General features: G+C 36.0%; 7 protein-coding genes across 16 annotated transcripts in view; 4 read left to right on the forward strand and 3 right to left on the reverse strand.

Moving 5' to 3' along the window:
- Nucleotides 1-4487: 4487 nt before the first annotated feature.
- On the forward strand, nucleotides 4488-5713 carry LOC140772455 (uncharacterized). Its single transcript, XM_073114529.1, has 2 exons — nucleotides 4488-4761; nucleotides 4995-5713. Exons 1-2 carry the CDS (start codon nucleotides 4701-4703, stop codon nucleotides 5567-5569), a joined length of 636 nt encoding a protein of 211 aa, XP_072970630.1. The 5' UTR covers nucleotides 4488-4700; the 3' UTR covers nucleotides 5570-5713.
- Nucleotides 5714-8509: 2796 nt separating this feature from the next.
- LOC140772191 (F-box/LRR-repeat protein 12-like) lies at nucleotides 8510-12587 on the forward strand. Of its 6 annotated transcripts, none has more exons than XM_073114125.1 (3): nucleotides 8510-8885; nucleotides 8981-9028; nucleotides 10843-12587. In XM_073114125.1, exon 3 carries the CDS (start codon nucleotides 11059-11061, stop codon nucleotides 12199-12201), a length of 1143 nt encoding a protein of 380 aa, XP_072970226.1. In that variant the 5' UTR covers nucleotides 8510-8885; nucleotides 8981-9028; nucleotides 10843-11058; the 3' UTR covers nucleotides 12202-12587. The 6 variants fall into 6 exon arrangements, with proteins under 6 accessions (XP_072970226.1, XP_072970227.1, XP_072970228.1 ...); XM_073114126.1 differs by having other exon boundaries at nucleotides 10930-12587; XM_073114127.1 differs by having other exon boundaries at nucleotides 8510-8881.
- Nucleotides 12588-13595: 1008 nt separating this feature from the next.
- Nucleotides 13596-15039, reverse strand: LOC140772373 (uncharacterized). The gene is made up of 2 exons (XM_073114423.1): nucleotides 14628-15039; nucleotides 13596-14554 (listed from the first exon to the last, which is right to left on the reverse strand). The coding sequence occupies exons 1-2, from the start codon at nucleotides 14675-14677 to the stop codon at nucleotides 14053-14055; spliced, it is 552 nt and encodes a 183-aa protein (XP_072970524.1). The 5' UTR covers nucleotides 14678-15039; the 3' UTR covers nucleotides 13596-14052.
- Nucleotides 15040-18663: 3624 nt separating this feature from the next.
- Nucleotides 18664-38064, forward strand: LOC140772195 (BAG-associated GRAM protein 1-like). 4 transcript variants are annotated; one of them, XR_012106263.1, is made up of 18 exons: nucleotides 18664-19026; nucleotides 19567-19620; nucleotides 19772-19869; nucleotides 21399-21474; nucleotides 22463-22591; nucleotides 22677-22723; nucleotides 26706-26826; nucleotides 26958-27074; nucleotides 27460-27489; nucleotides 27557-27656; nucleotides 29463-29587; nucleotides 32061-32192; nucleotides 32293-32397; nucleotides 33655-33801; nucleotides 33946-33999; nucleotides 34735-34825; nucleotides 34925-34986; nucleotides 37602-37624. XR_012106263.1 is itself a non-coding variant. In XM_073114134.1 (18 exons), the coding sequence occupies exons 1-18, from the start codon at nucleotides 18814-18816 to the stop codon at nucleotides 37710-37712; spliced, it is 1785 nt and encodes a 594-aa protein (XP_072970235.1). In that variant the 5' UTR covers nucleotides 18664-18813; the 3' UTR covers nucleotides 37713-38060. The 4 variants fall into 4 exon arrangements, 3 of the variants coding, with proteins under 3 accessions (XP_072970235.1, XP_072970237.1, XP_072970236.1); XM_073114134.1 differs by having other exon boundaries at nucleotides 34762-34825; nucleotides 37602-38060; XM_073114136.1 differs by lacking the exon at nucleotides 32061-32192 and having other exon boundaries at nucleotides 34762-34825; nucleotides 37602-38064.
- A 1116-nt stretch (nucleotides 38065-39180) lies between these two features.
- LOC140771968 (octanoyltransferase LIP2p, chloroplastic-like) lies at nucleotides 39181-42073 on the reverse strand. 2 transcript variants are annotated; one of them, XM_073113821.1, is made up of 5 exons: nucleotides 41905-42073; nucleotides 41619-41790; nucleotides 41268-41532; nucleotides 40276-40426; nucleotides 39181-39785 (listed from the first exon to the last, which is right to left on the reverse strand). In XM_073113821.1, exons 2-5 carry the CDS (start codon nucleotides 41780-41782, stop codon nucleotides 39460-39462), a joined length of 906 nt encoding a protein of 301 aa, XP_072969922.1. In that variant the 5' UTR covers nucleotides 41783-41790; nucleotides 41905-42073; the 3' UTR covers nucleotides 39181-39459. The 2 variants fall into 2 exon arrangements, with proteins under 2 accessions (XP_072969922.1, XP_072969923.1); XM_073113822.1 differs by having other exon boundaries at nucleotides 39182-39785; nucleotides 41619-41821; nucleotides 41905-42071.
- Nucleotides 42074-45687: 3614 nt separating this feature from the next.
- On the reverse strand, nucleotides 45688-52627 carry LOC140771790 (protein NLP2-like). The gene is made up of 5 exons (XM_073113488.1): nucleotides 51219-52627; nucleotides 50142-50183; nucleotides 49263-50015; nucleotides 47227-47350; nucleotides 45688-47063 (listed from the first exon to the last, which is right to left on the reverse strand). The coding sequence occupies exons 1-5, from the start codon at nucleotides 52095-52097 to the stop codon at nucleotides 45997-45999; spliced, it is 2865 nt and encodes a 954-aa protein (XP_072969589.1). The 5' UTR covers nucleotides 52098-52627; the 3' UTR covers nucleotides 45688-45996.
- Nucleotides 52628-60976: 8349 nt separating this feature from the next.
- LOC140771588 (uncharacterized) overlaps nucleotides 60977-69540 on the forward strand; it is a 16908-nt gene continuing 8344 nt past the window's right edge. Inside the window, exons 1-2 of the mRNA XM_073113142.1 lie at nucleotides 60977-61508; nucleotides 62906-63005. Coding sequence (XP_072969243.1) covers nucleotides 61288-61508; nucleotides 62906-63005 — 321 coding nt within the window. The 5' untranslated portion in view covers nucleotides 60977-61287. The remainder of the gene's footprint in view (nucleotides 61509-62905; nucleotides 63006-69540) is intronic.

Genomic DNA, 69540 nt, shown 5'->3' on the forward strand with positions numbered 1-69540 from the left:
TTAATACTCTTTATCCCTATTTTCTATCCCTAGTAAACCCTTTTTAAGATTTTTGGTGTTGACTTAGTGATCTTGTCGCAGAGCACCCTATGACCAATGCTTAGCCCGGGGCTGACCATGATTAGGTGGGGACTACTATTCGCTAGGGACTTTTTAGCGAATCTAGTCAAGTGGTATATCCACTCTTGATTTCTTATTTGATGTGATAGTATAAGCATATATGACATGCTAATCTTGGTATTTTAGCAAAATCTATCTAATTGGTATGTTGCTTGACATAGTCTGTTATTAATTTAATGTGATGTGTCGTATGCTTAAATAATCTTGTTTACTACCCTATTATGCTAAATTTAATTACCATGTCATAACATCTGCAGATGTGCACGGCCCGAAAGGGGATGATTCTACATGTCGGCATTACTCGACACCTCCCCAACCAGAGTCAGGGGCAGGAGATATTTTATAGTATATATATAATAGAGCCTACGTTTGAGATCTCAGTCTTTAGATCCTAGACAATCAGGTAACCGTTTTATCGGGCGATAGGCGATTTATTATCAATGAGAATTAACCCCTTAAGGGTGTTTAAATTGGAAAGTAAGGGTAGGATGACGTAAACCTAGGCGTCCGTATGTGATGACGGCTCACGAGATTTTCGCACTATGGTGTAGTGATGTGGAGCCGCGGGCTTAGAAGGTCATATCAATGTGTAGTACCAATGTCGGTATGGGCTTACGATTGGGCTTACAATTGTGGTCTTTAGTATACTGGGGTGAATTACCTATCATGTTGTTCATCGGATTACGATTTTACTGCTAGGGTCTACCCTCCCTTGAGGGCCTATGTTAGGAGGCATATTATGCATAAAGAATGGATAATTAATTGTAATCCTGTTGGACCATGCTTGCTAGTTATTGACATGTGTACTCCATGTTACGATGCATATTGTCTTATATAGCACACTTTCGTGTATCTTATGTTGAGTTGGGTGTAACATTATTGCGATGATTAATTAGGGCTAGTACCAGTTGCTGAGCATTAGACTCATTTTGTGTTGACATTGGATGCAGATTGGTTTATACCCTAGTGGGAGGTCTTGCAGTAGCTAGCTAGTAGGGTGACAGACTTTTTAAATTTGATGTTTTATTTAGAACTTACATTCAGGGATCAATGTCCCCATTTTGTAGCTACTTTGATCGTGTACCTTTTGTCGGGATGCTTACCCCTTTATGGATGGATTTGCTGTAACCTATAGGCCCTTATCTGTTTCCGCTTATTTTTATGTTTTGATAACGTGTTGTCGAGCTTCTAATTCCCCATGTGACTCACGTGAGGGGTAAGCCCTATGAGAGCCACGTGGCGGTATTGGGGTGTTACACATATGATACATGCCCATAATGACTATGCTATGATATCAAATACAACCACATATATGATGCATAATGACTACTCAATAATCAGGTACATTAGATAATAATGAAATCATATGTATTTCATATTATCTCAATCATTAATGTCATCTCTAAATATCATTATCATACTAGACTAATGTGCATAGTCAACACTTATACCCGATCTCAACATCAAACCTGAAAGCTCATAGCATGCTCTACAATCTGCAAAAAATATCTCAATCATAACCATACCCTACCATCTGCGAAGGGTATTAATATCTATCTAGACCAGACACCCTTCTAGCTAATAGAAACCACGTGAGGATAACTTGTCACATATGTCCTGGCTAATGACATGTGTCCTAATGTCTGGTGCCCATATATGCTAACGATCTCAGATATAAGGCCACAGGATCGCGACTATATCAAGCGATCAATCATCCACCAAGCGCATCCTAACCCTCGCGTCCACTCGGATATTCTCACGCTTTCTATCAACTATCATATTAATGAGATTTTATGCTTTCCTTCTAAATGACAAATCATGCAACTCAGGAAAAATAATGCAATGCACTTTTGCCAAGCCCAACACGGTTGCAAAAAGAGGAGGAAGAACTAAAGAGGCCAAGCCCAACACGGTTGCAAAAAGAGGAGGAAGAGCTAAAGAGGAAGAAGAAGAAGAAAGAAGAAGAAAGAAAGGAGAAGAAGACGAAGAGAAGAGAAGAAGAAAGGAAGGGAGGGGATGGGAGGAGAGTGCGAACCGGGTCAATGGGGAGGGCACCGACCGCTACTGGCTAGCCAGCAGCTCGGCTCCAACGAGCTCGAGCTCGTGTGTGTGCGTGTGTGTGAGAGAGAGAGAGGAGCTCATCAGCAGTCGGAGGAGATGGCAGCGGTGGGTTCCAAGGACGATGGCAGTAGGCTAGCATTGTCAAGAGAGGGAGAGGGAGATAGGCTGGCATTGGCAAGAGAGGGAGAGGGAGAGAGAGATTGAAATAGAGAGAGACTGAAATAAAGAGAGAAAGAGAGATTTTGAGGGAGAGAGAGGCGGTGGAGGAGTAGAAAGGCGACGACGCTGAGGCCCACCGTAGCCAGTTGGTCACAGCCGATTGGCTGTGGTAGCAGCGGTGGGGCTCGTGGCACCCCTCCACGCAAGCTGCCAGTGCATGAGCACGAGGCTGATCATAGTGTGGCTGGCCACGTTGTGCTTAGTTTTTCTTTTTAATGGCTGGGTTGTTACAAAAAGAGCCAAGCCTGAGCGAGTGGACTCTAGCTTAGTCTCGCCTTAATATTAATTTTGAGCCAGTTTGATGTTTAGGCTTGACTCAGCTCAACTTGAGTTGAGCCCAAGTCAAGCCCAAGCTTGGTTGGAGGAAGAGGAGGAGGCGGCAGCAACTTGCTAAAAAAGGAGGAAGAGGTGGTGGTGTTGTGATGGTGACTTGCAAATATGGCTTATTGATGGAGGAGGATGAGAAGGTCGGAGGAAGAGGCTGGCATCACAATGGTGCCTTGTCGATGGAGAAGGAGGAGGATGCTAATGGAGGAGAAGGAGGTCTGCAATGATGGCTTGTCGATGGGCGAGGAGAAGGAGGCACTATGGCGGTGGCTTGTTGATAGAGGAGGAGGAGGCCTGAGGAGCTAGTCGATGGAGAAGGAGGTTGGATTTGTCGGCTAGAATTTTATTAGATTTAAAGGTTAGGGTTAGATAGAAATAACATCATAGGAGTCATTGGATCAAAAAATATTAATTATAAATATATTTATAATTAATATATATGAATAAATATTATATTTAAGCTGAGCCTATCAAGTCGAGTTAGCTCTAACTCAAGCATAGCTCAGCTCAAGCCAAACTGAGCCAAGTTTGAGTTTCAGTCGACCTATAATTAAGTCCTAGCTAAACCCGAGCTACTCATTTATTTTGACACCTTGTGAAGAAGAAAGAAATTAAAAAAGAAATATTCTTAGAATATTTCTTTCGGAGCTCAAAAAAAAGGTGGGTTTATCAAAGAAAAGAAATGAAACTATGTATTAATCCAACAAATATAAATATATAATATATATAAGTAATACATATATTATGTATAAAAGTTTAATTATAACATAATTAATTAATAATTAAACTAATTACAAATAATAATAATAAACATATTATTGAATATATATATATATATTAAATATGATTAATTGCCTAAATAATCTATTTTGAATTAACAAAAAATAAAATTTCATAAAATAGAAAATAAAAAATTACTATTGCTGTAGAGTAGAATGGAAACGGAGGGAGAAGAACAATAAAAGCATAAGAAGAGAATGAAAAAAGAAGAAGAGAAGAGAAAGAGGAGGGGGCTCGACTGCTGGTGGTCAGCAAGCGGTCGGCCTCTCGTCGGCGGCTCGATTTCGGCGAACTTGAGAGAAAGAGAAGTGAGAAGAGAGGAGAATGAGGCTCACCTTGGTGGCGGCGGCGGAGACCGCAAACCATGTGCAGCGCCTGGCTACATGTGCACAACTGTGGCTGGCCTTGTCGGGCCCATATAATATATATATTTCACCTTTTTATTTTTTTTATTTTTAGGGTTAGGTGGTTATATATATACTAGAAATTAATTTCAATTCATGCTTTATCTACCTAGGATCTATCAAGCTTTCCGTTACGCTCCTAACCAATACACCATAATAATAAACATATAATCAAATTAATTATATTTATTATTTATAATATATATAATAATGGTAAAAATGAAATTGTATCAAAAACACCGTAATTTTTTTTAATATTATTATTTACACTGTAACATATACCCATTTATTTTGCTTTTAGTGCCAACTAATTTTAAGTTAATACCAACTAATGGAATAATTCATGTTTCGTTACTTTTCAAAGTAAAATTTGAGAACACCTAAAATACTTTTCATTTTAAAAATATACTTTTTTACCTTTAATTTTAAACTCACACAAGGGTATTAAGGTCATTGTGCAACTCTAACTCACTGAACTTATTAAATAATAACCGACCGTTACGGTTTATATATAACTCTCTCTCTGTCATATTTGTTATTATCTATCTTCCTCTTCGGCTATCTCTCGGCTCTCTACGCTCTCCGCGCTCTCGGCTCTCTACGCTTTCGACTCTCTGCGCTCTCGGCTCTCTACGCTTTCGACTCTCTGCGCTCTCGGCTCTCTACGCTTTCGACTCTCTGCGCTCCCGGATCTCTACGCTCTCTCCTCTCTGCACGCTTCGCTTTCTTTCCTTCTCTAGGTTTCATTTCTTTATTTTTTTTTCCTTTGTCTTCTTGTAGGATTGTGAGATGGGGGAGACGAGAGAAAGGCATAAGAAGAAGGACGGCAAGCAGCCTCTAGCTTCCTCGAGTAATTCTCCCAACTGGGTTATTTTGTTTTTCTTCTTTTCTTTCTTCCATCAAAATCTTTTTGGATTTATCCGCTAGAGTTGTTTACCTCTGGTTATTTCTTTCTTTCTTTCGCCTCTGTTTTCTTTAAATGAATTCTTTTTCTTGATTGTGTGGTGTTGGGATCTTATATGGGTTTTGTTTATGTTTTTGTTCCCTCCTAAGCTAATCTTTTCTTTCTTTTTATAATTCCAGGGCAGCCAGTTCCTCAATGGGAGAGAGATTTCTGCACAGTTGAGCATTCAATTCCATGGAAGAAGATACGGCAAGCTAAACTGATGCTTCAGGTCTATGATAATATAGCCAACTGGGATGATTCAGAAGCAAGAAAAGCCTTCGAGACCGCAAAGGCTCGCTATTTTGCCAAACGTTTTGGCAAACCATGTGATGCTTTGACTGATACTAAGCCAGTGGAAGACCTGGATAAAATATCAGATGAGGAGGAGCAGACAGAGATGAATTGTACATTGGAATCTTTCTTGTTGGATCATTACGGACCCACTTCGCCGATTCAGATCATCTGGGGTATCCCGGAGTCTCCTGTTTCATCGATCGAAATCAAGGCTAGGCCGGTCCCAGAGGCTAATGCATTTGGTCATTGCACCTGCATTGCACGGAAAACAAACCATGGATGCTGCAATGGCTCAACGCAACAGGACAGGAGAAGAAGACGATGCTGCCGCAGAGGAGATACAATCCGGAAGAATTCTCAGCAAATGATCAAATGTCTCGATCTGTGCAGATTTTGGTGGCAGAAAAAAAATAAATAAATATACTTCAGTCATCAGCTTCTATAGAAGTTCATCAAGGCACCAGTTTTTGTTAATAGTAGTCACTGTCTTTCATTTCTATTCAAAAGTCAAGGAAAAATTCATATGTGAAAATATTCTATTTTTTCTTTATATATAAATTCAGCTAGCAAACTTTAGTTTTTTTTTAAAAAATCCTTATTTTACTGTGAAGTTCTTCTTTCTGCTATCAGACTACATGTTTGTTCATAGAATATTTACTAATTTTTTTTATATAAATGATCTATTATACAAATAAAATAATCATTTTTCAACTCAAAACTTATATATTTCATATTATATTTGATAATAGAAAACTACATTTTAAGTACCCTATGGTTTGGCCTAAATTCACTCCATCTTTTTATAATTTTATTTCTGTTATTTTACTTTTTTATAATTATATTTAAATTGATACTTTTATACTTTCCATCAACTTTAAATTTTTAAGATTTTCATTAGAGACAAAATTGTCCAAAATTGAATAAATTTTTTAACGCATCTAAAAAAAATATATATTGAACAAATATATATTTTTTTCATTATATATTTGTTATTTGTGATTCAATTGATATTATTTTAAATGCATTTAAAACTTTATTAAATCTTCTATAATTTTGTCTTCAACGAGGATTGCAATTTAATCTAATCACCAAAGGGGTAAAAATGACACAAATAAAACCTCACACATTACGGTAAAATATAATTTTTTTTTAAAATTATATATATTTTTTAAAGTTAAAGACTAAATATGACACTCCATAGAATTTTTTTTTTAAAAAAAAAACTCGCATGAGGATTTTTTTTTTTTTTTGGTCATCTCAACTAATGTCGAAAATACAATAAATGATAATAATGCAAAAAGGAAATGTGTAAAGTTGTAAGAATATCTTTTTTTAAAGCATTCATTTAATGTAAGGTTACAATGGAAGTTTACCAAAGGGTCATTCATCCGGCCTAAAGAATACAGTCTCACTTCTTAGCCCAGGTTTGCATTAGAACCAAACATATATAGCAAAGTTATAGTAAAGGAGGAGATGGTCATCAGTGTTATGACCATCAACATAACCGAGCTAGATTGGTGGCGTAAATGGCATCGATATAGAGAAGGTGGGCAATAGCAATTATGGATGAGGGTGGAATGATCCGGTGAAGGTCTCAAGGGGAGATGGTGGCCGTGGCTGTGGCGAGGGAGTTTGGTAGTGGGTGGCGTCAAGGCTAGGGGAAGAAAGTGGCTGGGTTGTTTGTAGTGTGGGTGATGTGAGAGGGAGGTTGCGGTTGTGTGAACTGAAGGAAGGGAGTAGTGGGGAGTGGGTGAAGTGGACGTGGGCTTAGTTGGTATCCTCGATGGGGTCGCCGCCGGTTGAGAATAGGGGTTTGGTGAGAGAGAGTGTGTTTGTGGGTGGGTGGGTAAATGGAGCTATCAGACTACACTTGAGTGTCAAACTATAATTAAGTTCTTAGTAGTGATTTCCAAATGTAGATGGAGCTTGCTTCTATATAAGTGTGCATCTCCTAATAAATATAATTTTCGTTAATGAGTTATTTATCAATTTTCCTCTTCTTCCCATAAGATCTTGGATTGCTAGATTGTTCGGCTTCCTCTGAAACTATCTAATGTTTGGGCTCTGGCCACTGGGACATTATATATATCATCATCATCATCATCATCATCATCATCATTATAACATAAGTACCTTTATTTATAAGATTCAGGATTGCAACCTTATATACATATCTATTCAACCAATAATGATGAAAAATCAGATCTCAAGAAGATATCATGATTGGAATAGAAAAGCGGATTGTTCGCAAGTTGGGGATATGAATTGAACGGATATTGTATTCTAATAAAACATAATTCTAAATGTTGTTATGACCCAAGGTCGATTTCAACTAAATTTTTAGGTTGGGCTAAACTAAAATTCGCTGACTCTATAGAACAATACTTTTCATAAATGGAAAGTGCATTTTTGTTTTACCTAACACTTATATATGACTCGTAGACATATAGTCATATTGTCATAGTTTTTAAGACAAACATCCTTTCAAAAGGTTTATGTGTAAGTAGGGGTATAAAAGAGTCGAGCCTAAGTGAATCGACTCTAGTTTAGTCTTGGCTTGATATTAGTTTTCAAGCTAGTTTGATGTTTATGCTCGACTTACCTCAACTGAACTAAGCTCAAGTCAAGCCCAAACTTGATTCGAGGAAGAGGAGAAGGCGATGACAACGGGTTGCTGAAGGAGGACGAGGAGGCGGCACCACAACGGTAACTTGCAACCATGGCTTGTCGATGGAGGAGTATGAGAAGACTGGAGGACAACGTCGCAGTGGTGCCTTATCGATGGAAAAGGAGGAGGATGCTGACGGAGGAGAAGGAGGTCTACGACTATGGCTTGTCGATGGAGGAGTATGAGAAGACTGGAGGACAACGTCGCAGTGGTGCCTTATCGATGGAAGAGGAGGAGGATGCTGACGGAGGAGAAGGAGGTCTACGACTATGGCTTGTCGATGGAGAAGGAGGAGGTGGCATTGTGATGGTGGCTTGTTGATGGAGGAGAAGGAGGCGGAACTATGGTGGTGGCTTGTCGATGAAAGAGGAGGTCGGAGGAGTCGGTCAATAAAGGGAAAGGTTGGGTTTGTTTAAAATTTTCTTAGACTTAGGGTTAGCGTTAGATAGAAATCAAAAATATAATTAATATATATTAATAAATATTATATTTAAGCTGAGACTATTAAGTCGAGTCAGCTCTAACTCAAGCTCAGCTCAGCACAATCCAAACCGAGTCAAGTTTGAGCTTCAGTCGAGGTAAAATATTCTAAATTTAAAAGAAATTTAAAAGCAAAAGGAAATATTCTAAATTTCTATGTATATATGCCTATGGATCCATAGAGAAATCTATAACCATATCAAACTAAACTCGGAGCTCTAAAAAAAGTGAGTTTATCCAAGAAAAGAAATCAATTAGGTGGACATCAGATAATATCAAATCGACCAAGTATTCCCTCTAGCCTACTTTCCCCCCATTAAACCCGTGGAAGCTTGGAGTTTCTCCAACCAGAATTCTGGATCCAGTTCCACGGATTCCCCTTGGAGAGTTTCTCGAAGAGCACAGCGGCAATCTAACGATGTCGTTTTCCCCCGAACTCCACGAAATGGAAAGTATTGTCTTTAAAACTTCTCCCTTTCTTCTCTCTTCCCCATGTCCAAAGATCGGATTTTGATCGTTCGATTGCAATCGCTTGTCAAAGTCCAATCTTTGCAGCCGTGTATCGCCTAATGGACGTCGTTTGTAGGTGCTCTTCGTATTTTCTCAATTGAGATCCAATTTTTGTTCTTCCTAAGGGTAATCTTTGGTTATAATCTCTGATTTCCTCCTCTGTGTTTGTAGCGACTCATCTGGTGCTACCATTTCTGCATTTTGTTTCCCTGGTTTCTGGTTAGTGAAATTTCTGGTTACAAATTCCAATCTTTTTTTCATAGTGAAATTACTTAGTGAACTATTACTAAATATTTTGCTATTCCAGAAAGATCTATAAGAGTAATTTACTTGGAAAGTTCCATTTGAAGATTAGCGACTGACTTCAAAATATGTTGAAATTTCTTTTTTTTTTTTTTTTTTTTTTTACGTTGTTGAAAAAGAACTACCCATTGGTTCATGATTATGCTTGTTAAGTTATTATGGACTGACAAAAATTTCCTCTTTTACAGTAAAATACTACATTATATCATATCATCTTTGTGAAATTTATGCTGCGCCATATCTAAACTGAAACTAACTGGAATTCCCTTAAAGTTAACAGCATTCTCTGGATCAGTGGAATCAATGGGAAATCAAATTTTCCCATTGATTCCTATATTTTAAAGAATAACTTTCATATATCTAGTACTAAAATGCTAGATCTATATATAAAGATGCTAACAAATAATAGAACTAGCAAAATTAAGATAGATCTATCATTTGTACACCCCAAATTAGTTAGTTCTTAAAGTATAAAAAAAAAAATAAGAAACCTATGTCAATTGAGACAGGTTGGACCGTGTCAACTGGCACGGCCATCATTGCTATCAACTTCAAATGGCTAAAATGATTTTCATTCGGTATGTTGCTACAAATTTTCATAACTTTTAGATAGTTTGATGTTGTGGCATTTAGATTTTTTTCTTTCTATAGTATATGTACTGAACAGGCACGGCCATCATTGCTATCAACTTCATGTAGCTAAAAGCCAAAAATGATTTTTATTCAGTATGTTGCTGCAAATTCTCATAACTTTTTAATAGTTTAATGCTGCAGCATTATATTTCTTTTTCTTTCTATAGTATATGTACAGAGCAGACACAGTTATTGTTGCTAATTGCTATCAACTTCAAGTAGCTAAAACGATTTTCATTCAGTGTGTTGCTGCAAATTCTCATAACTTTTAAATAGTTTAATGTTGCAGCATTTAAATTTTTTTTCTTATAGTACATGTACAAAGCAGGCATGGTCATCATTGTTATCAATTTCAAATAGCTAAAATGATTTCATTCAGTATGTTGCTGCAAATTCTCATCACTTTGAAATAGTTTAATGTCGTAGCATTTAGAATTTTTTTCTTCTTTCTATAATATATGTATGAGTTCATTGTTCTCAATATGTAGACCTTTATCCTGACTAAGAAATTCTGCTAATCTAATTCTGAAGAATGTTACGCATATCGGTCTAATGAACTGAAGAAAATACTAAAGCTTTATGTGGTCTTTTAGTGTTACCAAATATTATGTTACATTTTCATTTCAAGCTACCACAATTATATCGTGTGTCTCTGACAAAGAATTGAAATTTACTTAGAAATTTGTTGCTCTCATAAGTACTGCACTTGTTTCTTGTGAAATTCACAAAAGATCTTGCAGGTTCCTCATTGCCACTCCTATGAAGTGGCAAGAAAATTTAAATTGAAATAATTCAAATGTTTATTAAACATTTGCTTTATTTCCAACTACTTGTGAACTATGTATTCTGCTAGGTCATTCTTTTTATCTTAAACATGACTTCATCAGCCATTTTCTCATATTTTGCACTCTTATTTGCTCAAAAATTGTTTATTTATTTTTCTTGATGACATAAAAGAGGATTTTATATCCAATGGCTAACATATATGCCTTAATTCTGTTGTTCATCCTGTGGATACCACTTGTATTTGAGATATTGTAATCTAATAGCTTTGAATGCCAAAAGTCTATCAATAACTGTCCTATTTGATATCTCAGCTGATTTACTAAGGGAGATGACATAGGTTGATTCTCTGTCATGTGGGTTCACTATTGATCAAAAATTGCACTTTCTGCTGCAAATAGGCAAAAGTCACCCGTCTCCTGGAGCTTCAATTCTGCAATGTCATCCTCAACCTGGTAGAATACTTGATAAAGATCTGAGCTCTTTAACTTTGAGCAGTAAGAACAGATTTTTAATTTGGATAAAGGAGAATGGATAATCACTTGGATTGCACCAGGAGCTACCTACCTGATGATTGTTTGCTTATTATATTTCGAGGACTCCACAGCACGACAGACAGGAATGCTTTTGGGTTAACCTGTCACCGTTGGTTTCAGATTCAAAATTTAGCTCGCAGATCATTAGTATTCCCATACTCTTATAATCCAAAAGTTTACCAGGTCTATGCTCGATATCTACCAAGGCTACTGGTGCGTTTCCCATTTCTTAGCTCAATATCTCTAGCTGGGTGCACGGAGCTACCTGATTCAGCTTTGAGTAGACTGGGAAGTTATGGATTAAGCCTCCAGTCTCTTTCTTTATATTGTTGTTTTGGGATCACAGATAATGGCCTGGCTCAAGTGCCCAGAGGATGTCCTAATTTGGTAACCGTTACTCTCCATCGTTGTAATGTTACTGATGTTGGTTTGGAAAGTCTTGCTAAGTCTTGTCATGGCTTGAAGAATGTTAATTTGGGATATTGCATGCTGATTTCTGATCATGGGATAAACAAACTCTGCCAGGGATGTCCCTTGCTTCAAGCTCTTATCATTTCGTATTGCAAGGGTGTATCAGGCTTGGGATTCAGTGGATGTTCAAATACACTAACTTATCTAGAAGCTGACTCATGCATGCTTTCTCCAGAGGGTTTATTGGAAACAGTCAGTGGGGGTGGGCTTGAGTATTTGAACGTATCCAACTTGAGAAACTTGGTTGGAATTGATGGATTGGCTGCATTAGGTGCTGGATATGCCATGAGGCTCCGGTTTCTGAACCTCAGGCTATGCAGGTTTGTTGTTGATGATTCAGTATCAATCATAGCAAAGGGCTGTCCTTTGCTTGAGGAGTGGAGTCTGGCTGTGTGCCACGAGATCCGATTCTCAGGATGGTCTGCCATCGGTTCAAGCTGTAAAAGCTTGAAAGTTCTACATGTTAACCGATGCCGAAACCTATGTGACCGAGGATTGCAGGCTTTGGGAGATGGTTGTGAAAGACTTGAAGTGTTGTACATACATGGCTGTCGCAGGATTACTTCTATGGGATTGGAGATGTTCAAGCTTCGGAGACATAATGTGGTGATAAGAAGAGAGGAATGTGTCTCCGTTGGGCCTTGTATTGATGATTTGTTTGTTTAGTGATGCTTCTCCAGGATATTCTCTTTAAGAGGACACAGGCTTGTAAGGTTCTCAGTTCTCCTGCTTCATTCTATGAATGGTTTGAAATGTAAACACCAATCACTTGTTTTGTTCTTGCCTGTTTATATGTAAATCTTACTTGATTCTGTCAAAGCACAATATGCTTCTGGTTTCCTTTAGCATGAAATCAGTGCTGCCCTATCCATTCTTGTGTTTTGTCATATATCGTCTGTTGTTTAGGATTTAGTAATTAGGCTCTTGATTGTTGGAGAGATGCTCCAAGTAATGTGATTCCTTGCGTTGCTTTGTCATACTCATCTGTACCTACAGAAAGTAGACATCCTGTACTGGTGATCGCCCTTAATATAAAGGTTATATGTTTTAAATGGATTATTAATGATCTACATTATTCTATAATGTACCAGGAAATAATTTGTTTTCTCAATATGAGATTATCTGAGCATTCATGCTTAAATTAAGAAATCAAATGGTATGACTTCAGTTTATCCTTCTAGTATTTCCACTTCACTGGAATTATGATCCTTACTACTTCATGAATCCTGAAATTCTAGGTGTTTCATCTTTTATCATAATTTCAGCCTTATTGATTTCCCCCCTTGGAATGTGTTTTCACATTGTAATGTATGCAATAATGTTAGTGCTACACTCAGTACTGAATCCTCAACTACATAATATTGTTCCAAGATTTTCTTCTTTCTCCCACTTATCCTTGTTCAAGTTGCTGTTCACTTTGGCTAGCCAATTTCCTCCTATATTGGCGTCAAACATCACCCATATAGAAATTAATTGTAAAGTTGGGTTTGTCACTATATATGTGCATATTTTTGTCTTCATCTGGACAATAATTTCCAGAGACTGTCCTAAGTTCCACTTCAGTTTGGACTAGTGTACAACTCTACATGCTTTATTGTGAAAAAAATAATGATACAAATAAGCTTACTTTGATGGTTTCTCTCTTGTCATTCAACTATAGTAGAAGATTTGAAAACAACATACAGGTACAATTATCAACTCCAATAGTGAGTTGTATTTGTAGTCAACTTAATTTTGTCTGGCAGCGAATACATGACACCAGAATTCAAGGATGCCAACAAACTTGCAGCCAATTTGGAGGTGTCCCACACCCTAAAGATATGGATTTGAACATATTGATCTGGGCTAGAGGTCAAGATTGGCGGCCAGGTTGAGATAAATAAAATCTTTTACTTTTCCAGTCATTTTAAAAGAAGATATCTAAATCTTTCATCTTTCCTGCATCCTGCTTAATTTTAATAGTTGAGCTGATCTGTTAGGGGATTTTTGCTGCTGATAGAATAACTTTATTTTGTTTTTCAAGTGACAATTTTATCTAGAAGTGTAGGTGTGACTATACTCTGTGGTCTTTTCCTTTGTTTCTCAGAAGTTACACTAATGCTGACTGAACTATAGTTGTGATATATATTATCCCTAAACTTATTTTCTTCCTTACAAATACACCCACTCAATAACCGAGATACGGAAACTTCATGTCGTCGTCAAATTTTAGTAGTTAAGAGGGGTGTAGTTCAGGAGGTGTTAGCATAATTTTTTCTTTTCTCTCTAAATATTGTTTTCTCTTTCGTGAGAAAGCAATGCATTATGAATTTGAGACATATATAAGAAGACAGATTTATAATTGCATTATGCTTCACAGCATATCATACAGATATATAGTGAAGCAATAAGCTTAGTCTCATGTCCTCTTGTCAATTAAGAACACATCTCCCTTTCAAGGGGAGCATGCAATTTACAAGCACGTCAGAGAAGGACTAATGAAACAAATGCCAAAGATGGTAATTCTTACAAAGGCTCTCAGTTATATACTTGCACTTCTTCAGCCAGTACCATCCTACTGAGAGGACTAGGCCCAAGCTTCTTTCTTCTCATGGCATTCCTCCTTCTGATGAACTCCATCTGGTTTCTCCTCCTCAACTGCATCATTGCCTCCTCTTCCACCACAAATCTTCTCATCAGTATGTCATCCGTCAACGACTTCCCCCTGAACACCCGTCGCCCTTCCACCGATGTTCTCGTGCTTGTAATTCTTTCTGAGGGTGATGCAAAAGATTTTGATCTTGGATAACTATTGCTTCTTCTAGGCGGCACCACAACATGAAAAGCTTCATTGTAGGATGACATAGGAGCACACAGACAGACGCGTGTGAATGAAGATGCCACCTTCAGAGATGAACATTTCCTTAGCTTTGGTCTGCTGCAGGTGGTAGGAATTCCATTAGATTTTGTCACAGTTGATTTTGTTGCAGGCTTCCATAGTATTACTATATTCTCCAATGCTCTTTGATACCATGTCTTCCTGTAAAGTTAGCATCTTAGTAACAATCTGAACACAAATAAACTAAGAGAGGAAGGAATTTAAATTGGCTTGCCTTGTTTGTGAGTTCTTGGGCTCTTGCATCAGCTGAGGTTGGAGAAGCATGTGGGAAATAGAGTATGAGAGTAGTGGATTTCATCTCTGGAGCATGGTGGTGAGGTATGAACTAGAGTATTATGTTTATCAGATTCTAGAGTGGCAATGTGGTCCTTTTCCTTTCTTTTTACCTTCTTTTCTCTCTAATGAAGCATGCTTTTGCTTTGGCAGGATTCCTTTCAATGAGGGGAAGTGATAGAGCTAACATATTGTAAACTGAACTTTGAAGTGCAGTGGCTACTATATAGTATTCAAGAACTATTAAGTTTCATGATCATAGATAATAAATTCTTATGTAGGCCAGTCTAGTGGCCCCAGAGGCCAATGTTTGTCTTTGTAAGGGCGAACAGAGAAGATCAAACTAATAGCAACATAAAACTGGTGTATGGCTGTTGTTTTCAGTATGATATCTGCACTGAAAATTGGATGTATTAGAAGTAACAAAATGTAGGCAGAGAATATAAAGAAATGAAAAGGGAAAACTTTAGTATGGCAGAAATGAAAAGGTGAGAGTAAAAGTAGATCTAGCTGATCCACTTAACCAACCATAGTAATAACAATATAAGTAGCAAAACAAGGCATTAACAAAGAATAGAAAGGTCATAGAATAGATCGAAGCGCAATAGAAGAGAAGCTAACCATGCTGCTAACTGGTTGACAAATTCGAATTTGTGACTAACATTTCCTTTCCTTTACAGAGAAAAGAAGTAGAACATATCATAAGCATCATGCCACTTCTTGGATGGGGAACATTCTTATTGACTTGGTTGGAGGTAAGTGCAAGAAGATGTACTGCATCATAAAGGAAAAAACACCAACAAATGTTTGACTATGTATCTGCATGCCTCAGAGCACTGATGATTTCCAATGGATGGCATCATGATTCTCTCCTGTTGGTGGTCTAATGTGATCATGTCTGAACTCTGAAGGCTGTAAAAAGTGGAGAAAAGTGAAAGAAAGGCACATGATTGGCAAGACTTGGATGCTTTGGGGGGCATTAAAGATCTCCAAATGCTCTTTAATATTCAACATGTTGTATCATGAAAGGCTGGCAAGAAGCGTGGTGAGATCTTGAAGAATCAACATGATGAGGAAAGTATATGATCTTATGGTTTTCTCTTCAAGTGTCATTCTTTTTCTTCTTTGAACTTATCCAGATCTCTAAGTTTCTTAGGCTAGTGTTTGCTGCCTATCTAGGGGGTATTACTCTACCAAACTATGAAGCAAATGAAGGAAAATTTATGCGGTTGTTCCAGTGGAGAGCAATGCCATTGATTTCTTAGGCATGAACTCAACATACAGGAAACTTGGCTTGGTTTAGCTTGATAAGCCAAATACTGGGCAGGTGTCTAATTGCGGTAGCGTGGAAAATTACAAAATTAATTAGTAGTCGATGTTGTAAGAAATATCTACCTTGTGTGGGTGGCAACCAGATCGGGTTAGATTCAAATCAACACAAAGACAACTCATTTATTAAACAGGTTATACGAGTCATAAACGAGTTACCAAGTTATATCAATTATTTTTAATATATATTAGTAATTTAGGTTGTAAATAGATCTATCTCCTTTATAAATGGGTTTATTCGTGTTTAGTTATAAATGGAATTTTTGAGTAATGAATGGATTATCCAGATCATAATTAGATTATTGTGTCATAAATAGATTGACGGGTCATGAATGAGTTAAACAAAAAAACAAGTTATACATATCAAGATACTCAACATGAATATGACTTGTCTAATTATCATGTTAGACAAGTCAATCTATCTATGACATGAACTTAGTTATATTAAACTCAAATCTATTTAAAACTTTCGTGTTTGCATTGGAATATTATGTTATTACTATCTTCAGTTAATAAATTGCAAGTTGATTTGGAAATTTATTTATTTTTTTTAAAAAAAAACTACAATAAAAATTGCAACATCATTGTAATACTGGAATGCATTACTCTGTGACAAGAGGTCATAGTCCTGCAAAATATAGAAGAATTTCTCAAAAACAAATAGGTGAATAGTGCCATGTACACTAGATTAAGCTTGTTGTGGCTTGTTACTTGGAAGGCAAAAAGAATTTCTCATATAAAGAAATCTGTGGCTTGCACTATGTGCCTTAGATTTTGCATTTGATTTGACTCTTAATGGTCTATCTATTATCTATTAGAAGAATTAGCCCACTAGCTTATAATCTATCACACAAACACAACAAAACGATTTCCTTTATATCTAGTCCTTTTATTTCTATCATCACCTTAAATTCCATAGACTTCCATGCAAATTTCTGACATATGCCATCTAAATAAATTTGTAGATCAATCAAGGAAAAGATTACTGCTCTCCAACAAATGGGCCCAATTGAAGTACTCTCCATCCTAAAGACCAACTCAAGCCATCATTGCAGGTAGGTCCAAGGAAATCCACTCGTGCCATTTCATATGCATGAGGTATTTGATCACCGTTGGACATGCATAAACTTTTAGGGCACGCTGCGGATTAGGCGGAGGAGAGAGAGAGAGAGAGACTAAAGCCTTGATGGAGCTCTTTTGGGCTAGGGTGGCATTACGACTAATTATAGATTAGACAAATGAGTTAACTCTCTTTGCCATAAATTAATGAGCAAATACTACAGTCACATGTGGTGCTAACTTTTCCTACATGGACCACACCATTTTCCTCATTCTCATTGGACGACTTTGAACCTGCGATGTAGGTTGAGAGGTAGATTCCCGGCCAGTATGCCAATTGTTGGGTCTCACATCCTGTTCTCTGTTTAGGCATGAATACATTGTCGGTCGATTATCTAATAGCTTAAGTTTCTAATTTAATAATTTCGACCCTCCATCAAAAAGACTTGGCAGGCTGTCTCAATGATGCCCTTGGGGTTTTCAGGTTGGTCCTTGGCCTACTAATTCTAGCTCGACGAGGGTTCCAGTTCAAGCCTGGCTCAACAAAATTCGGTCCAGCTCAATCCAGACTCGACCTAGACACACATACACATCCTAATTGTGGGCTCGTAGCCGAGGGAGATCTCATATTACTATTGTGAGATCAATTACAAACTATGGGCTACATTAATAGAATGCAAAATTGGGTTTGGTAATCAACATTAATAGCCTCCTCTCCTTATTCCTAATTCCCATCTTTACAGCGAATCCAGCTGCCGATTTCATTTTATCCACAATATTTAAAACCTTCCCATGCACGCGGCCAAACTTTCCGCTCTCGCCTTTCGGCTTGCGGTCACATGCTCCGCCGGATTCCGCAAAAGCTTTAATCCAGAGCCCTTTATATTCTCTCACCTTGTTCTTTCGGGATAATTGTACTAATACCCCTGAACTATTCTCCATTTCTACGCGTCCCCTTCTCCCCCTCATTTGTTTTACACATTAACCCTCCAACTATGAAAAATCTCACCATCGAAATATCAGATGGCCATTTTACTTTTAACTCTCTCTCTTTATTTATTTATTTTATTTTTTGCTCTAAAATGAGGTTAAATTATCCCTATAAGGTCTAAATTAAATCTAGGAAATTATAAATAAAAACTATATTTTTGAGTATATTACAAACGAAGCCTCCTCTTTTTATTATTTATAAATGGAACTATCTATTTGGTGAAAAATATCAAGCACCATATTTTTTGATAGATAAATATAAGTTAATCTGATGATTATGTTAAATTAATTATAAAACTAAATTAAGCCTTCAAAATATAACTTAAATCAGTTATTTTTATGAAACAGAAGAAAGAGGAGGTAGATCATAATAAGATTGAAATGGAGGTGGCGTTGTGCAAAAGAACTCAGGTATCGCGCCTTCAACTAAAGAACCGCGAGCCACCGGAAGTCACTCTCGGCTAGTATGATGATATCATCAAATCAATGGCAATCACGATATTAGTACGAACAACAGGGGTTTCGTCCTAACCCGTCCTTCCTCAAATAAGTAGCTTTCCCTTACTCTTCTCCAACCGTCGTTTCGTTGCTCTCTTCCTCTCTGCTCTCGCCATCTTCATCTTCTTCTTCTTCTCCTTCTCCTTCTCCTTCTTGAACTCATCGAAACCAGAGAAAATGTACTCCTTCGAGCCCTAGATTTTGCCGCTTCGTAAACCGTCGAAAGTCTCGTCTCGGTTTCCACTGGCTAGATGATGGAGGAATCGCCTCTCGGTTTCCTCTTCCCGTCGTTGTGGGAGGCCGAAGTCACCATCTCCGCGGCAATCTTCTTGGTCGCGGTGTTCGTAGTCTTGGAGAAGTCCTCGTCGTCCAGAGGTGGAGATGAGCGTGGCCGGGTTAAATCTAGCAATGATCGGGCCAAGGGCGAAGAGATTGTGGTTCTTGAATCAGAGGGCAAGAACCAGGTAAGACCCTGATATTTGTTAGTTCTCGTGTTTATTTGAGACCTTAACGAAGAAAAATTAAGCTTCTGATTGTCCTTTTCGAGGAATGACGTAATACATATTCAAGAATGCGATTATTTAATAATAGCATGGTTCATGTATTTGAGAGTCATGCATTTCTTTTTTAATCATTACAATACTATAAATTATGTATCTATTTCCATTATCTGGTCCAGCTGTAAGTTAAATGCTACTTGCAATTAAGTCGATGCTCCAAAACAGCACGACTGTGGATTATCTGTCTTCATCGTAAACTTGCACTCGATGCTATTTTTGTTCCGAATTGTGCTGTACGGTCTTATCTTTTATAAACAGAGATGTTCTGGTTCTACGAATCAGTTGTTAGATTTAGCTATTTCCAATTCTCTCACAACTATTTCAGTATCAGGTTAGGTATTTGCATTGGAATGGCTAGTTATCTTTGGCTATATATATATATATATATATTATAATATGCATTTTGTTTCCATGAAACAGTTTTTTGGTTTTCTTGATGTGCAGTTTTCATCTAATTTGTCGAAGGAAGATTCTCAAGATGCTGCATATATGGTCAAGGTTCCTCTTCTATATGCCCAAATTATTGTTTTGAAGTAGTTATTCTCAGTTATTCGCCATTCGTTCTTGTAGCTTGAAAATATCGCTGTTCCATTAAGGTCTTGTCATTTTTTTTCTCTAATGTATATTTACATTTACATTTACATTGTAGTTGGAACTACTTGCTGCCAAGTACTTAATTGGTGCAAACTTGAACGGAACCTCAGATCCTTATGCTATCATTTCTTGTGGTGACCAAAAACGGTTCAGGTGACTTTTATTTTTGTGAACACTGTTTGGCTTCTACTAGCATATATATATAGGAAGCCTTTCCAATAGCCAAATGTTTCATTGCTGCTGTTAAATACAGAAAAGATTCACTTGTAGTCCATGAGGGCCCTTAACCTGAAAATGACATCACTACATTCTGTCAAGTACAAAAAATGAAAAAAGTGAAAATTTGAAAAAGTAAGAGAAGAATCCAGCACAACCACCTGAAAAGGAATTTACTCTTGGTATGATTTCAGTAGCTTTGTGGAAATTGATTTTCTTTTGTCAAAACCCAGCCAAATCCCCTATTATATACAATGCACACCAAAAAACCTGAGCCAACCAAATCGTTTCAATGAAAAAGGTGCATTGTGATTGAATGCATTTAGCATTTCGATTTTCCTTTTTTTTTTGCAAAGAAAAAGAATAAAAGAATTTGAAGTACTACTATAAAGTACCACATTTGCAATTGTATAGATTATTAATCAAAATGCATGAGATATTGACAAATCTTAGAAGATACTAGAACTTAGCACACAAACAAGGACAAATTTTTTCCATTCCAATATGATTGAATCTTCATCTTAAAGGAATTTCTCCCAGAAAGTTGTGGACATTATCTTAGTTTAACCTTGACAATTGCCCTTACTAATTTCCAGAGATTCTATTGTCATTTATTATATTCATAACTAACTTCAAATGTTTCACATGAGATCCTAAGTTTTTCCCTCTTTTGATGGCCAAAGAAATGGCCTTATTGACTTTTGATGGTATTGTGCAATCTTTTTTAATAACTTTTTGACATTTTTTATTTTTATTTTGAAGCATTATGAAAGAAGTGATATCTTTCTGGTTCATTGGCATTACAATTTATTCCTTGCATTGCCACCAGGTTATTAGACTCCAATATGTCAAATTCCATTTCCTAATAAAATCTAATATTTGGGAGAATAATATAGTAACCCAGAAATATTCAGTCATATCCAAGAAAGTAGCCAACTTTCTAAGTAATCGGTGCTTTACTGTATGTCCGCATCTTGTCTTAATCTGATAGACTGGAGGAAAATAGAAATAGTAACAATAAAACAAACATCTATGGTAAATAAACTCATAAGTGACTAATAAGTGCAGAAAATTCTTATTTATATAAGTACTGAATGGTCATTTAACTCCGCATAATCAAGAATTTTCTCTTGCTACTTTCCTTCTCATCTATTTTGTCAGTTAAATTAATTTTTCGATTCTTGTTTTATGTTAGCAAATATTTATCTTCTTTATGTACTTTGGTATGTAAATTTGTAAATGAATTGAATTAGATGATCGGCATTTCTTCATCTCTATATAGAAGATAAATCAATCTGTTGTATATTAGCTTAGCTAGTGGACCTTGATGAAAGAAAAGTTAGTCAAAGAATATGAAAGGCATATCATTTTTTAGTTGTTTTCTTTGGAATAATGTAAGCCAAGATAGTGAAACATGATCAATAAAGGATATTCTAATCAGTTGTAAAATCATCATTTTTATGCAGCTCCATGGTTCCTAATTCAAGAAACCCTTTGTGGGGAGAAGAGTTCATTTTCTTTGTTCACAAGCTCCCTGTCCAGGTTATCTCTGGTTTAATTTCGTTAATGACATTAAAATGCATGGATCTTCATATAAGTTAATGACTTATAAGTATTTCCTTGAATAATGTTATCTTATGAAATTTATGCATGAGGAGAAACTTATGTTTTGGAACTACTAATTTCAAGTAATCCAATTCTTTTGCTAGTCTAGCTGATAGGAAACTTCGTATGTCTCATATATAAATCTTTTGTATCAAAAGGTTGACCTTCTGTCACGTTTGAAACCTAACCTTTTATAATTTGCAGTTAATATTATATTGCCACATTGAATTGTCATCTAAACAAGATTAGAATATAGAATGAAGGAAAACCAAAAATATTCTTCAGACAAACTATTTGACATATCTAACTGCTGCTTGAAAATTTTATAAGGTATTAGATGTTGGGTTAGAGTTCAAAAAATACCTAGAAACATAAAACTGGTGGAATTAGACAAGTGAAACCAACTTGGCCACCAAGTATCGGCATGCTATCCTTGATTCGTTCCAACGATGGCTGTGCCGACCGGCATGGGGTCGACATTTGCTGTGCCGGCGGCATATTGACACGAGGGGTGCCACACGACACCCCCTCTAGCAGCTTCACTGAAAACTTTTCGTCGTCGTTCGCTGTTTGCCGTCACCCGTCGTGCCCGAGGTTGCCAACCGCAACGTGAATGCCCTAGCCCTTGCTCGCTCAAGGAGGAAGACGACCTAAGCGGGTCAGGTCATCAGATCGATTTTGAATAGAAACTTAAGTTGTGGAGCTAGATCCGCAACTTAAGTTCTATGCCTTATGTTTTCTTTCTCGATATTCAAGGGTGCAATTGAATTTCCTTCCATAGGACTAGATCCTTTAGCACCAAATTAGGGGTCATTTATCCACTTTCCCGATTTAACTATTGTATTTGGAAATTGCACGGGATTAAAGGCTGAAACTCTTGAATGTGTATTACATCCTACTTTTGTTTCTTTTTACTGGTTAATAGGTACGCATAGCAATTTATGATTGGGATATTGTATGCAAATGCAAAGTTCTTGGATCTGCCATTATACCTGTTGAAGGAGAATGCCAAACTGGTGCTATTTGGTATAACTTGGATAGCAAATCAGGACAGGTAAATCTCAAGATATGCTACATTTTATTTTCCTTTCTCGGAGCTTAAAGAAAAGGGATAACATATTGAGAAACTTTTCTTTCAGGTTTGTGTACATGTTAGTTCATGTAAATTGTCTGCAAGTTCTGCTAGGTAAGTTCTTGCTTTAGTTTTAGTTGCTGTTCTTCCTTGCTTTTTTTTTTTTCAAGAAGGATTTCCTTGACATCTATTGCACTTGTGTACTTTTCTTTGTTAATTATTGGGATACGGCTTAGTGCGCAAGGTCATTTTAGCAATTTCCGTTGAATGGGCATATGTGATGAGGCTTTGTTTCAGCTTGATAATAGGAGCAAGAATGTCATATTGTCATGGTAGTTAACGTGTTTTTGATGCTTTTTATGCAAATATGGTTTTTGGATGTTAATGTCTAAGTTGGCCCTCTCAAGCAGTTTTCAGATGGCTGGATATTAAATTCTTTGCTCATTAATTATATAACTCCTGCGCAGTCTTAGGGGCAAGATTAGGCTTTAGTCTCTTCTTTTGCGTATGCGATTTAAGAATGCCATTTTCCACCCCATCTGGTTCTGTATATCTTTCTCATGCAATTTTAATTGGGGAGATCAAGTTTCTTATTGACCTCTTCAATTGACTTTGACAATAGGGAAATCTTATGTGATCTCAGACGTATAAGAATAGACACAGTAACATAATGAAGCACAAGTACTGTAGCTATTATGGAATGTGATTAAGGTCTCATGAGATACAATAAAGGAGATGCACTAAACAAATAAATATGGAGGTTATGCAGATAAATGTAGTTTATTCTTATTTTTCAGAAGAAAGAATCTTACAATTAAGAGCATTGTGAGGAGACTTTCTGAAAATATTTACTTAGATATGATGTAAATTTGGTGAAAAAGAAAAGCAAAATCAACCTAATTTAAATGGATAATGTATGTTGTTGGTGAAAGAACTAGTGACATGTGTTACATTCAAAGGGTGACATGTGAAAACTCTTAAAAATTCTTGTCTATCATATGCTGAGATGGGTCTCTCAAATTATTGGAACAGACGTATAGGGATGGGCCTTTCTGCATTCTCTGGGTATTTGTTTAATTCAAAAGTGTTTTGATGGCTCAAAGTGATGGAATTAGTAGTATTTTTTAGGTCAGAAATTTCAAGTACAGTTCACATTGCCTGTGTAAAAGATCTAATATAGATTAAAAGATGCAGGGTCATTCTTCAATGCCACTTGAATGCATTTGCACAATTACGAGTAAAATTTTACATACTACAATTGTTGTGTTGCGGCAGTCACTGGTTAATTGCAACATTGTAGCACACAAAACTAAACCAGTAATGACTGTGTGTTACATTCATAGTTGAATCAGTTGGAACGCTACTTGCCTATATTTAAGAGTATATGGTTTGTCAAATCAGTATGGTCAAACGTAGTGCTGAATGAGAAGTTCGCCACTTTTAATCACTACATAGTACAACATATGTTGGCAAATTGCATGATAATCTGTCTTGTGTAAGCAGCACATAGTCATAGGGCGTGAGAATAAAAAGTCAAAATGATACAGAGTCCATGGATATAGCAGAATGATGGGCTACACTTTTTTGATAAGCCATTGATGTGGTTTGATGTTGCAAAGTTTTTCTTATTCTAGCTATGTAGACTTGGGCTACATGTCCAATCCTGAAAGTGTATTTAAACCTGCCCTTGTCATATTTTAATAAGAAATGCATAGTTCATCATTATCTTGTTATATATCTTATTTATCTTAATTTAGAGTTTGGCTGTGTTACGACAATGAATGCATGAAGAAACATAAGCTATAGTGGGGTCCTCAATTAGCTTCCTCTCTATCTTGAATTCTTTTTAAGCAGTGATGGCCGTGCGAGTGGCATGTGCCGTGCCGTGCCACCATCGGCACGTCTCAGCGTGCCAGTGGCACACATTTATAATGTTTTTAATAAATTTTTAGGATATTTAGAGATATTTTTTAGTCTTTGGTATGTCAATCTTTGATTTTTTGTCTAAATATATGTATTAAAATTTAAAATCTACATTACAATGTTTATTTTTAGATTATTTTTGTAAATAACCTATTTTATTAAAGATAAAACAACAGTTAAATATAAATATTATTCAACACATAATATGATTGAATACATTCATTAAAATTAATATTAATGATTAAACACTCCATAATATGATTGAATACTCTATAATATAATTGAACACATAATAACATTCAATACATAATTGATCATTTAATACATAATTGATAATAGTTCAATAATTAAAACTAATATCTAGTTGAACGTAGAAAGGCGAGGAGGATCAAAGACTTCATTTACTGGCACAAGAATAACATGGAAATGTTGCGTTAAATACTGTCAATATTCTTCAAAACTCATCCACTGATAATATTGCTCGCTATAACATCTCACATAGTCTTCATATAAATAATAATTTTATAATTCTTCGATGATATGATATGAATATTGAATATGCACGAGAACGACCGGCACCGGCACAGGCACAGGCACAAGTACACCATAAGCATATGTAGATTGTAGATATAAAGTATAATAAGGGTGTTGTGGCTCTGGTGGGTGTGATTGATATGATGGTAATGATGATGAACTCATATCATCCGGTGGGTGCACCTCTCCTGATATCCTGCTACCTATAGACTTAAGTCCTACCCTCATCTGACTGTAATCATATTGAGCTTAAGATGGTCTCTTTTCTTTTTCTATCTCTGATAAATTCAGTTTTGTAGTTGTCTAGGTCTGGTAAATGAGTTGTCATTCCAATTTTAAAAAATGACAAATAAGTTGTTATTTTAAAAATGATAAATAAGTTGTCATTTTAAAAATGACAAAAGTTAATTAATGGAAATAAGAAAAAGTTAAAAAAAAATAGGTTCTACATGTCATATCATGTTTGTTAAGAAATAAGTAAAGTTGATTTGATAAAGATTGATTAAAATAGAAAAATTAAAAAAAAATGTCTCTACATTAGCACATGATTGGCATAAGGCTGTACCGGACGGCACGTGGCAGTGCCGGATCGGCACGGCACACGTGCCGGTCAGCATGGATCGGCACGGCCATCCTTGCTTTCAAGGACCACCTCAAGTTCAATCTCGACAAGCAAAACAAGTTAGGTTATTCTTAATCTTACACCAGGCAACGTCAACATATGTGATTGGCCTTTAGCCTTGGTCAGTAATGCCTGTATTTGTGGGTGAAATATGAAACCATGTAATTTACCTTCGAAAGGGGGGAGTGTTTGAGAGAAGGAAGATACAACATTGCCAATCACAATAAAATCATTATTTTCCAACTAACAGGGGACAGCTACCTAAGTTCTGTTTCTTCATTCATTTGTATCTTTGATCATATCATCCGAAGTTGAAAGAACCAGCATATTCTACTCATCATTTTTGCCTTCTTCCCCTTTGGAGAACTGTGCACCTATAATAGTTCACTTCTTATACTTCTATGCAGCCAATGTTGGACACGTCCAGACCATCTTAAATGATATTTTTACATAATTTCCTCAACTTCTCCATACTTATTATGGATATAATTATTCATTCTCTCTTCTCTTTTTTCCTTTTTGGTACTACGCCACTCACTAATTCTAATAACTGAAACAATTGACAATAATAATGATGAAGTGTAATAGTGGAAAATTCAGGGAAGCAAAGTTTGACATCAGTTATTTAGAGTTGTGGTCACGAAAAGTTGGTTCTCTCTTTGTTGCAGGATTTAGCATTGACCTTTTAATTTAATGGCTATAATCTGGAACTTTTAAATGGTGAATTGATTTTTTCCTACAATGCTCATGTTGGATAATTGCTTTTGTGACATTTTATAGCCACCACTCTATGGGCATCTGACTGGCACGCATCTGTGCTGCAATTGTGACGTCAATATCTTCAGTTATTTAGCCTGAGCTCTCTCACAAAGAAACAATTTAATTCCAGAAAAATTTGGTTCAATCCAAAATTAAGCCAAACCCTCATTATGGTACTTCCATATGATTATCTTATATTGTTGGTTCATTCAAGGTGTAGAATCATGAGAGTCTATACTTTATATTTTCTTTCCACAGTTCATTTCCTGGTTTTGTTGGAGTAGAATCATGCCAAAAGATATCTGATAAAAGAGTGCCAGTAGTGGCTCATCAAGACCCTGGGCCTCTACAGGCCATATTTAAACTTCCTCAAGATGAGGCAAGTATTCAGATTTCTATTTTCTCAAAAAAAAAAAAGTTTAAAAGTACAGTTATTTCAGCCAAAAACATAAAATATCTCTATGACTACAATCTATTAACATTCTTTGGCAAATGTTATTATATTTTCAGGTTATTCATCACAGTTACTCCTGTGCCCTTGAAAGATCTTTTCTCTACCATGGGCGCATGTATATCTCCGCATGGCACCTCTGCTTCCATTCAAATGTTTTCCATAAGCAACTGAAGGCAAGTTTATCATATATTTGGAGGTTCATACTAGTTAGTTATTCAGACTTCCATTACTTGTCCATTCTAAACTCCCAAGTCCCAAATTTCAGTATATTCTGGAAGTACTGAGACTATACTAGTCCATTCAGAATTCTTTACATTATAATAAATAATAACTTAGTTATTTTCAATGTCACCCATGCTATTTATCTTATGAAGTAGTGTGAAAACCTTACTAAATGGAAGTAATTTAAGCAGTCAATAATAGTTATTATTAAACATGAAATAAAGTATATTGAAGGTTTAGCATTAGTCTCTAGCTATAATTCAGGTTCAATTATGTTAAACTTTTAATATTTTTGTAGGGTTGTCTTACTGAGATTTCCTTACATGAAATCCTCAGGTGATTGTTCCATTAGAAGATATAGACGAGGTGCGTTGACTACCGTTTGATTTTTCACACATAAAGTTGTTGAAATATCCCCATGTTAGTGATGCAGATAAAAAGGAGCCAACATGCTTTTGTTAACCCTGCAATTACAGTCATTCTTCATATTGGAGCTGGTGGACATGGAGTGCCTCCTTTATGTAGTCGCAATGGTAAGTTGTTGGTTTGTTGAGATTGCTTGTGTTAATTTAAGATGGTCTTTGGTTAAGAACAACCAACTCTGGGATGTTGTTCATTTGAATAAGTGCCAGAGCTTGTCTTAGACTCTACTTCAAAAAGGTATTAAGTTTCAGATGTATAAATTATAGATGAAAATGCTAGGTAAAGAACTGCTGACCTTTGGTGCAACCCAGAAATGTTATACATATGTTGCAATCCTAAATACACTATATATTTTAGATACATATAGATTACAGAAACCAAAAACATTATTTCTTGCTTGTGCATATGCATGAGCCATATTTATGCTTTGTTTCTATGTGCCTCTGTGAAGTTTCTTAACTTAGGTAGAGATGAAACACTGCTCCATATCACTATGAACTGATGAATATGATAACCTACATATTTCTGTAAGATGGGATTAAGTAGCATTAAGACTATCATAATTGTAATCATGAAAAAGCATGAATCTTTTCAACTTTGTATTTCTCGGGGACCGTTTGTGTCTATTTCAGGAAATATACTGGACAAACTTGCGCTTTTTTTTTCAGCTAAAGGAAGAAAGAAATAGCTTAAAATCTTGATCAAGTTATCATGCCATCAGGTTACTTCACTACACAATTATTTAGATATTAGAATATGGTGAAATCAAACAGCCTTTTATAAATATACTTTTAAATAATTCATCTTCAAACTAGGGTAGGAAGAGATGCTTTTCTTCTTTCTCTCTGAGGTGATGATTTACAACAGAAAGACAGGGAAAAGTAGTCATCTACCTAGTCAGTCTTTTTTACATGCTTGGAGCTCTGGGTGGAAGCAAAAGTGAGGAGACTTCCATATAAGTCCCTATGAGTGCACTATTTGGCAAGTCTTTCCTTTTTTATACCCAGATAGTTAGGATAGTGAAAACTTGAAAAGATTCTAAGAGAAAATAGATAATTAGGAGATGGCTGAATCTTATTCCACAAAGAATAGGTTGTCACTGAATATTAACAATAGTGTAATTTTGATAAGCTGTGGCTGTCGTGATTTGTGAAGCACAAGCACGAGGTTTCTAGAGTATATACCTTATACAGGCTGATACTAACATTTATTAGGAGCTGAAGAAAATATTAACTCAATGGATCATGTGTAAGTTAAAGCAAAATTGAAGAACTATATAGATGATAATGCCTTAAGATACAGGTTATGAGTTATGACTAAGGAAGTTTAACAACATAATGCATAAGGATTATACTAGTCTTTTGGCTGAGATATATAGGTATGAAAGCAGAAACAGCTAAAGTTCTCATTGTGTTCATGGGCTGTCACAATTGAGTAGAAGGTTGAATAGAATATTGACAAATAAGTATTCTTTTAGGAGAAGGTAACAGTGCATCGTCTTGGTCGCTACATTAGGGAAGGAGTGCTTAACAATGACATGGTGTGATCTCATAATCCTTCTTATATGGATGTTTCCAATATTGATATAATGGTAAAGCAGACTGCAGAGCATACCAAAGTTATTAATAGGGCATAACAGAAAATAATAATCATCTCAAAAGTGTAGCATAGCCTGATAATAGAATAGGAAAAGCAAATACAAGTAGGGGATTATGCTTTGCTGCATAGAAAAAGTTAAAGTGAATTCTCATTTAACTATAAATTAGAAATTTGTAGAAATATAAGATTATTATTTCCTCATAAGAAAGAGCCACTTTTGAAAGGTTATGTTCTCTACATTGCTATATAAATGTATGTTTATTTTATTTTCATTTGACTATTTGGACTGCTGAGCCATTGCAGTTGTTGATTTTCAGGAAGAGTTCGATATAAATTTGCATCATTCTGGAATAGAAATCATTCATTCAGATGTTTGCAGAATGCAATAAAGAAATACCGGGCAATAGTGGAGGCTGAGAAGCAGGCATCCTCATTAAGAAAGGTTCATTAAGTAGTATGCAATACTTCTGATTTTACTCGGTTCTTTATTTTCTCTTAATGAATAGTGTATTTGTTGGCTGCTGCATTATCTTGAGCAATCACTTATTTTAGGATGCATCAAGCATGATTAATGAACTAAAGTTGTAACCAAGGCATATTGACTATTGATGTGATTTATTTAACCTCTGCTGTGCATGCTTAATGTTTATAACTTTATACCATTCAACAGTGACTCCTTAGCCTTGAAATAGGGTAGGGTTACTATAGGCATGGGTTGCGAGTAAATTATCTCAGTTCTCTCAAAGAACTGTCATTGACCACCTGTACAAACCCATTCCATTTGATATTAAGCACATGTTACTTCAAATAAACCTAATTTGGAGTCTCTTTCTTTTCTTTTCATACTCCTTTACCTTTTGATGCTTCATTTATATAGATTACAGTTAAGATTTTAGAAATCAAAGGAAAATTTTTGTTTTCCGCATATGCCCCAAGTTAAAATTTTTGAGAAATATTAGAGAAAATTATCAAATTAGGATCTAATGGCATGTGTTATACTAATATCTAGTGCTAGAATACTTTAATTTACTTGCTAAAACTTATTTTAAGGTCTTGAAAAGACTTAAAAATGTTTTTGCATATATTAAGCATGGTTCGCTGGATCGGCCGATCCGAATTGGGATTGGTCGAACATGATCTCGATCCAAGCCCGATCCGAATTCTCTCTGTTTCTCTCTTTCTTCTCACTCTCTCTCTCTCTCTCTTTCTCTCTCTTTCTCTCTTTCTTTCTTTCGCTCTTTCTTTCTCTTTTTCTCTCCTTACCATATAACTATTGTTTCTCTTACGGAGAGATCTAGCTTCGGCAAACTTCGATGACGCAAATCTAACTCCAGCGAACTCCTACGAACTTTGATATGTAAAATTTTTAATTAATTTCTTTATTTCTCTCTCATTTTTTTTCATTTCTTCCACTCTCTCCCTTTTTCTTCTCTTTTCTTCTTCTTGTTCTTCTTCTTCTTTTTTACTGCACTATAGTTTTTCTTTTTTTTGTTTGATTTTCTTTCACTCACTTTCTTTCTAATCTCTTCTTCTTTTCAATTTTCATTGCACCATAGTTTTTCGTTCTTTCTTTTCTTATTTTTTGATAAAAAAATTTCTAAATGTTTTTCAGTATTATTAAATAATATACCAATACGTATCGTTTTTTCGAAAGGTCGATCCCAGTCCTGATCTGGATTTTTCAAACCTTGATATTAGGGCTATTTAGTGTGCCAACAACACAACAATTCGGCATGTCATGTGCCATAATACATACTGTGCCGAACCAAGGTTGACAAGCCATGTACCTCTAGTATGACAATCCTTGATCACAAGTAGGCTTTCATTCACAATAGATGATATGTGAGAATGTTTATCTCCACCATAAGATATAGCGACAAACAAAGGCAAGGATTAGGATGGAGGAAAAGGATTCATTTAACTGACTCAAATAGCTGGTTAGTGAAAAATAGGTATAGGAATGTCAAGGGGCAAAATTAGTAAATTATGTAATCTCTTTTCTAGCTAGAAATACTCTGATGATAAGTATGCCAAAATCATGTCTATCACTACTTAATTGCTAAAAGAGAAATTCTGAGATCCATGGCTGCTACTGCTAAATAAAAGCTATGTAATTTCAAGACCAACATCATGCATGGTTTTGGTTGATAAAAATAATAACCCTAATCTTTTGGTGTGGTTCAAATTTGGCCCACCATGTGCCAAATTGATGCAATACCAACTCCTAACTCTTACAATAACGAGATTTTTCTATGCATTGATTCTACTAACTCATTCACATAGTTGTATGTAGCTAGGAATTATGCATTAGGCAGTACTCATGTACAACACTGGCATGGAAATGCCTACACCATATTGTAGACTGCCGAATGATCAAATAATAGTTATGTTAGCTTGTCCGTGTGACACGAAACGTAATTTAATCTCTTTTCATTTTTTTCCTACAAATTTCATTTAAAGGACTTTTTATAGTATCCTTCATTCATAAGTCGATATTATAGATTAAAGGGAAATTTACCGAAATACTATATGTTTTGCTTTTGTTATCATTCAAACTCTACTATATGGATATTTCTAGAGAACTTAACTATATATGCAAATGACCTTTATACCCTTGAGTAAGTTTTTTTAAGATTTAGAAATAATAGAAGAACCAGTTTTTATGTCAAATGAGGGGTATTTTTGACATTTTAGTTTTTATGTTCAAAAGCAAAGGAATATTCTCTATTCCATTATCTATTGTTAAGTTAAAGTTAACTAAGGGTCTTTTTGAGACATTAAAAGCAAACTCCAAGGGTTAATTATAAATATCCTATGGTAGGTGTATGATAGTTAAAACAAAACATAGGGTGTTTTTGATAAATTTCCCTAGATTAAATGTTAATACTTCTTTCCTCTTTTTTGGTGGGTGGTAGGTGAGAGCACAACCAGTCAGTAGCTCCGTAAGATGTAATGTAAATGAGGTAAACAGTACCGAAGTGAACATCGCAGTGACTAGAAAGATCCAAGCTTTCATCAATGAAGATATTCTTGTCGATGCAGTCAATGTATGAATTTTATGGATAAAGTTTGACTGCGTGAATTTTATGGATTAAGTTTATATCTGAAGTTTGTTACTTTTGGTTAACTATGCCTAAATTCTTCCAGGTTGTCTTCCCATGTACAGCTGAGCAGTTCTTTGTTGTTCTACTGAGTGATAACTCGAAGTTTTTTGAGGAGTATCGCTCTGCTAGAAAGGATACAAATCTTAATGTAAGTTTTCTGCAGGAATGCAATATCTGTTTTATTAATAGAAAAAAAAAACTTGTTAGGTCATTCATCCGTATGATGTTTTATTAGTCCTTGGATGTGATTCATTGTTAATTACAGCTGTGCAGTTTTTCCTTCTACCTTCTTTCTTTTTTTACCCTTCGATCGTTCCTCTCTACTGAAGCTTCGTACAGTAGCTCCTTAGCATAATTTATGGTATGGTCTTCTCTGATAACTCTATGAGCTTGAGATCTAGAAGGTCTAATCTTTAGATAATGACCAAAGCAAAGATGGCCATGCCGGTAGTAGCATGACACTTGGAACGGGGAGTGCCATACGAAGCCGTGTCGACCAACACGGCATGTGGAGTCTTTTTTTTAATTTTTTTATTTTCATCAATCATTATCAAATCAATTTTAATTTTCGTGCATGTTTAATATTCATATCAAATCATAGGATAATTCTAAAATTCTTTTTTGTATAAAAACTATGTAAGACATTGTAATAAGCAATACTATCAGTGGATGAGTTTTTGATGATTATCGACAATATTTAGTACAACATTCTCATGTTATTTTGTGCTGGCAAATAGTCTTTAATCCACCTCATCATGCTACATTCAACTAGATATTAGTTTTAATTCTTAAATTATTATTGATTAATATTATGTATAAAATGTTATTATATGTTTAATTGTATTATAGAGTATTCAACCATATTATGAAGTGTTCAATCATTAATATTAATTTGAATAAATGTATTTAATCATATTATGTGTTGAATAATATTTATATTTAGCTGCTTTTTTATTTTTAATAAAATAGATAATTTACAAAAATAATCTAAAGATAAAACATTATAATGTAGGTTTAATATATATATATATATATATATTTAAATAAAAACCAATGATTGACATGCCAAAGATCTAAAAATATCTCTAAATATTCTAAAAGTTTTATTAAAATTATTATAAATGTGTGCCAGTAGCACGTGCTGTACCGATGGTGGCACGGCACAGCATATGCTACTAGCATGGTCATCGTTGGACCTAAACGCCTAACTATTTCCCAGAATAAATTTATAAGCTCATAGTTCGAAACAATCAATAAATTGAATTTATTAAATGGTGATTGTTCAGTGTTTTTGAGCAATAGAAAGCAATGATCAATGTCACTTGTATAATACAACTTGATTTTGTAAATTTATGCTTTGACAGAAAGTAACAAATTTTTATTCTTTTATGGTATTCTTTCCCAGCTAAGCAAGTGGTATATCTCAGATGAATATGATGGTCAAGTCCGAAAAGTGACCTTCAGATCGCTATGTCATAGTCCCTTATGTCCTCCAGACACAGCGGTGACAGAAATGCAACACATTGTTCTTTCAAATGATAAGAAATCATTGGTGCGGTTGGAGTATCTCCACAATATAATTATCTAGTGCAATCTGTTTCAGTTGAACTTTCATGAATTTACCTTCACTTAGGAAGAACAATTTTTATTGGTTTCCTTGACACCAACACAATTTTGTTTTATAATACGATTTCAGGTCTACGAGACAATGCAACAGGCGCATGATGTTCCATTTGGCTCCTACTTTGAGGTATTAACCAGATAAAGTTTGCTTTATAGAAGAAGAAATTTTTTATTTTAGTTGGTTTTGTGTTTCTTTGTTCCAAACTTTTGGCTGCAACATTTGAAAGAGTATTTGCTAGTAATAGTTGTTATTTCTCCTGACTTACTCTTAGTCTCCCGATCATACGTAACATATTATTAAAGTTAAGGTATTTTACGACTCATGATGTATCCTTTTTTCTTTTCTTTTCAAATCTTGGAACTTGGCGAGCTCCTCAGGACAAACCTAGTCAAATCTTGAGCTCAGGAGACTGACTTAAAAGACTAATGAGAGATTGAAGAGCACTAGGAATTTAAGCTTTAAAATAAAAATATTAGATCTTGTGACCTTCTTCTGTTAAGTTTTTTTCATGGTTCCAGGATATGCGACATCAACTCCCTTCAGTTAATTTTTTGCTGAAATAATCTAATTACAAGTATTCATTAATTCATATTCATACAGGTCCCAGCCTTGGATTTCTTTAACTACTTTGAATTTGCTCCTTAAAGACAAGGATGGATAGTAGCTAGATTTTAAGTTAAAGCTTCAAACTATTATGATTTTGATAATCATTTTCTTCCTCTGAGAAGAAGTTAGCTTTACAGACATTAGATTTATGAAGTTCAATATTTGGCAAAATAAAATTTGGCAAATAATTTCTATTCTAAGTTCATAGGACATGTTCAGACTTCAGCGGAATGATGAAAATTTTGTTTTTTGAAGGAATCATGATTATGGAAATTGTTACAGATACACTGCAGGTGGTCCCTTGAAACAAATTCAAAATCTTCCTGCCTGTTGGACATAAAAGTTGGTCAGTTTCTTGCTGAATCTATTTTACTTGCTTATACTTTTTTCTAGCATTTATAATTTTATACTACTGCTAGTTTTATTTGTTGTCCACCTATGGTAGGTGTAAATTTAAAGAAATGGTGCATATTACAGTCTAAAATCAAGTCTGGAGCCACCGAGGAGGTATGCTTTTCATGATTCCATCATGTTTTGCAGCTTTGAACTAGTTGATCAGATAACAGTGAGCTCCTTGTTTTTCACCTGCTGTTTCTCTTTTAGAGATAGTTGTATATTCACTATTACACAATGTGCTGCTGCTATTTAATTGAAGTTCCATATGAACATTGTATGTGACAACTCCCACACACATTCAAAGTCACATATGCGCACATGCTTGTGCATATCCATTCTACATAAAATTGGAGCATCTTGTGCATGTTCTATGAGATCAGGTAGAAATCCTAGTAAACATGCACAAGAAAAAGTTTAATACTGTCTAAAACATGCACAAGTAAAATCGAAGACATATATTAAGAAACCTTTATAGAGATCTCTTTCTGCTTAAACAATGAAAATTTGATCTGATAGAATTTTTTTGCTATGATCTTTATTTTAGAAGCAATTGAAATATGTTATTTTATGCAATAAAGAAGACATTGTCACTCTCAAGGACCATCATGCTAGAGGCACAGCCATATTGGCCTTGGCTCATCACGGCATGTATCAAGGCACGTGCCATTTAAGCTGTTGGCATATAGGATGACCTCGATATGCTTATAGATAATATTTACACCTTATTAGGGCCTTAAGGTAGGTTTTAGAGGTTAAATTGAAGTCTTTTGACATTAGCTATTGGTGTAAGACATACAATTTCTTGTAGAATGTGGTGGATCTACTTGAATCATACACCAATTAGATTATAAATTTATAATCTAATGATTTTTCTCAACCATGGGATTTTTTTTAATTGGGGCAAATAACTTGGGTACATCAAATTTCCCATTGATATCTGAAATTTGAAATGTAATTTATAATCGTACAGATCAAGCACCAACATAACAGAGATATTAAAAGGGATAAAAGAGTTTCAAAGTTCAGTCTCTTCAAAGATGTGCTCACTTCCTAGTAGCACAATTTGGCAGTAAGAAACAGACTTCTAATGTACCAGGACTCTTTGGATAACCTAAAATAAGCCCTAATTCACACTATTTAGGACTCCATTAAAAAAAATTAAAATATTCCTTTGGTATTGTAAACTGCTACAGTATTGATCTATAGTGGAACTGTGTGGCACTACTGTATTTGCTACTGTAAAATCAGAAAAGAACAAAAATATCACTGATATTGGTAAATCTAAAAATTATATAGCAACGATCCACTTGCCGTTGATCTCGTTGCTGCTTACCGTTCCCGTCGACGTTATCGTCACCTATTGTTTGTGTGCCCAAGGTCGTCGATGGAAGCGCTGATAGCTTCAATGCAGACTCCCTAGTCCTAGCTCAAATATGAAGAAGGCTTGAATGGGTCGAGTCAGGTTAGTTTTGAATAGAAACTTAAGCTACGGATCCTATTAAATGGACAGAGTAATCAAGCTTCCCATCTTTTTTTTTTTTTGGCAAAAGATCTTGTTTGTGAAAGTAAAAATGAAGCCACAGAAATAAGTTATTCCATGCATCCTTTCGATCGGGTGCAGGGGCTGGTCCGGGTCATGCCTTATTCCTAAGACAAAGAAGCCCTCCTGGAAGCCGCATCTACAAGGCGCTTATTAACCAATATTAGATCTGCAACTTAAGTTGTTATTAGAAACTAACCCGACCCGACCCACTCAAGCCTTCTTTCTCCTCGAATTAGGGCTAGGGCATTCACGCCGAAGTGATCAGCGCCTTCATCAAGAACCTCAAACACACGAGCAATGGGCGACAACGGTGAGGTCAATGACTAAAGGTGAGTAGTCTCTCTCCTCTTTTTTCATGCCGATCTTGTGGCACGGGGGCAAGTGCTGCAGCATGTGCCGTGTTGTGCATGTCGGCATGGGCTGTGCTTGTGGCACAACCATCCTTATTATATAAACTTCACTAGACTTTTATCCTTTATTACATTTAGACCTATCCAAGTTTGGTGTCGACCTCTTTTAAAGTACTTATCATGATGAAATGTTTGGGTTTTTATCCTTGTGCCTTATCCATGTGTATTTTCATATGCTAGGGTGAAAAGAACTGCAAACTTTGTGCATGCATAAAGGACCTTCACATCATAAGTTTTCGTCAAATGTAATAGTGATGAACTCATAATGATATTTATCAAGGTTAATGGTGATAAGAATAACAAGAATAGGCATATCCCAAAGGTGACAGAAATATTTCTGATAATGTTAGTTCTACTGATCAAGGGCCATTGTTTCATCAATATGACAGTTATCCTGGTCTTCTTTATTGCTTGCATATAGGTTATTTCTTGTCTTTATGTAATCACACTTGCACTTATCAGATTGTCATACTTAGTTGGTGTATATCATGTACGATAATTATGTTTTTTTAGTTTGGATGACCTACTACAGATTTTTGCACCATTTATTTCATTGCAAATAATTTCTGAAACCCAACTCATATTTATAAACCAAGCAAATGGCTGAAGAAGCTGTTCAAAATCTGGAAAGTTAACCTAAATTTTATCTTAAGGAACTTTGGAAGGTCAACAAAATGATACATAGTTATTGACACATTGATAGATGTAGATAATATTGGAATAACAGAGATACCTCATATTGGATGTTTTATCTTTTATCATCTTTGCTGCAGTATAAGAGAGAAGTAGGCCAGATTTTGAAGGCTGCTCGTGCTTACGTCCTCAAGTCTAAGATGGACGAACCAGCAGGCTCTACATCATCAATTCATGATGATTGCAAATGACTGGTGTATTATGTGGTTCTGCTGGATGTACATATATCTAATGTGTTCTCACATAGAAAATAACTTCTGACACTGAACGCAACAAGTGCATATCAGCATAGGTTTATGAATCTTAAAGCTTTCGGCCTAGTCTTTGTGAGGTAGTTATGATTAACTCAGATGCCATTGAGAAAGGCACTTTCGCCTGGATATCTCACTTGTAGTTTACATTCCATATGTCGTATGTTCCAATAAATTTGTCTGTCATTTGACTTGTCCAACCAAACCAGATATTGGTCCTCATGCTGCTATTTTACACCGAGGTTTTTGTGTACAAAAATTGATTTGTGTGTGTGGGTTGAATTGTGATGTCTTCAGAGAAAAGGGCCCTGTACTCGTAAACAAAGGATAAAAACGTGCTTTCTTTGTAAATAACATTGGCCTGCATTGAAGATATAGTTCATCAGGTTCAGCAGTCAATACCTAGAAGTTATTTCAATGGAGATATTCTAGTTGACTTGCATCCAAATCAAATATAGTTCTTCGCAGCAGTTGAAAGCAGGATAACGATCTAATAGCAAGGTCTAGCAAATTTGACAGAATCATCTTAAATCGGACTTCTCAATCTGGATATTCAGATGATCTCGCTGATGAAGTGACTCAGACAATTTCTGCTCACCAGAGGTAGGTATTGCCTTCAGATAAAAATAAATTAAAAATAATAATTAGCTGGAAATGTGTCCTTCATAATACTGCAAAAGGTTAATTCAACACAAAAATTTGACGAGTACTGTGTGACAATGGCGGATCTTAATGCTTCTTTGAACAATTTGAAAGTGTACACTCATTTAGAAGAGGCAACGGTTCCCCAGTATATGATTGACAAGAAGTATTAAATAGTGGTCATCTATTGATTCTTTAAAAAACAATAGGAATATTTGCTGGCTGACATAACTAATTTTTTGTTGATAGGAAGATAATGTTAAAATGCCTCCTTTTGATTGGAATGTTATACAAGATTCGACATTGGAATCTGGTGTATGTTGAGTATAATCTGATATGGATTGAACTTGATTCAAGCAACGCTCATATAAAAGTAGTTGTTTAAGGAGTCAATTGTTTTTATTTCTTTAAATAAAAAGCTCAAGTCAACAAATTAATGTAAAGGAATCACACATGAACACAATATTCGTCACTATGCGTCCATTCCACAAGTTCGAGCAAATGGGAATTCACATAAAGCCAGTAAATATCCGTTTCTTTTTCGTAGAAAATTCCACAGTGCAGAGTATTCTCTAATTTTCTATTCCCATATATATATATAATAAGTTTATTCATATCTCAAGAAGAATTACACTATATCTACCTACCATATTAATAGAAATTGACTGAATTCAACCGGCTCCTGCGATTATCAAAGGTGATTTTTGCCACATACAACTGAAGAAAAAGGAAAAGAAACTTCAAAAGGAAGGACGTTGACATTTTGCTACTAATGCGACGCTAAAAAACCAATCACTCTTACCAAACCACAACCTATTAAAGCGACAAAAAGTTCATCAAATCAAGAACCTTAAACTGATCTAAGCTTTAATTCAAATAATTCCGGATACATATGGAAGATACACTTGCAGAAACGAGGGTCTTCTCTTCTTTTCTCTCATTCTGATGATACAAGAGCTGCACAGTGTATACAACATATTGAAATGCTTCACACAATTTCGAGAATCTATACAAGAAGATGATCACTGTCCATATAGCTGAACTGCTATGCAACTCTGTTTGCTCCATCTTCCTGAAGTGAAAAACCATCATGATCTATAATAAAGTCCAAATCGGAGCTTGATTTGTACTCGAGGGAAAGCTGGAAAACTTCCGAGAACTCTTTAATTAAGGCGTCATGTGTGATGTCCATTAAAATCTTATCAGATGTCATTGTTAGGAACTCCTTAAGAGTACCAACTCCACGGTCCCGTATGCCGCAGGGAACAATATGCTGAAAAGGACTTAGATCTGTGGTAACATTCAATGCCAAGCCATGATAAGTTACCCATCGAGACACACGAATCCCAATTGCTGCAACCTTCTGGTTTCCTTGAAGAAATTTTAAAGCCACACACAAGAGGGAAAAGGAAAGTGTTAAACCAGCATGCGAATGCAGGAAAAAGAAGGGAAAAGAGAAAGCATATATTATGAGGATTCTGAATCGTATAGATTATAGACAGACAAGCAACAAAATTTATATTTCATGGAGACAAATGTAGGAAACATCAAACAACCAATCTTTAAGTCTGCTTGCGGGTGTTTATATTTTTACTCAATCCCAAACAACTCAACAAGTCTCATAGCTTTTATATAGAGTCCCTCTATTAATTGTTTTGGCTCTACCAGAAGATATGTTATAAATTTGTCAAGTAGGCAGCTGGTTGTAAAAGGACATGATTTCTTTGGAGCCTTCTCATCTGCTCTAGCAGACCCAAAGAGTTATCACAAAAGAACTTAAAATCCCTAGTCAGATAGGCATATAAAGATTGATGAATAAATAATTGAATGTGAAAATTATCACAAAAGAACAAAAGCGTACCAACCCAAACTCCGGTAAGCCCCTCCATTCTTGATGCCTTGATAGAAAAGGTTGATGAAAGGACTCGAATAATGACTTCTTCAAGCAACCTAAGGTACCAATGTAGATCCATTTTGTGATACCGCAGATTGATAATAGGGTACATAACAAGCTAAAGATGAACAAAAGGAACACAATAAGAAGCGAACAACAAAAGCACAATAAGAGCACTAATATGATGGTTCCAGAACCAGTACAATGGCTATGTCATGGCCAGTTATTTCTTTTCTTTTGTTTCAACATTATTTATAACATGCAACAGTAAGCAAGGGAGATAAAGTTTTAATGTATAACCTTTTCCATTTTCTTTCTCTCTTTAATCCTGGGTACTTCTTTTTTCTCAATGGAATACTTTTGTTAAAGGAATTCAAGTTAAAGAAACATTATGTAAAACTAGAATGGGAATGTGGCCATTGAACCAAGTCTTAGATCAACATAAAAAGCCAAACAACTCATTTCCTAATTCCTAGGTAGAAGTACAATTAAATTATACAGGGATGGATGTACACAATTTATACACAGTAATAGCCAAAACTCTTCTCAAAATGAGTACATAGAAAAATAGAGACTTATTTTCTTTAGACAGTAAGTGATCAATGAGTCCTTTGCAAGTGATCAAATGAATGCATCAGAAGCATAATTTTATTTTATTCACTTATACAATAAGAAACCATAAAATCATCATTTTCAGTCAATCAGTATGTTATAGTCCAGGAGAGGAAATAAGACAATTTAAGTCCAGTTGGTCCTTTTATATTACATACATCAATATGTAAAATGAAATTAATTAGATTGTAGTTTTGAGCTCAATCAGTCAAATTGATGTAGAAAAGGGAAAGCTTGCTCTAGTTTAACACGAAAACACTCAATTCTCCACAATAAACATTACCGCAGTATACACCAGAAAATGAAACGTAGAACAAATCGTATGAGGAAAATAGTAGAACAAGAACCTGTCCAGGGCCATGGTATGTGACCTCCCCGCCGCGTTCAGTTCGGTAAATATCATAAGGAGCATTTTGCAGATCAAATTTTAGGTACTTCTCCAGACTTCCAGTACCCAGAGTATAAACAGGAGGATGCTGAAGACAGATCAACACATCAGAGTGGTCTTCATCTCTATCTAGCATCAAATGCCTCCTTCTTACGATCGACTTCTGCCAAGACCAAGCCTTTACGTAGGGAACCAGTTGCTTGTAGAGATCAAAACATTCACATCTGTCCAGGAATGGAATGGAAAGTTACAGATCTTCTTAACAATTTCTATTTGATCAAAGGCATGCAGTAGAAATCTAAACACTTACCTCCTCTTTGGCCGATCGCTTAGGGCAGCAGATCCAGTTGCCTCACTTTGATGGAATCCACGGATGTTCGCAACCCCGAAAGACGTAGATTTCCGGTGATGTGGCTCGTCTTTCGGATTGTAAGGTGGAGACGGGGTAACAAGTCGGGGATTCGTTAAGATCATATCTATATCTTCTTAGGAAGAGGAAACAATTCAAATTCCCTGATTGATACGACGGAAAGGGAAAATTTTACAAACTAAATCTACAAATGCAAGATAAAAGAGCGGGTGAAAAATTAGGCAACCTTTGTAGAAGATCTGAAATAGACGGCTTAGAGGTTCATGAGGAGGCAAAAGACGGAGAACCCGAAGAGGGATCTAACGATGCGATCCACCGATAGCTTGTAGATTCGATTTACTACGGAACTCAATGCCCACGATGTGAGACTAATGGGCAGTGTGATTTCTTAGAGCCCATTTCTTATCTCCTTACTATTGACGGACCCGACCCGATTCAGATTAAATTCGGATAAACTTTTTTTATCTGATCCAGATATGAGCTTGGAATCTTCCTTCCATCCTTTATCCACAATTGTTTGCCGGTTCTACGCCTTGAGGGAATTAGGTTTACTTGATTAGGAATGAGGCCATCGGGCAAGCAAAGAGATTGACTCATCCGGTTGCATCTTCCTTACAAGACAGAGAGAAAAAGGACTTAGAAAGGTTAATACGGAACCTAGAGATGATCCTAAAGGTCTTGTAATAGTTTTTAGGTTGGAGAGGCATCAGGAGGTCGCCTCAGAAAGAAAGAGAGTATCATCAGCAAACAACAATAGTTGAGTGATCATGCCTGAGACCATGCCCCAGGTTGAAAAAGTTTGAGGAGAATCCGTTTACCATAGTGATTGCTTTAGAGAGTCCAATACAGAGTCGGATCCAATCAACCCATCTAGTGGGGAAACAACTAGCCTTGAAGATGTTGAGAATGGTATCTCATTCGACACAATTAAAAGCCTTTGAGAAGTCTACATTGATTAAGATCCCAAGTCAATCACTCCCGAAGGTCCACTCCACTAGCTCGTGGGCAAGAGCAAAATTAACAAGGATAAACCTACTCTTGATATATGCATATCGGTATTATATGCATATTGGTACTCTAGGATGAGGTCCTCTAAAACCGCTTATCCTATTAGCTAGTAAGGACCTTTGTTATAAACTCTAATTCAAATATATACGAATTGAGCAAATGGTTTAAGAAGTTGTTCTCCCTCTTCTATTTGAATTTTTTTCATAATAATGTCCGTTGTTTACGAATTGTTCAATACTTATTATGTTCTTCTCATCTTCTTGGCAAGATGTCGATAAGTCTTGATGTCTCTTTCAACAATTCCAAGTGTCATCGTCCTTCTTTGGTTAAGAGCATCACTCGTGCCTTCCAAGGGGTGAGTCTATGGAAATTGGACTCTTATTCGTTATGGGTTAAAATTGTTTTCATTGTAGATGGAGCTTGAGCTATAATATGTTTCAATTAATCTTTTATGATCCACGGTTATACTTTTGGGCTATGTTTTCTGCATCTTCATAGCTCTTTCGGGTTTGATACCTATTTTGAGTTGTTGACCCGATATTGAGATAGAAGGCATGCATCACTTCAGATTAGAACTGATCAAATGGCCTAGCTTGCTCGTGCCCAACCTGGCCCGAGCTCGAACTACCAATGGGCAGCACGGCTAGGTTCGAAAGCCCAACCATCGACCCAACCCAAAAGTTTAGTCCAAAAAAGCATACTCGAAGCCTTAGTCATTAATCAGATATACTCAGATCATAACTTTCATCTTCATCTATCCGGTGATCTAGAATCACTAATATTTTAGTATATATACTCATTACTTAGTCACTCAGATGAAGGACTTAGGGTTTATGGCCTCAATGACTCTGTTCATACTCAGTCACTCAGATCACTTAGTTGCAGAGCCTAGAGGAGAAGTGTAGAAGAGTCATTCTTGCTACTGCCATCGCAGTGGAGGACCGCCTTCTCTTCATGTGGCTCCCCATCAAGAGATCTTTGTAGCGGCCTCCTTTCTATCTTTGACGAGCTCCTTGGCATGGAGGGGCTACTACCGGCCAAATTGTCTTAGGAGCCGAAAGCTCAGCCCAAAAGCCTAAGACTCACTCTGCGAACCAACTGACTCACTGGAGAAATCTATGGCGACAACGAGAATCTCAACGGTGATCCCCAACTAGCCACTAAGGAGCACCAGCCACTGGGTCTATGTCACTATGGCCGAAGCCCATTATGAGGTCCTAGCTCTTCTTGCCATCTTTTTTTTTTTTTTCTGTTCTTCTCAATTGTTCTTATTAGTAGTGGGTTAGGGGTGAGTTGAATTTGGATTATGTATCACTTGTGTTATATCCATTATGAGATTCAACATCAGCCATACCCTCCATTGCTCAACCATACCATGCCCAGCCTAATCTCCAATCATAGACTCAACCTATTGATTAAGTTCGACCTGACCCGACCAACCTACTCTCTCATGGGCCAACGAGCGATAATAAGCTAAACTATTCTAGCCCAACCCAGCCCAATCAGACCCACTCAAGTGTAGGTTAGCCAACACAGTGTCCAACCTAGTTGGCCTGATAGGCTCGACCTATCTGATGATTACCTCTATTTCGATTCTATGCCCCAATCATAAACCTTCTAAAGAGAGATATGCAACTAATACCAAGCACAAATGCAGCTCTTTAGCTCTTTCAACATTTAATAGATAATTTATGAGATTGAAATCACCTATACTGAAACCAAAAAATAAGCACAGAGTTTGAATTATTAACGTAGATTCACATATTTTCTTGTTAAACTAGAGAAAACTCCTTAGATGGACAGAAAAAAAAAATTATATATTCAAATACCTCTCTAGATATAAGCTTCCTTGCAGTCTAAACAATAGACATTCAATTTGGACACCATATTAAATTTAAGAATTTCATTGAGTATTTTATTTAAATTCAAAAACAGCAAATACGTACAAAAAGGGCATCGTCAACTAAAGATCTAGCAAGGGGAAAGGATCTAACGACGGAAGATGAATGCAGTCTTACCTTTTGCTAAAGAGTTTGTCTCTATGATTTAATCTTATGACCACTTGGATGTAGGGGGCAAGTCTTATCATCCCTATAGATATGGTCGGCACAGGCTGATACCATAGTGTTTTAGTGAATTATCAATAGTAATATGCGGTAATTATCACAATACCCCTCTTGTCACTAAGTATTGAGCATATCTTAATTCAAACATATTTTATTTTGAGTTTTTTTTTATCTTTTTGATACCTTTTCTCTCTCTCGATGCTTGATCTATATAAAGCACAAGTTCAGAAAATTTTGGTTTTCCTAAAGTTTTTCGTCCTAATTTGGAAAATAAAAAATAATCCGGAAAACCATGAAATTAGAATCTAAATGGTGTATGATTCGAGATGTATACTTGTGCATGAGAAACAATACGTGCTACACTAATTTCCAGAGGTAGAAGAATGTAGCATTGATTATGAATTTACCTCAGTAATGTTCCACCAGCATAAGAAACTAGAATCTTGGGGCCTCTTATTTTGATTCTATAGAGAAAGGACGTTTATTCCTTGTTACAGAATGCAAACATACTGTCAACTTTCAAGCAATCCACGTCTGCATGATGCAGGTGCATGAAAACTGTTCCAAGAAGGATGTTCCATTGTCGAGGTTGATGCAAATGCCTGGCCCAGGGTGTGCAAGATGTACTCAGTCTTACCTTTAGAGTTCTTTTTTGCCAGTTTCAATGATTTGAAGTATAGATTGAAGTTTCGATCAGCCGGTACAACCGATTAGCCGACCTCCAACCGGAATCATCTGAAATAAACAGCCGAATCTATCCATACAACTAAAATGTATCATTTTCTCAAATGGCTGATACAACCAAAAAAAATCTTGAATATGATAGTTTGTAATTCAAATAACTTATCTACACTTACTTGTAGAAGACAGCCAGATCTCTAGGACAACATAGATATAAAATCTGTGGGTTCTTTAGCACAACATAAGTATGAAGAGGAAACGAAATATAGCATGGGAATTGGGAGGTCAAAAACACGTATACAAAAGTGGAAACTGTACGAGGACAGCCAGAGGCAATTGTGCACAGGATATATGAAGTTGCTTGACTACAATCCATAGGATTCAACATCTTCATACTCTTGCATATATCTACAATTACAATATTTACATGATGATATGAAGTACATATCCTGCCCTAACTGAAACAAACACTTTCCTATTTCTGCTAAATGCTTAAACAGATCAGCCAAAATAACTAAGACTAATCAAATATCTTGACTGTATGTTGTCATATTTTAAGGGCCTTATGGTTCCATAAGCAGGCAGCTACTGCTGGCTGGGCTGCTAAAAACATATGGAACATCTCGAACTTGAAGTTTTAGACTACGGGAACCAATAGACTCCAATACATCAAGGCATTCTTGCAGATCGGATTCACTTGCCAGGATTACCCATTCTTCCTCATCATCCATGTATTTCAGCTGGAATGCCTCAGTTAACAATTTGAATCTCTTCGCTATTTCCTCGAAAAGGTCTTGGCAACTCATGGATGGTAAGAACTTGAACCTCACAGTGTCGCCCTTGTAAGTAGCCTTAACTGTGATGGCAGGGCCGCTTTCAGTTATCAGCGAACATTTTGAGCTTTTCTTGAAAGTAAGATGACTTGATGCACTGCCACTGGAAGAATCTGTCATACTGGAAGTAGAAGGATGGCTGTGTTCCATGACCCCATCATCATTATCTATTTTAACATTCATTTTGTTCAGTCCTGCCACAGAAGAGGTGCTCCTCAATTTCATCTGGTCTCCAAGGCTCTCAAAACATGAGCTGACCTTCTCAGAAGTACCTTGATAGCCTGCTTCTTCCATAGGATAGGAAGCTTTGGTGATAACTCTAGAATGCAGTGGCAATCCAGATGCATCTACAACATTAGCATGCTCCAAGACGCCTCCATCAGGACCAGTATATTTGCAAACATTAACACAATTATTCACAGGAACACTGAATTCATCCCTCTCACTTTTGAGCATAGTGGGATGCTGTAATTTACCTGAACTCTCTGTTTGGTTTCTATCATCAATTAAAGGGTATTCTGGTTGTAATTTTTTATCAGGGTGTTCACTTTCAAAGACATGTCTGACATCACGACCTGTGTGGTCAAGGGTTCTCGATGCTGTTTTCTCAGGTGAGGAGACTGCTGCGATGAGACATCCAGTAGCAGGATCATATTTCAGTGCTCCCTCCACGCCTTGTACCGAGTTTATCACATTCTGTATCTTCTTTAAAGAACGGTTGACCTTGTTTATCTTGCGAGATGGCCATCTCGAGATCCCATGTTGCCTACATATCCGTTTTAAGGTCGTAGGGCAAACTGTCATAATGATAATGACAAAATATTAAAAAAAAAACCTCCAAACATAATCATCATATTCTGTTTCCTTTAACTTCTATGGAAATATGCGAAAAAGCTATCTTGTAAGGATTTGATTATTATAAGGTCTATTTTCCTGCTAAAGATAGCCTGCATAACTCACCACCAATGCTCTTGGCAGCATCCTTCAGACTCCCAGAGAAGTATTGCTGAAGAACACTTAAACTAATATTCCTCTCAGCCATGCTACGTTTTTTCTCCGGGTGCCTCATCAAGCATGATTTCAACTGCAATACAGAATTACAATGATGTTCAATCCTATCACCACATCAACCCATGAAATCAAATGAACAAGCAACCTTATTAGTGCCTCTCTTTTATTTTATTAGCAAACTCAACATTATGACTTCAGCAACTCAAAATTATCGACATTTGAGAAAATAATGCCATGAATTTGAAGCAGTATAGAGAATTCATCACACTCTGCTGGGTGATAAAGTACGTGGTCATGTAGACATCTTCTGTCTAAAGGACTTAACCATTGTGCTCAGTCACATTAAAAGTTTTCCAAGAAGCAAGGTTTTATAAATATCTGTCCAAAGATGACAGATGTAAAGGGTCTAATAGAGATATCATGTCAACTAACAAAACAAGAGCAAAATTAGCATGTATAGTGGTTTTGAGATCATTAACAACTAGATATGCTTGATTCTATTTTTAAAGCAAGAATGAAGGGCTTCAAACAGATCAGAACATCAATATAATTCCAAGCAATCTATGCTGAAACGAATTTGGATGTTTTCTCCAGGAACCCTAAGCATATTTCAACCACACATGGCATTTGAAGTATCCCCGCATAACACAGTATTTGAAATAACTCATAAACGGCAAAAAGGACACAGTTTTCCCCAAAAGATATATAGAAGACCAGCAATGTGGAAGTGGTGCATTAGATAATATAACTTTGCCACAAACCAGATCATGCTATTAGAAAAATCATGCAGGCAATTAATAAGCCTTCCGATGAGGCCAAAATGAAAAGGAGATATATCAGCCACTTCTTGCATTGTTCCAAAGCCCCTGCCTCACTCTTTTCTATCTTCTTAAATCCCTGAGATGTCATCTTACCTCTTTACTTTGTTGATATTGACAAGCAAACATTTCAAGATTATTGATACATATTTTAGAGAAGAAAATTACAGGCAGGAAAAAAAAAATGAAAGGCTACACATACTTGGTCCAATATCAAATGCATATATATACACAAAGAGAAATTAGAGAATAGTATAAGAAATATAGAAAGAATCTGGGAATGTGCCTTGAACATTTGAGGGGACAGTAAGGTTGGTACACTAAATGAGGTTTGTAAGCATCTTTTGTATTGTGTAGTTGCTACTCAGTATCTTAGCCACAGAATATGATCCAATTACTTGAACTTTGAAGAATGTAACCTCGTTCATCTCTAAATTATCTAACAAAAACATTCAAGAAAAATTGCATAAATCTTTTTCACCTTCATCAAACTCTCATTTGTTTGGCATTACCTTGTGTATAACCTCTATCCATCTTCACAAGGTTCAATCTAGAACTAATTACAGAGTTGCTAGTAGACTTTGTAGTGGTACTTAGTTTCAATTTCATATGAACTATTATCCTACAGTAGACATTTATTTAAAATTTAAAAGTTGGAACTATCCAAAATCAACTAAACATGGTTTATGTTGGACAGTCTGACTAGGACTCAACCTAAAAGATTAGAAATTAGAACTAGGTTGCAAGTATAATAAATTACTTCTGGATTATCTTTTCCATCCATCCATTACAGAGCCAGATAATTGAATTGAAGAACAAAGTATTAACTATATCTGAACTAGAGAACATGCAGAAAACATGTGTACCACATGGGATGAACACAAAGAAACACTAGAAGATCATATAACCTAATAATTACAAGAAAGTAGAGGCAAGATTGATGTATGTAAAAAGGTAGAATCTCTAACTGTGGCTCCATGTAAAGTTTATAAGGCTGGTTGTAAATTTATCTACGGTAAAATCTTATTGCTCCATGGACCATTCTACTCATAAACCTAGTTTTCCTCATTGGGAAGTAAAGAATATCTGATCCATCCTCAGGCTTCATGAGCATTTATATCAAAGATTCAAAACATAAATATAAGATAAAGTCAAGACAGTAAGCACCCTGTCAGGCTGCACAGCTCCTCCTTGCTCATCACTCCCTACATTTTGATTTCCAAAAGTCATTTTTGTTATCAGTTGACTGTCACTGTCTATATGCTGAGAGGAATTCGCAGATAAATCAGTTGATGGATATCTTATTCCTGCTCCCTTATGAACTATTTCTTTGTTGACATCATCCCCAACAATTTCCGTATCAGAAATGGTTCGCAAAGTCCTAGAAATTCTCTGCATTGTACAGGAGAGGTTATTTAACAGCAGCTGTTGCTCATCACTACCTCTGCAATTAACTGGAAGAAAAAACTCCAATATATAATCATCATTGCCAGTGTATGTGCTCCTTAGCCTGATTGCAACAGCAGCACGCAGACCAAACTTACGAGCATGATGCGCAAGTGGATACTCACGTATGCCATAGTCTCTTACATCAGAGGAGTAAAAAGGGTGATTTGACTGAAGTGCCTTTCCAACAATGCCCTGTCCTTTCTCAAGGCGATGTTCAGCACAAGCATGAAGAAAACCTTGCATTCTCATATCATGGAGATAACAAGCTTCTTCCTGGATGCAGAGCATAGTTTTCTTACTTATACTTGATTGTACCTCCTGATCATTGTTTTCCAAAGAGACATAAAGATTTTGATCATCATGGCAAATAGAATACCATGTAAGTGCCAAAGGTAGCATGTGAGCATGGCAAATGGTTCTCAAAACATCCAATATCTCTGTGAATGCAGATTTTTGGTTCTTTGTGAAGTTCTGCAAATAAGTTACATAAGAAGTGAGAAACCATCTAATTAAGAACCATAAGCAGAATTTTTCCCCATCTCATAAGTATGTGTGTCAGTTAACTAATTGATTATGAAAAACAGTATAGATAACTACCTGCTGATAAGCCTGGGCTTTCACAGTCCTCAAATTCACAGCCTGCAAAAGTACTGAACATTGTCAAAACATAAAGATATGATTAATGAGTTAAAAAAGATAAAAGTATATAAATAAAGTTCATACCTACACATGTTATCAAGATGTATTGAGCTCATCTTGTATGCTTACTGTTGCAATTGTGTATTCTAACATGTATAGTTCATCGAATATTCTTAGGCAAGGTAGACCAGTGATCATAAAGGTCATACATAGGCACATATATAACAAGTCCAAATGAAAAAAAAAAAAGAAAAAGAAAGAAAGAAAATAAAAGAAGAAGAAGCGGGAAACCCAACCGGCCATACTTGTGCTACAATTAGAAGCCACATATCCAGAATTCCAGATAAGACTGCTATTGTTTAAATTTCAGAAATTGTAACTTGACTGTATTTTATTCCATTTTAGCAAGATCAGTCTAAAGATTTGAAAAGATGGCTCTTCGTTAAGGCCACCTAGATAAGCAAGTGGGCAGTTTTCTTCTCTTTTTGTCTAAACTTTTTCCTTACTCTTTGCACAGTAGCTCTCCCATAATTACAACATATAGAGCTTAGACTGCTTAGTTTCTTTCTTGCAGAAGAGATCTAGTAATGAAAAACAAAGTTGGTTCAGACATGTAATCTACTAATAATGACACTACAAATCAAGGACATGTCTTGCACTAGTGCTGTTATTTATTAAAAATAAACCCTCCGCAGCTCCTCCCATGCACAAATATTGATTATGTGAATTTGGTATATGTTACCCATATGGATTGTACAATTGCTTCACGTTCAGATGTATAAGTTGTAGACAGATTAGGCAATTACTAGTTTAGATAAAAGGCCTAGTCACTTAGTGTATAAATTTGTTCATATTTTCCAACTCATTTGGATTCCTGAACTGCCACCCAAATGAAGAAATGGTTGCAAGAGAGAATGAGGACATCTGGACTAAGACCCAGGAAGCTAAAATCTCATTTAAATGCAAATTCTAAAAGGCAAATAATATTAACCTCGAGAACCAGGATTAGAGGAGAACATGGGCTATTTCACTGACCTGCAAAGCATTGCAAACACTGTCCATCTCCGTATAAAAATCAGATTTTTCTTTCCTCGTAACAAGCTCAAGTACTGCACAACATGAACCTTTAGAAGAGTCAAACACTGGCACCGCAAGAGACCCACATACTTCATGTCTACGTGCATATTCTACCCTCAGGTACTCAAGCTTATGGTAATAGACAACATTTGAGGTCCACTCTGGCATCCCGGAGATGAACACTCGCCCTGGAAGCCCAAGAAACAGACCGGATGCTTCCCTTGCCGAAAACGTGAAATGTCTCGACACTTCACGGTACCCCGCCAGAGCTTCATCAAGCAAAAATGGCTGCTCAAACGTACTCAACACATACTGTTCACCCTGCTTAATAGGCATCCAAACCTGAGCAAGGATTCCACCACCTGATGACTCCTTAAACAAGGAGAGTGCCTTGAGCATCCTTTCAGCAAACGAAATGCTGGCAATACGTTTGGGAACTATACTAGCAGCCTGGTTAGAATTGTTACCTGAAGCAAAATTGCTAGAATTCCTACATATCCCCCCCATGTCAGGTGAATTTTCCGAATACTCATCTTGCAGATTAATCATTTGAGATGTTATCTTCTCATTGCAGCCAGAATAACTACCAACAGAGACATCACCATTCTTATCAGTGCCATCCTTACATTCTATCATAGTTATCGGTGATGCATAAGAAGACCAAGTATCAGGCATCTGCTGAAAAGTTGAATAGCTCAGAGCGGAGAAAATCTGCTCTCGCGTCGACGGGCTGCAGAGTTCTGCATAACCATCAAAATTCATCAGAGCTGCGAGGGTCAATGGGTCGTCCGGCGTCGCAGTCCCCGTCCCGCAATCCAAAGGTGTGAGTCCCTCCATATGAAATTGCTTGCAGACACCCAACCAGTGATTTCTTAATCCCTACGCAACAATCAAGAACTCAGACCTTGACATCACAAATCTAACCATCTTCTTGAACTCTTGCCTCTCTTCTCGTTCACAAAAATGGAATCTTTCAACCTCAGGCACAGTAATTTACTCCCTTTGATGCCGAGAAACCAACCCCGCCAAGGGAACCTAATTATTCCCTCCGCCGACCACTCGAGAACCAACCTAAACCCCTAGGTTTCATTTCCCAAACCATCTTTGCAGCCTAAGAATCCAAATTTTGATGCGAAAAAAGCCGTTCTTCGAGCCACAATAAAACCCCGAAAAAAGAAAAAAAAATTAATCAAACCCGACGGAATTCAGCTCGACGTCTCAAATTTCTGCAGCTGGATCCCAGAACCGATCCACCACCGATCCAGGACGAGCACAGAAACCCTAGCTGACCTAGGAGAGGGAATAAAGAGAGAAGATTCGAGAAGAAGTTTGCCTTCTTCGCCCGCATATTTCTTTTCTCTCCTCTTTTATTGGTTTTATAGCACCAAAAGATCTAAAATAGACTGCTCCTGTAAGGGAGTGGGGCAGAGGAATTGCGGCGGTAACTTAGAAATGCACCTCGAAGAGGACGAATTTACCATTTTGTCACTATCTCTTTTGGGGAATCCGAATCATCGTTTCCTTTTTTCGCTAGATTCACGTGATTTTAAATTGAATTAAAATACTTTTTTTTTATCTTTTACTTTAGACTAAAATCACTTTACCCCTCGACTTTTGTCCATATTATAATATTAAGATTCTTTGATCCAAAATTGACGATATCTTTGCGTATTTTAATTTAAAACTACCCTCGAACTTTTATTATGTAACGTTAAGTGTTTAATAAAACATCTTTAAAAACTAGTTTGGAAATTTATCATCAACACCCTATATCTTATTTTTATTATCATTTACACTCTACCATATAAATATTATTTTTATTTCTTTTCTTTTTATTTTGAGAAAAAGAAAGGGTTCAACCCAATTGTATTCATAAGTTAATTTTCACCCAACCAAAATAAATAATTAAAAACTAAATAATCATGTTTTGGGAAAGTATAAGGTGCAATTAGTAAATTTCTCTATATTTTACTTGTGGGAAAATATCTGACCGAAATATTTACCAAAGTAGGCGTGCTTTTACGTGCATAATTAATTTTAAAATTAAGTATCAATTTAGGTGAGTTTTTATCATGTAAGATTAGGTCTGTCCTACTTAATCTAAGCATATGATAACTTGTTGAGGAAAATAATTTAGATAAAGAAGTTGCCTTCTTGTTCAATAACTTATAGTAATTTATGTGGGAAATAAATTTCTAAACAAGTTATTTTTTGATTCAATGACTTATATTGAACAAGTTCACCAGTTTTACTGAGCTAGATCTATGAAAGGCGAGACTTAGTATGTTCATAAACTCTGATAACTTAGTGTGTTCATAAACTCTGGTGTAGTAGTAACCAGAGCATAGAACTCACATCCAAAGACTTGATATATATGCTTTTTAATCTTACTATAGCTGACTTAATTTTTAGATTAATTATATCTAAGACCCCTATACTAATGTTTAATTTTATATTTGGTCATTTGTTCATTTTATGTAACACTTTAATTTTCTCAATTATCTAATATCTCTGATACATATAGATATTGTTAATTGAGAACATTAAATATCATCTTATTCTCAACTTTTCTTTCTTCTAAAATAAGGATAAAATTGTGGAAGTTATAGATAAAGAGGTATCGCAGAGGTTCTAAATAATTAAGGGTATCGAAAAGAAAATTGAAGAGGTTTATGTAGAAATAGACAATTGTTTAAGGAGATCTAGGTGTAATTATCTCTTAATTTTATTTTCCAACTTTGATAGGAAAAAATACATTCTGTTTCACTAATAGCTATAATCTATCTATGAGGGTTAAATGCCTCAGTTTGAAATATTAGTTTAATGTTAGTTTTTTATTATATATACCTGGTCTTTGTCATTAATGAAAAGACATGTGAGTAATTAATGAGAATGCGTGAGTAATTTTGATGGAAAAATTCTAATTATCTATATATAATAAATATACTCTCAAATGTTGCCTTCTAATTTCAAAGGTTATCTACCGAAGGTTGCTTACTGATTTTAAAAGTTTGCCTCAGAGTTATTAAATACTTCTATCAATTAATTGGAAAATTATCATATCAATTTCGTTTATAAAATTAATAGAAAAAGAGAGAAGTAAAAAACGTCAAAATAAGTCTCTATCATCATATCCGAGGGTCCAAGAAAAACCGTTGAAGATTGCTATTCACACTTCCGTTTAACAATGTCGTCGTTTTAAAATTGTAAGATTTAATTTACGTTTTGTTATTTTATTTGAATTTATAAATTTTGAATTGTTTGTGTTATAATTACTAAACACATTATAATTACGTTCCACTATCTATCAGGAAATATATACTGAGTAAACTAGATCAAATTACTTAGTGTAAATTATAGTTTACTCTAAGAATATCATAAGATAAAAGCCTTTTAATTTCCTCATTTGGGGGACTTCTCTGAAACCAATAAATTTACTTTGCTGCACTCAAAGATAATTAAATATACAGATAGGCAAACTCAGAATCAAAACTCTAATGTTGGTTACTCTCAACTTATACATTTACACATCATGATCACTTTTAAGTCAACTTATTTCACTGTCTTCTAAACCTAGCTCTATTCATTCTCAATTGTACTTTGCAATTGCCCATAAATTAGTCCAAGCAAATATATCCAAGCATGTTTGATAGCCTCTTATTATTGGATAAGTCCTTTGGGTCCTAATCAATCACAAACCAGCTTGTTAGAATGCCATTTATCCTTCACCAAAGAAATTAACAAAATTGTGGTCCTTGGAAGGGAAAAAAATTATATATATATTTGTGGTTGTCATGGTTAGAGCATGGCATTGGATCTCCTTGATAGCTATTGAGATAGAAATAATTGATTGATTCACCTTTGAATAACTTTTTCTTAAAAGGTTTCTTGCATCTTCCTACCACCATTATATTCTTGTTAAAAAAAAAACTCTTTTTTTAATATTTGGGATATCTTTGCATAATTTCTACTTAAAACTTATAAAAGATCATACTTGTCACTTCATTCTTTAAAATTTTAAATCTTTTTAGTTTTTTAGAATTATTATTATGATTGATTTTGGAAAGAATTAATATCAGTGGCATATTCCTGATAGGTGGTTATTAAAGTTAATAAATGCATACAAGTAAATAAAATTTATTCTTTTTTAAAGTTCAGAGAGTAAGTCGACATCGCCTCCTCTATTCCTCTGTCAGTAAGTCAATGCTGCCGCCGCCGCCTCCTCCTCCTTTGTCGTTAAGATGGCACCACTTCCTTTATTGGCAAGCTTCCTCAAGCCGCCACCACCTCCTTCATCACCTCCTCATATGTTGGCAAACCTCCACAACTTTCTCCTCTTTCTCCTCAAGTCCTCCTTTATCGACAAGCATCCTCCACCTCGTCATGGTTAACTGATTCAAGCTTAGGCTCGACACCTGCTTAGTCTAACTAGGCTAGTGTATGGCTTGACAACAAGCTTCATTTAAGCATGAGCTCAGCTCAAGCTCAATTTAGCTAGGCTCGAGCTTAGTTCGAGTTGAGCTAAGCCAAACCTGATTCTCAAAATAGACTTAAAATTAATTTCGAGCCGAGTCAGAGCTAGAGTTAGCTTGGTCCGGCTAAGCTCATTTATACCCCTAGTTGTAACTAACAAAGACGATAAAAAAAACAAATAAATAAGGTTTCACATAAATACATAGAAGATATGTATATTATTGAACTATATTATTGTACCTTTATATTTCCAAATGAATTACAAATAAGAGTTCAAATCCACGCTAGATATTGGTCAATGGATATTTCATACAATTGGGTGGATAATTTGGATCCCTTTCACTCCCATTCATCTCCGACAATTTGGGAAAAATGAAAGATTGCTAAAAGGATGAGAAAAGTGTACCTAATTTTCAATTAAATTAACATAATTCTAATCTAACTCTCTTGCTATTTTTCAATTAAATACTTATAAATAATTTTTACTCCTATACTAGAGACCAGCGAAAAGGTGCAAATCTTTATCAAGATATATTACATTGGAAGCATTAAGTCATATTCTGTACAAATAAAATAATTATTTTTGATGTAATATAAAGCGAGAAAAAAATTTTAAAAAAAATTATCCTATCTATCAATATACTTTATATGAAAATTTATAAACATTTGCCCACCAAGAGAAGGGATGTTTATTTCAAAAATAAAATCAAGAGCCTTGTTTTGCAAATAAAAACAGGGAAGGTATAATATTGCAAAAGTGAAGACTGGGTATTGTTTTATTCTTTTCATAGATGTTACTTTGGAGGGTAACTAAAAGAGGCCATAAAAAGGTTAAAGGGCATTTTGGTCATATCAGCGGAGGATGACGTCAGTCAACGTTTTCCGAAGAAGGGCGAGGAATGGGACGCAGCGAAAAGATTCCACGTAGCAGAATCCTGAGATTCTCGAGATTCGAGCATGATTAAATAAAGAAATGAATTAAAATAAATTATTGAAAAACCAGTGGATTAATAAATCACAATGTAATTAATAATTCGAATTTTATTACATGCATCCTTTTCTCTGTTCATCTCTGTTTCATTTTTTGGGTTATTTGTACCAAAAGTCTACGTTCTGTTTCATTTTTTGGGGTTATTTGTACCAAAAGTCTACGTTTTCTTTTGTGGGTCGGACCACTTTTTGTTTCCTTTGCAGATGATATATTTTTGTTGTCTTTTTTTCCTTTCAGCTTTGTCCTTTCAATATTTAGTGTTTTATTAAATATTAATCGGATACTATAATAATGAAAAGTAATTTGGTACTCTTCTTCTTCCTCTTCTTCTTCATTTTGTTCATCTTCTACATTATATACTGCTACGGTTTATTATTATTATTATTATTATTATTATTATTATTATTATGCTCTTCCTTTTTATATTTCTTAATCTTTTTTTCTTATATAAATCTCTCTAATCACTCTTTAATTAATAAAATAAAAGATTAATTGGAGATAATGGTGAGATAATTATGATTAGTTGAATAATAAAAAAATGACTTTATATGATTATTATTTATTTCTATGTAAATTATAATAATAAATAAAATCTATTATAATATTTACAAAAATTGTTAATATGTTTGCTTATCCTAATTCTAATTCTTCTTCCTCCTTGTATCTTGTTCTTCTTTTTCTCTTCTATTGTGGCTTCTTCTTATACTTATTCTTTCTTCTTTTCCTATATCTTTTAATTATTCTTTTTTTTCTTCTATATAAATATCTCTAATCACTTTTTAATTAATGAAATAAAAATTTAATTAGATATAATTATAATTAAATAAATAGTAATTATTATTTATTTCTATGTAAATTGTAATCGTGAAGTATGTAGATTATGTCATGTATAGTAAAAACAAAGAAAATTATTAAAAAAAAATATTATTATATTTATGAAAGTTATTAATATATTTTTCATTTCTTCTATTTCTTCCCTTTTTTCTATTGCTTCTTCTTCTTTTTCTTTTTTCTTTATCCCTTAATCATTCTCTCTATTTTTCTATCCATCGCTATTTAATTAATAAAATAAAAGATTAAACTGAGATAGTGGTAAAATAATTATAATTTATTAAATAAAAAAAGAAAAAAGAAAGAGAAGGATTAAGAAAACATATAATAATAATAATAATAATAATAATAATAATAATAGAAAATTTTGTTATTTTTGTACAATTTTTGTTGCTTTTTTATATACCGCAGAATTTATATACTCCACAATTACAATTTACATGGTAACAAATAATAATAATGCGAAATTATACTTTCAGTAATTTAAATAATCATAATAATAATAATCATGCAGAATTATACTTTCAATCATTTAAATAATCATAATATCTCACTACTATCTCTAATTAAATTTTTTATTTATTAATTAAGAGCGATTAGAGTGACTTATATAAAAAATTAATTAAATAATAGAAGAAAATTAAAAAGAAAATGAAAACGAAAAAGAACTTAATGATAGAAGAAGAAGCAATACCATCAAAGAAGAGGAAAGAAGATGAAGATATATTAATTATTTTTAATAAAACTATATGTGTTAATTCAAATAATAATAAATAAGCTATAGATATATTAATATATAAATATTTATAATTAAAATTAATTAATAATTGTACTAATTATACTTAGCTAATAATTACGTCTGTGTGTATATATTATTAAACTAATTAAGAAAAGGAAATACAAATCCCAATGCTATAGTGTTGGGCTCTAGCACTATCTACTATAGTGTTCGGCCGAGCCCAACAATATTGTAATAGAGGAGAAGAGAAGAGGAAAGAGAATGGGAGGGAGCATGAGAGGAGAGGGAGCCGAGTTGGTAGGGAAGGGATCGGCCACTACTGGTTGGCCTCTTAGTGGTAGCTCAAAGGAAAGAGGTGAAAGAAAGAGAATAAAGAAGAGATAAGAAAGGAGAGGAGGATGAGGAGGCTCCTCACTAGCGGCTATTGGGGGAGGGGCGGTGGCAGTGGCAAGGTTCTAGGGGTGGCATCCGAAATCCAAGGGAGAGAGAGAATTTGAGTGAAAGAAGAGAGAGAGAGAGAGAGAGAGAGAGAGAGGAGTCGGTGCGAGAAACGATGGTTATTGTTGTAGTGATAGTGAGGCCCGCCACGCCTAGCTAGCAAATAACTTTTTTAGTGCCATGTAAATATTTTTTTAGTGTCAATAAAGGCAAGGATCTACTAGCTAAAACTCCCTCACATTGGTATCAATTATACTAACAATTGAATAATGTGATAGGTCATAACTTAGCTCAGTATATATGCTCTCAAAAACTTCTCTTGTAAGAGTTGAGAGTGCTGATTTGGACCATTTCATGTAACTCAATTTCTTAATGATCAATGTCTAGAGAACTTCCTCTTGGATAAAAAATAAAAGGGTACATACATTTTACTATCATGTACTTGTACCTAAAATTAGTTTACCCTAATATATTTCAAAAGGTTTCAATCCAGTATCTATATTTATGAGTAAAGTGGGATAATTAGTTTTTTTATTAAATTTAACTAAACACAATGGCTATTTTAATCATTTAGCCTTCGTTCACTTGTGAAATAGGAAGGAATAGGCTTATTCTAGAGCAGTAACTAAACAACATTTTACATTATCCTAGTATACTATTTCAATATTTTCTCTTATCTTACTGCATACAACTTTCTAAAAATTATTTATTAATAACCCAAGATTATAATTTTACCCTTTGAGATGACAACATACTAATCATATTAGTAACAGTTCCTATCTTCTCTCTTTCATCTCCAAAGGTAGCCCCGTATACCCGCACAAAGTGGGGTATTACCCCGCACAATGCGGGGTAACCAACACCCTCAAGCAATCTAGTGCGCTCCTCTGAGCCCTCCAGCATTCCACTATCGACCACAACGTCTCCTACGTCACCAAGATCACGTACGATGAGATCATTAGCTCCCCCTTCTCCGCTGTTTGCAAGAAACTCACGTTCGACCTCCTCTGCTCGCTCAACCTTACTCTTAACCTCTAGAACATGCTCATCTTCGACCCGATCCGATCTCTCATCCCCCAACCACAAGGTCTCTGTCGCGGCCCTCTACTTTCTCTCCTCCCACTTCCTCCCTCGTCTCCTCTCCGACTCCCACGTCACCCTCACCATCGCATTGACCTCCTCTTCCCTATCCTTCCACCTCATCGCCGTCCTCGCCTGCGACGATCTTGTCCTCCTTTGTCGTGCCTCCCTGTCCCTCCTCGATTTCGTCTCCCTATGGTGGGGCAACATCTCCACCCTTGCCCACGATCGCTCCGACAACCTCACCAAGTAGCATCAATGAACACCCAAATGCGGGGTTATAACCTCGCATAGTGCAGGGTAATACCCTGCACACCAAAGTGCGAGGTTATAACCCAGTACTATAACCCTGCACAATGCGAGGAAGTTCGCAGTAGAAAGGCCCCATACTATTTACTATTTAACATATAGTCAGGGGTACTTTTGTTATTGGGTTTAAAGCATCACTAATTTTCAATACAATTTAATTATTTTAATATCAACTTTATATCACATCAAATGTAATTATTACATCTTATAATAGTATTGAACTTAATATTGCAATAGTTTATACTAGTATTAGCCTTTTCTTCTGGTTTTAAAAATTAGAATACTTATGTCTATTCCACCCTTATTCTCCAAGTGAACGGGGGCTTAGTGATATTATCTTAAAACATGCATGTCTTCTCTAACAAACACGATAGGGTATCTTAATTATTTTGACGCCGTTTAGTTAAGTTTAACGGAAAAATCATCGGTTTCACTTTAATCATAAATATATGAATTGGGTTGAGATTTTCTAAAGTACATAGTAAGGTAAATTAATTTTAGGCATAAATACATAATAATAAAAATATATATATTTAACTTAAAAATAGAATAAAGTTTAGGCCGGGTTGGGCTCAATTGGGATGCGAACTAAGATCGGTTTGACTGACATTGAGTTCCAACAAGGATGGGGCCAGACTTTTCTGTGCATTTTGAGAAGTCCCAACTCACACTCACATCTAAGCCCATAACTCCAAAAGCCCAATCGACATGTGTGCTCTGCGCTGGCACGACATTTCGGCCAGATGTAAATGTTGTTATAGAAGAGGGACAATTATGTAATTTAATACTTTGACCTCTAAGAAATAGTAGTCGATGCATCGAGTTCATTCAATGATAGCATTCATCATCATATGTCTGGGTTCTTGCTAATCTAAATCTCAACTTAAAAATGCTCTAAATATAGAGAGGGAAGTTAACATGAGGAGAGAGAGAAGACACAGACAAAAAACGAGAATTGCTTCCCATCTCAGAGAGAGAGAGAGAGAGAGAGAGAGAGGAAAAAGGAAGAGTTTTCTCCCTTTCTTCTCTAAATTCTTGCATCTGTTCTCCTTGTACCAATTTGAGTTCATTTGTTGAGCAATCTTTTTCGTTGGGAGAAGAGTAGTTGAAATTGGCGGGAACCGGAGGAGAATTGGGGGAATTTGAGAGGTAGGTTTTGGTTCTGGATGTGTGCAAACGCGAATCCATCGGGGAATCAGGATGGGAACCACGGAGGAGGTGGTGGAGGTGGAGGAGGAGGAGGTGGTGCCGCCGCCGGAAACCCTAGCAATGGTAGCACGGGGACTGCAGCGCCGGGGAATTCGGCGCAGGCTTTAAAGCATGACCCTGGTTTATCCTCCGAGTGGTCGGCGGAGGAGCAAGCTGTTCTCGAAGAAGGGCTTAATAAGTAAGTGTAAATCTTTTGAATTCTAGAGATTGGGTCTCTTTCTTTTTCTTTGGATGCTTGGGGTTTTTTATTTTTCGTTGCTAGTTGTTTGTTTGGAATTTTGGAATTTTGCTTTTTAATGGCATTTTTTTGGGTTCTGAAGGTCAGATTTAGGATGGGTTCTTGGAGATTTAATGAAGTACCATTTATTCTACGCAATCATTATCTATCCAGCATTACTGCATCTATGCTCAGTGGGAGATTTAAGAAATTCTTTATAATTACAGTAATCGGTTAGAAGTTTAGGGATTTTAAGTTATCATTTTTGTGCATACGGTTGCAGGATATCCTTCTAAAGGTAGGTACTTTGCAGCTTTCTAATAAATTTTTCTTTCTATCCTGTACAAACTTTTCATGATTAATTCTTTCAATTAATTGTGTGAAGTCATGAATTTTTATTCTCAAGAGTAAGCATCTGTGTTCCTATGAACTTTCTGATGTATGGCCTCTTTTAAGGCTGGTAGTATCCTGTCAATGAAATAATTCATTTGATTAGGGAATTATTTGATAATATATTATCAATTCATAGATATTTCTTGCATGATGCTTTTTGTGTTTTATTAGCAGTAAGACTAGTGCAAAGATAATGATGCAGTTCTGATTTGAACCCATGCCAGTTATGGAAAGAACACATGGGGAGAAAAATGTTATTTTGAGTTTTGACTAATCTTTTATGTGTGGTAGAAGAAGATAAAATGCTTGAGATGAATCTATTTGTGGCATGTAGCCTAGTATAATTCATGAGTGTGATGCATATCTAACCTCACTAGTATTTAATACACCAATATTGTGTCAGATCTGTAGTGTGCTAGCATTATGTGACAGTAAAGCTTGCCTCTTGCATACTAGTACTCATGGATTCAAGCTAAAGAATGACCTTCCCAATAATCTAGATAATGCACACACTATGCGCGTCTTGTCTTTCCCTAACCCTACATCGACAGTATCCTTATTCATTCAAACACTCTTTTATAGGTAATCTATTAGCAATGAGAATATTCATTTCTAATGCAGCATATAATTAGATAAATTATACAATTGCACTATGTTAAATCCTTATTATTTAACTCTATCTAAAAGTTAAATTAGTTAATAATTGCATGCTTTTGGGAATATATTGGTGCTAGTTAAATTTGCTAACTACTTTTGAGAGAACACCTTGAAAACAACTGTGTCAGAGGATTATGTTTCTTTCTTGTTTTCTTGTTCTTTTTGTAATGACAAATTTCTCTTGGTTATATCTTTGTTTTATTTACATTGGCAGTTTCCTTTTCCATCGACATGATTTTTTTAATTTTTTTTTTCTTCTTCTTCTAAGCAATAAGAAACCTCTGACTTTGTGATTATACACATTTAAGGTATGGATCTGAATCAGCAATTGTTCGCTATGCAAAAATCGCCATGCAGTTGCAAGACAAAACTGTTCGAGATGTGGCCTTACGATGCAGATGGATGAGTGTAAGTCTGACACCTAATAGCACAAACTTACGAATATGACCTAAATTCTTTTCTGCTGTCTTGAATCTTAGACACATAACCACTGTCTTATATGGACATTGCAGATTATGATTCAAAGTAAATTATTTCAAGCAGGCACTGTTGCAAACAGAATCTTATTGTTAAAAGCTTATGTTTTTTATTCCTACCTTCTCATATATCACTAGAGCGTGATGAACAATAGCAACGAGTCAAAAGGTGACAATTTTATTGTTTTGTCATCTTGATTTTCTAGGAAACATGAAAGATCCCTAAAATCATCCTACACTTTTATCTTGTTCTGAATTACCATCTAGAATTTATAATCCAAATGAACCATGAATCTTTGTGTAATTTAATGATTCACAGTTCCATTAGACTAGATATTAATTTTAATGTTTTAATTATAGACCCTCTACATGTAGACTTTAAATCATAACTCTATCATCTTGTCCATTGCTTTCATCTTCTTTGCATTCATAAATCAACATTTAGTAATATCTTTAACATGGAATACATGATTTGATTTTTAGTCAACTCCAAATGTTTTTGATATGAAGTAGATAGAACTTCCAAACCTTGGTATCTGTCAACGTCTACCTTTTACCATAGAGACAATTTGTTAGAAGTCCCTAATCTCTAGTTGGTACAGATTATCTTGTAATTTTCCATCTACGGCTCTATATCCAGCAATCTTCACCATTTTTCACATGGTATAGTCGGGATTAATTTTTTTGAATTACCAAATTATAGTTGTTATTGTAGATTTCAACATATAATATATCTGCATAAGCTTGTTCATCCATTAATTGCTTGCACTAACCACATATATTGATTGTATGCTGCTTAACAGTGTCATCGATTTCCTGTGTTCATAGCTTTGTCCAATGCTAGAGGTAAAAGTGAGTTGAGCTCTTGAGATACCCTTAACTTCACTTATCTAATGATCATAACAGTGCAAGCTCAAGTTCAAGTTGAAATTTACTTAGCTTGTGTTTGGGTTGGCCAATATTTAAGTCAGCTCGAGCTTGGTTTGATGTCACCCCATGGTTCCAGAAGTGAAATTCGAGCAAAAGAGGGGCACTCAGATGTGGGATGGAGGTCGGAGTTACCATCCCTTAGAGTTGGTGCGTGGGAGTTATTGGGAAAGGTTGCCCTTGTCATGGGCATTAAAGGGGAAAAGGAGGAGGAGAGGTATGTCCAAAGTGGAAAAGCAAGATCCTAGACCTGTTCTCGTAGTGGATGAGACTTGAGAGGGGAAGAAGAGGAAGAGAGGGTAAAATCTTCAGTTGCCCATCTATCTCCAATCCATTGTAGTTCCATGTTAGATGGTGTTATATCTGTTTGCAATATCCATTGCAATAATCAGGGGGAAAATGTATTTATTTACATTCTTCCTTTTGGGCTTATGACAGTTTGTACCCTAGTTTTTGTACTTGTCAAAGCTGATCCTTATCATTTGCTATTAATGTCCATATTGCACCCTGCTGTTTGCTCAACCAGTGCAGCCTAATAGTTGACTTTGTTTAGTGTAACTAGATGTGTAAAATTTCCAGCACGCCCTTACCCTAGTTTTATTGACACAATATCCTGCTCCCATAACCAAACAGTCTGTCTATAGACTAACTTGATATCACTACCCTACTTATCAGCAGTGGTCGATGAAAAGGGGAGTCCAGTAGTATTGCTGGGAAAGGGCATTTTGGATATTTGGATTTTAAATGAATATCCCGCATTCTCAACCACCATTTGCTGTTAGTTAAAATTACACAATATGTTATGGACATAAAGACCAAAACATAAGGGTTACGTCCAAAGTTTCGGTCTAAAATACATTTTCCCCTATAGTCAAACTGATGCAAAACGTAGTGGGGAAAAAAATGAAGTAGGGAAATAAGAAGGAAAGGAATGGGGTTTCACACCTCCACCCTAAGAAAAAGGTTTCACACCAAAATTCTCTAGAGAACAAATCACACAAACTTTCATTAACCTCCAAAGGAAATACAACGGGTCTATATATAGACCTACAATGGAATTAAGCAAAAAACACCCTACATAGGAAATAAACAAAAGACACCCTAAATAAATAAAAATCAGAACCAGATCCCTATAGGAGGGATCATCAACTGTCGGCGCCTCCTGCGCTGGTACACACGCCATCGCGTCCTATCAGTGATGTCCGCATCATTCTCCCCGGGTGGGAGAGAAGTCGACTCCGTCGAGTGTGCTGCTCTGCTGCTCTCATACTGCTCTAAGGTATCAGGGTGATGCACCTCCAAATCGTGACGATCAAGCCACGTGTCATCAGATGTAGGTCGTCCTTTCCAACGTACTAGATACCGTTGGGATCCACCTTCTCTAGTTGAAATAATTTCATCATCTAAAATTTTATCAATTTCGTCTGCTGTGTTAGGTGGAATATTGGGAAGTGGCGGTAAAGAGGGTCTCTCATAAACAGGCTCATAGGTAGGCTCAGTATCTAGTGGGTTATCTGGAGTAAAATCTGGACCTTTATAAGCTACTAGATCCTCAATATTAAAAGTAGAACTGATGCCAAAATCACTAGGGAGATCTAGAACATAAGCATTATCATTAATTTTCTTGAGAATTTTAAAAGGTCCGGCACTTCGTGCATGCAACTTTTTGACAGTTCCAGGTGGAAACCGTTCCGGACGTATCCGGACCATCACAAAGTCTCCAACATTAAATTCTTTGAATCTCCTTCTTAGATCAGCTCGCATTTTATAATTAGTATTATTTTGAGCAATTCTGTTACTGATTTCTTTATGCAAGTCATGAATATGTGATGCAAATGCAGATGCAGACTCAGACAACCTATGATAATGGGACATAGGAATGAGATCTATAGGTTGTCTAGGTTTATAACCATATACTACCTCAGTTGGACTCAGACCTATGGATCTATTAACAGAATTATTATATGCAAATTCAGCAGTTGGCAGTTTTTGATCCCAGTCTCTTAGATTCTCGCCGACAAGAGTTCTCAGTAGGTTACCTAAGCTCCTATTGACTACTTCAGTTTGCCCGTCAGTTTGTGGGTGGAAAGCAGTTGAATACTGAAGCTTAGTTCCCATCTTATGCCATAGGGTTTTCCAAAAATAACTAGTGAATTTTACATCCCTGTCTGATACAATAGTTTTTGGTAGCCCGTGCAACTTAACGATTTCGTCAAAATAGATTTTAGCAACTCGAGAGGCGTCAAAAGTTCGGGAACAGGGTATAAAGTGGGCCATCTTAGAAAATCGATCCACCACCACAAGAACGGAATCATGCTTTCGGGTAGTCTTTGGAAGTCCAAGCACGAAGTCCATACTAACATCTTGCCAAGGGCAATTAGGAACCGGTAAAGGCGTGTACAATCCTGTATTTTGCTTTCGCTGCTTAGTAAGTTGACATGTATGACATCGACTAACAAGTCTCATAACATCTCTCTTTAAGCTTGGCCAGAAAAATCGATGTTCCGTAGCTTCAATAGTTTTTGCATGCCCAAAATGTCCTGCTAAACCCCCAGCATGCAATTCCCAAATTAAAAATTCCCTTAACGAGGTGCTAGGAATGCATAACCTTCGGGACTTAAATAGATAGCCATCCTGCACGATGAAACCATCTATTTCTCGAGTCTCTCCATTGCTTAATAAATTGTAAACTTCATGAAAATCCGGACATGATTCATATTCAGTTTTGATCTTATCAAATCCTATTACTTCTGCGTTCATCTTTGAAAGAAGAATCATGCGACGACTCAGTGCATCAGCTGCCTTGTTGTCGGCTCCGGACTTGTGTCGCAAGGTGTACGTATAGTCCTGGAGAAATTCGACCCACCTACCGTGTCTGGCATTAAGCTTTTTCTGGGAATTAAGGTAGCGAAGAGCTTCATGGTCAGAGAAGATTACGAATTCTTGAGGAAGCAAATAATGCCTCCAGTGGCGAAGAGATTGAACCACAGCATAAAATTCCTTATCGTACGTGGTATATCGTTGTCTAGTTTCATTCAGCTTTTCACTAAAGTAGGCAATCGGATGACCCTCTTGGCTCAGGATTCCCCCTATACCAACTCCAGAAGCATCACAGGTGACCTCAAAAACTTTAGTAAAATCGGGGAGTCGCATAACAGGGGCTTCCACCATTTTCCTTTTGATTTCAGTGAAAGCTTTAGTAGCACTTGCTGACCACTTAAATTCACCTTTCTTGAGGCATTCTGTTATTGGAGCCATAATGGTACTAAACCCTTTGATGAACCGACGATAGAAGGTAGCTAGTCCATGAAAACTTCTCACGTCTCTTATGGTACGGGGTTCAGGCCACTCTTTGATAGCTTTGACCTTATCAGGGTCAGCAGACACTCCTTCAGATGAGACAATGAAACCCAAGAAAACAATTTTGTTTGTCAAAAACGTACATTTCTTAGGGTTTGCATACAATTGCTCTCTCCTTAAGACAGCGCAGACTTGACGAAGATGATCTATATGTTGCTCCCGAGATCGACTATAGATAAGGATGTCATCAAAGTATACGACTAAAAATTGTCCCATAAAAGGTCGTAATATTTGAGTCATCACTCTCATGAAAGTACTCGGAGCATTAGTCAAGCCAAAAGGCATAACTGTCCATTCATATAACCCATCTTTTGTTTTAAACGCAGTCTTCCATTCATCGCCAGGGCGTATACGAATTTGGTGATAGTCACTTTTTAAATCTATCTTTGAAAATATTGTGGCCCCTGCCATCATGTCCAGCATGTCATCCAGACGAGGAATGGGGAAACGGTATTTTACCGTTATTCGATTAATAGCGCGGCTGTCGACGCACATACGCCAGGTTCCATCTTTCTTTGGCGTTAACAATGCGGGAACTGCGCAAGGGCTTAAGCTTTCCTTCAGGAAGCCTTTTCTCAATAACTCATCAACTTGTCGTTTTAGTTCAGCGTGTTCAGTTGGGTTAAGTCTATAATGAGGCAAGTTAGGAAGAGATGCACCCGGGACGAAATCGATAGCATGTTGAATATCTCTCATTGGTGGCAGTTCATCCGGGAGATCCTCTGGAAAGACATCCGAGAATTCCTCAATCACAGCAGTGGCTTCAAAAGGAATCGATTCACTAGGCTCATTTAGAATTTCTCGAGCCGCAAGAATCAGAATAGGAGCTCCTTTACTCATCTCACGTTCAATACCTCTCGCACTAATCAAGCTGACTTTATTGTTGGAGTGGAAGGGATCAGACTTCTTTTCCATCTTACCACCTCTAGGCTGTGATGGAAGAATCTTGATTTTCTTACCCTCATGTTCAAACACGCAGATATTTGAACGGCCATAAATATGCACATCATTATCAAATAGCCAAGGCCTTCCAAGGATAATTTGACCCACATCCATGGTCAAAACATCGCACCAGATTTTATCCTTATAAGTCGTGAATTCAATTGGAACCAAACAGCGCTCTTTTATTTCCAGCGTGGTTGAATTAATCCACGAAACCTTGTAAGGATTAGGATGGGAAACTGCTCTCAGATTTAGTTTTGAAATAATGGTGGAGGACACGGCATTTATACAACTGCCACTATCCACAATTACTTTACAATTTTTACCTCCAATTTTCGTGAACGTGTGGAAAATGGAGTTGCGCCTCCAATCATCATTGACTTTAGGTTGAGAGAGGGCACATCGAACAACATGTAACCTTGTGGAGTCTATGTGCCTCAGGCACCCTAGGGTATTTTCTTCCTCTTCATCTTCAAAATCTCCTTCTTCACCGTCTACATGGTGAACATACCCATCAAAGTCTTGCTCAGGGTCTTCTTCGAAGGGTTCCTCAATTAAACTTATTTTATATGGGCTTGCACAATTTGCAGCAACATGTCCATAGCCTTGACACTTATAGCATTTGACCCGAGGATTAATCTTAGAAAAGTCTTTCTCAATGTTTTTACCTTTGTATTCTACCTTGGGTTGTGAAGGGCTAGGGGTAGATCGATTAAAAGATTGACTAATAGATTTGGCTTGATGAGGACCTGTGGAGGATTTATGAATTTGAGTTCTTGTTTCATAATTTCTTGGGATGTGGTTAGGTCTAGACTCCTCTAAGTCTTGAACTAAGCTGTAAGCCTTTTCCAAAGTATCAACATTACGAGCAAAAAGTTCACTTCTCAATTCTTCACGTAGACCAGCCCTAAATCTGGACAAGATTTGCATAGGGGTTTCTGATTCGATCACGCTACACCGAACAAGCAATTCATCAAAGGCCGCAATGTAATCCTTAGCGGACTTACTCCCTTGGGTAAGTCGGTTCCATCTGTCTAGAAGCTTAGGGTAATAGGAAGGTGGGAGGTATTTACGTTTTAGTTCATTTTTCATGTCAACCCAAATTTCAATTGGAAGCTCACCCCTAATCTCACGAAGAGTCTCAACGTTGGTCCAGTATTGATTTGCGTTCCCAGTCAATTTCATGGCAGCAAACCTGACTTTACGGATTTCCGACATATCATACCATTTAAAGTAAC

The sequence above is a fragment of the Typha angustifolia genome, chromosome 12, assembly GCF_048772165.1.
Source record: "Typha angustifolia cultivar Huaian chromosome 12, ASM4877216v1, whole genome shotgun sequence".
In the NCBI taxonomy this organism is placed as follows: Eukaryota; Viridiplantae; Streptophyta; class Magnoliopsida; order Poales; family Typhaceae; genus Typha; species Typha angustifolia.

Coding starts and splice junctions, on each gene's coding strand:
- LOC140772455 (XM_073114529.1), top strand. CDS start 4,701: ATGGGGGAGACGAGAGAAAGGCATAAGAAGAAGGACGGCAAGCAGCCT. Junction 4,762..4,994: donor GCAGCCTCTAGCTTCCTCGA/GTAATTCTCCCA, acceptor TTATAATTCCAG/GGCAGCCAGTTCCTCAATGG.
- LOC140772191 (XM_073114128.1), top strand. CDS start 11,059: ATGGATAATCACTTGGATTGCACCAGGAGCTACCTACCTGATGATTGT.
- LOC140772373 (XM_073114423.1), bottom strand. CDS start 14,677: ATGCTTCTCCAACCTCAGCTGATGCAAGAGCCCAAGAACTCACAAACA. Junction 14,555..14,627: donor CCCAAGAACTCACAAACAAG/GCAAGCCAATTT, acceptor CTAACTTTACAG/GAAGACATGGTATCAAAGAG.
- LOC140772195 (XM_073114134.1), top strand. CDS start 18,814: ATGATGGAGGAATCGCCTCTCGGTTTCCTCTTCCCGTCGTTGTGGGAG. Junction 21,475..22,462: donor TTCACAAGCTCCCTGTCCAG/GTTATCTCTGGT, acceptor ACTGGTTAATAG/GTACGCATAGCAATTTATGA. Junction 34,987..37,601: donor AGTCTGGAGCCACCGAGGAG/GTATGCTTTTCA, acceptor TCTTTGCTGCAG/TATAAGAGAGAAGTAGGCCA.
- LOC140771968 (XM_073113821.1), bottom strand. CDS start 41,782: ATGATCTTAACGAATCCCCGACTTGTTACCCCGTCTCCACCTTACAAT. Junction 41,533..41,618: donor AGCGATCGGCCAAAGAGGAG/GTAAGTGTTTAG, acceptor ATTCCTGGACAG/ATGTGAATGTTTTGATCTCT. Junction 39,786..40,275: donor GCTTACCGGAGTTTGGGTTG/GTACGCTTTTGT, acceptor AATTTCTTCAAG/GAAACCAGAAGGTTGCAGCA.
- LOC140771790 (XM_073113488.1), bottom strand. CDS start 52,097: ATGGAGGGACTCACACCTTTGGATTGCGGGACGGGGACTGCGACGCCG. Junction 47,351..49,262: donor GAGCTGTGCAGCCTGACAGG/GTGCTTACTGTC, acceptor TCTGTATTGCAG/TTGAAATCATGCTTGATGAG. Junction 47,064..47,226: donor TGCTGCCAAGAGCATTGGTG/GTGAGTTATGCA, acceptor TCATTATGACAG/TTTGCCCTACGACCTTAAAA.